The following is a 52,256-nucleotide window of genomic DNA, read 5'->3' as shown; positions in this document are numbered from 1 at the left end:
GCTGCTTTCTAATTGCACCAGCATTAGACCTTGAGATTGCTTTAAATCACCAAGTGATTTCTAAGACTCCAAGCATCACATGTATTCTCCCCCAAACTCCCAGCTCCCTGCCATCAAGTCAATGCCAACTCATAGTGAGTGACCCCGTAGGGCAGGGTCGAGCTGCCCCCGTGAGTTTCTGAGAGTTTCTTTACAGGGTAGATAGGTTTGTCTTTTTCCCTCTTGAGCAGCTGGTGGTGGTTTTGAACTGCTAACCTTGTGAATCGCAGCCCCACTTGTAACCCCTCTGCCACTAGAGCTCCCCATGTATTCTCCCGGGAGGAAGAAAATATAAAGTGTAGAGCCATAGGAAGGAGTGTACCTGTGAGCTGAGTCGGTCTCTGTAAAGTGCTTCACCGGATATTCTATCTGGCGACTTCTAAGATGGCACTGATTCCGATCCTCCATTTTCTGCACTAGCTAAGCTGCCTGGCGCCCACCCCAGGCTCCCCAGCCATCCTGCGACTCAGCGCCGGTCACCTTTGCCACAGGCTGGAGTGTGATTTCCCTGCTGAGGGGTGACCCTCACTCTGGGCCCACGGACAACCAGGTGGAGGAGAGGGGTAGGGTGAGAGGCCCCAGCCTGGGGTTGCATGAGTTCCAGAAAAGGAAGGAATCACTTCCCTCCCGAGGGGTGGGAACCCCAACCTGCAGGCTGCACCAGGCCCTGGAGATCACCGATCCCAATACCAGCTGCCGCCACACGCCCCACCACAGAGAATCCAGTCTGGCCATCCCCTCCGGGGTTAATTCATTAAATGTTTGGCTGGTACAGCCTCTGAGTGATGTTATAACTGTCCTACTGGTCCTTGGAGGAAAAGAGGTTCCCCACCCTGTGCACAGCCAAGACCGACAATATCAATTCCCTTAAATCCAGCCCAACACATTCCTCTACTCATTTCACTGTGCTGTCCCCAAACTATGCTAAGCACTGTGACACGCATTCTACTATTTTACTGCAGGACTCCTTTGGAGATCAGTCTGGATGTCTCCTTGTACTAAGTACAGACTTGGTGGGAGATCCGCATTATTTCCCCTCTGGGAGAAGGAGTCCCTGTGACCTTTGCAGAGATTGGCTGAATGGCCCGGTGAAGAACCAGCTGACCACAGCAGACAAGGTCCAGAGCCTGACCTGCCAGGCCTCAGACTCTGACAGCTGGGCTCTCAGGTTAACTGCCATGCAGTGAATTAGTTAATGTAGCTCTCCTTGACTTTGTACAGTCTTTGTACCAAATGCCTGGATGGGCCTATGCAAATGAGGTGACTGTGGCCCACCACGAGGACTGAACAGCTTGCTAATCATGTAAATAAGGTTGACGAGGCCCTTGTCCTGAGGTATACTTACACTAAAGGTATGCGGAACCCCCTAACAAGCATACATCTGCCGTACAAGGTCTCTAGAGTGTGGAAAGGCAAAGGCATTACTTGGAGGACTAAGATGCGCCTGAGCCAAGCCAAGGTATTTTCAGCTGCCACATCCCCATGGGAAAGTTGCCCATTGAATAAGGAAAGTTGAAGAAGATTCCGTGTGTGTGAATTGTGGTGCTGGGGAAGAATATTGAAAGGACCATGGTCCGCCGAAAGGCAGGAGTGTGGCCAGCGTGCTCCTGAGAGCAAGGACGGCAAGACTTCCTCTTAACGTCCTTTGGGCATGTTGTCAGGAGAGAGCAGTTCGTGGAGAAGGACATGATGCTCGGCAGAGGGGAGGGGAGCAAAAGCGAGGCCGCCCTCCCTGCAATGGACGGCCACGGAGGCTGCCATGATGGGGTCCGGCGCAAGAGCAACGAGAGAAATGGCACGGCGCCCAGAGGGCCACTAAGAGTTGGCACTTCACAACAAGAATGAAGGAATTGGACCACCCTAGAGGTAGGAAGGGGGGATGTCACTAAGAGATGGGAGTGGAACGTGTCCTTTAGATCCAGGATCCCCTAGCTGAGAACCTGACCCAGGAGACGACTGTGACATTGGAGATGGCGAATGACCGCAAGAAGCAATGGCGGAGGAAAGGACGCCCGGAAGGCAGCAGACCTGAGACCAACAGGAACTTCCTGATCCAGGGAGCCGACACCTTCAGCACCTTGGGCAGGAGGCTTGCTGGCAGAGTGGGGCACTTCTGAGCGCTTGATAGCAGCACTTCGTGGACGTGCTGAGGGCCTTCTAGCCTAGGCTGCTGGTGGAACGGGGTGCCTCTGGCAACTTACGGGCGGACCAAAAAAGCTGTGGAACACTTGCCCGAGCAGGGCAGAAGTCTGGCCAGCTCAAGCGACCGAGAGGCCTGGGGCCAGGGAGAAGCCTGCCAGTTAAAATCATCCTCTATGATTTAAGAGGCTGAACACTTCCATCAACTCTGACAACGTTTTCTTCTGCATGGCCAGAGCTTAGTTCTGGAAAGGAACAAAGTGGGGAGGGGGGAGGAGCGAGTCAGCATGTCTTGGCACTTGAATCTAAAAGATCTCTACGTGCGTAGGTTAAAGGCTGACACGGAGGGGCCTTGGTGCTGTGGCCCAGTGCTCAGCTATTGACGGAAAGGCTGGCAGTTTGAACACACCAGTCACTGGGAGAAAGGCATGACAGTGGCTCCGTCGTCTAAGGGAAGTTCTACTCTAGCCCACAGCACCGCTGTGACTTGGAATTGCTTGCTGACAGGTTTATTTTAAATCATTTTATTAGGGGCTCATAGAACTCTTATCACAATCCATACATCCATCAATTGTGTAAAGCACATTTGTACATTCATTGCCCTCATCATTCTCAAGACATTTGCTCTCCACTTAATCCCCTGGCATCAGCTGGTTTGGGTTTTATAGACTGGTGGATTCAATTTGAATATATCATACATACCTTCACGAATAGTAAGCACCTGTGAGGACATGTTTATGGAAAGACACGGGCCAGGTCTGGAAAGACACACACAAGGTGATCACAGCTGTTACCTGCAGGGGTCGGCTAGAGGTTATGAGTCTATTTGAAGGGACTTCATCTCTAATGCTTCCATTTCTTGTAAGGGTTAGTTATGCAATTTGTGCAATTAAAAGTTAAATTTTAAAAGGTTTACAAGGCCATTTACCCCTGCAGGCTGGTGTAGGCTAATCTAGTCCTAAGCACCATCATTACATTGGCCTTGGTTATTTTTTTTAAATCGTTTTATTAGAGGCTCATACAACTCTTATCACCATCCAGCCATACATCAATTGTGTAAAGCACATTTGTATATTCATTGCCCTCATCATTCTCAAAATATTTGCACTCCATTTAAGCCCCTGGCATCAGCTCGTTTTTTCTCCTCCCTCCCTCCCTCATGAACCTTTGATAATTTATAAATTATTATTTTGTCATATCTTGCCCTGTCCGACATCTCCCTTCACCCATTTTCTGTTGTCCGCCCCCCAGGGAGGAGGTCACATGTAGATTCTTGTAATTGGTTCCCCCTTTCCACCCCACCCTCCCTCTACCCTCCCAGTAGCGCCACTCACACCCCTGGTCCTGGATTCTCTGCATTTCCAGCTCCTGTCTGTACCAGTGTACATCCTCCGGTCTAGCCAGACTTGCAAGGTAGACTTGGGATCATGATAGTGGGGGTGGGGGTGGAAGGATTTAGTTACTAGAGGAAAGTTGTATTTTTCATCGTTGTGGCCTTGGTTATCGATGACTGGTTTTTAAAATTGCCACACCTCTTTTATAGTTCCTTGCTACCTCAGAATAAAACCCAACTCCTTAGTCTGGGTCCAGTTCCAGCATTTGCTATAGCCCTCCACACCTCCACCATTGCACCTACTTCTGAAGCACCCTGGGAGTGGGGTCCACCACCAGGCCTTTGCTTATGCATTCCTACATCTAGAATGTTCTTCGCTTGCCTCTCCCTGTGATACTGCCTTTAAACTATAATCTTCGATGATGAGTGAGAGCTTTCGCTTTACAAACTCTATGCTCTCAATTCTTCCTCTTTATATTCCTCTGAGTAGATTGTGACCCTGTTACGCAGCAGCAGCGCTGGCTCAAACAGGCTAAGGGCCCAGCCTAAGAACACACATCTAGTTTGCAGTGCAGCGCCACAAAAACACTGCCGTCGAGTTGATGTCGACTCAGAGGGACCCTAAAGGGCAGGGTAGAACTGTCCCTGTGAGTTGTCAAGATTGTAACTTTTTATGGGAGTAGAAAGTCTGTCTAGCAAAGCTGCTGAGTAGAAAGCTGAGCTGCTGGTGGTTTTGAACTTCTGGCCTTGTGGGTAACCCACTGTACCAGTTATACAAGACGCTGTTTGTTTCTCCTGTACCACTGAAAAGTTTGACACAGGGACCTAGGTCACTCACCCCAGGGCATTTGACATTAAAAATCCCAAACTCCGACCCCCTGCCATGAAGCAGATTCTGACTCTGTGGACAGGACAGAGCAGAAATGCTGCATAGTTTCTAAGACTCAATCTTTATGGGAGCAGCCAGGTTCCTTTGTTCTCAGCTTTTGCACGTGGAATAGCTGGTGGGTCCCAGCTGCCGACGTTGCAGTTAGCAGCCCAAGGCTTACCTCATAGCAGTATGGAGGTCACGGTCTAACATTAAAAACAATGAAGCATGGTCACTGAGTTAATTTTGATTGATAGTAACCCTATTGGACAGGGTCGAAAACTGTCCCTGTGGGTTCCTGAGACTGTTAACCGCAGGAGTAGAAAGCCTCACCTGTTTTCTGCCAAGCGGCTGGTGGTTTATAACGGCTGACCTTGCAGTCAGCAGTCCAAAGAGTAACCCGCTGTGCCACCAGGGCTAAATCAGGATCTCCCACTGATTCGATCAGGTTCGACCCGAGTCCCCCTGCCCCCACCCCACTGACAGTTTACATTTCTGCCCCAGAGATATTGAATTACAATCAGAGAAACAAGTCCATAGATACTCATATGGGTATAAGAAAGAGCTTTATATATAAGAGCAGTTGAGTATTGAGAAAACATTCCAGCCCAGTCCAGATTAAGTCCATAAGTCCGATATTAGTCCATATGTCTGATACCGATCTATTAAGTCCTCTTCAGACTCATGAAACACATGCAATGACGCTGAATGCACGAAGATCACAGGCCAGTGGGTGGGAAGTCTTTTGGATCCAGTGGCGTTGTAAGCATCTCAGAGCTGCAGGGCTCCACGTGGCTTCTCAGCTCCAGAGGTCTGGCTCCATCAGCCTTTCTCCATGTGTTTTCTCCACAGGGATATCTCGCAGGGGGTGAGCAGAGGGAGAGTGTGTGGTCCACCTCCAACGAGGAATACCAGAGTTCCCAGAATCCTTGGAAGGCCATGCCCACACAGAGGCCTCATTGGCTATCACCTGATTGACAGGCTAGACTCCACCCCCTCACTCTTAGTCCTCTCAAATTGATAGACGCTTATATAACTGCCATAGTGGGTGAATCAGTTTGAAGGCCTGTGTTTAATACATGAGGCTATTGGTGGTTCACTGGTGGAATTCTTACCATTTGTGAGAAAGCTGGGTCCCATTTCCAGGAATTGTAAATCACGGGGAGCTTGAATGTTGTTGCTGCTAAACAAGTTTTAGGAGAGCTTACAGACTAAAAAGGAAATGCCAGGCTGTCAACCTGCTCTGAAAATCAGCCGGCTAAAATCCTACATGCCACCTGTATCCTATCCTGGGGATGGCACAGGACTGGGCAGTGCTTGTTCCATTGTGCATCATGTCACCGTGAGGCAGGGGCTAACAATAACAAATAAACGTACGTAAAACGGGCCTGCTGCTAGGGGCTCAGGCAGCCTATCACTGTATTAGCAAAAACCAAAGCAGGTGGATTCGAGAAATTTCACGTTTATTACTGCAAGTGCTTGCAGAATGTAAACAACCAGTTTCTCCTCGTGCTGCCTCCGCAAGTTAATAGACAAGAAAGAGGTTTTGTTTAGAAAGATTACAGGAAGAGATGAACAGGTTTTTGCAATGTCACAAGATACAACTGCTACTCTAAGAAATGTCAGTTTTGTAGCAATCATTAGGAAATTTTCTATACTTACATTTCTCAGGGCCCATTAGCTTCATGCTCCCCTGTTTACTTCTTCCGGAGTAGGACATCCCACTGTAAAGGAATTTTACTGCAAGGGTGGGGGCTGTTACATGTTGGATTTTTAACGAAGATGTAGTTCATCTACATCTTCTATTGCTCTATATTATGTGTATATAAAATATATATTGCTAGCATTTTGATTACCAGCAGGCTAACTCTTTTAACCCTATCAAAATTACTAACGCCCACAAGTATCCTGAAATACTACCCCCCTTGTCAAGCCCATACTATTTTACATGATTCTTTCCACTTCAGACACTCAAGTGACGTGCCCAAGGTGGTGTGGCCTAGGCCTGCTTGCTTACAAAGCCCACTTTCCCCATATTACATTGCTCTTCCCCAGGCTGCTGGCAAGTTCAACTCTGCTCCGGTTTTCAGAGGTTGTGAACAATGAAATGACATTGTCTGCTCACTCAGCCAGTCAGCAGGTGGAGGCTAGGGGGACCCCGAAGCGATCCCCTATGAGGTTCCTCTAAGACAGTGGTTCTCAGCCTTCCCAATGCTGCGAACCTGTCAGACAGTTCCTTATGTGGTGGTGACCCCCAATCACAAAATTATATTCGTTGCCACTCCATCACTGTCATTTTGCTACCGTTATGAATCGTCAGGTAAATATCTGATATGCAGGATGTGTTTTCATTGTTACAAATGGAACATCATTAAAGCATAGTGATTCATCACAAAACAATATGTCATTCATTATACATTGTGAAATACTTATGTCTAATGACAAATGAAATTTTGTCTTGTAGCATGCTGTAGCAAGGGGAACAGTCTTCACGCGGGGTATTTGTAGGTGGGCGTATCTGCATGTGGGCCAAGAGAGGAGCGGTGTCTCGGTTCCTAAGACCATTGGAAATAGGTTTTCCGATGGTCTTAGGCGACCCCCAGGTTGAGAACCGCTGCTCTAAGGTCACCGTGGCAGGGCCCCCGGCCAGCACACTTCTCTGCACTCGATGGGAGCTACTGAGAGCAGTCCCTTGGGGACGAGAAGGCTGCGGGGAGCCACTTCGGGGTTCGTTCCCCAGGGGGACACTGCCACACTTGCTCATGGTCAGGCTCCTGGGCACTCGCTGGCCTAGTGGCCTGGGCGGGGGTGTGGGTGTGAGCATGTGAGCCGCTTAGCAGCTCCATCCAGATGCGAAGTGGCTGCAGGGGCCCCCATTAGAGCCCCGGAGGAGTCAGGATCCACACCTCCGCAAATGGGCCCGCTTTCCCAGGGCCCCCTGCTCAGATCTTCCCTGGCCTCTGTGGGTTTTGACACCTCTCTGTCAGCTGGTGGGGGGCCACCTCGCATCTCGGCCGCGGATAAAAGCTCAGGCTTCGAGGTGTCCAGCCAGCCTCCCGGAGCCCACAACCTGGCCATGGCCCAGTCCTCTCCTCCGCCCATCTTCCTCAGCCACGACCCCTGGATCTGCCCCCAGGGCTGGGGCTGGGCCGGCCACTCGGACTCCACGTCGCCGGCCTCATCCTCCGACTCGTCGGGTGCGTGCCCCGGCGACAGCTCCCGCCGCCGCTCGCAGCCCGCGCCGCCGCGCCACGGCGCACGCGCGGCGGAAGGCGCCGCCCCGACGGCACCCAGGCCCGCGCGCCCCGGGCCGGCGGGCGGTCCGCGGCAGAGCGCCAGCGAGCGCGAGAAGCTGCGCATGCGCACGCTGGCGCGCGCCCTGCACGAGCTGCGCCGCTTCCTGCCGCCGTCCCTGGCGCCCGCCGGCCAGAGCCTGACCAAGATCGAGACGCTGCGCCTGGCCATCCGCTACATCGGCCACTTGTCGGCCGTGCTGGGCCTCAGCGAGGAGAGCCTGCGGCGGCGGCGGGGGCGGCGGCGGCTCAGCGACGCGGCGGCCCCTCGGGGCTGCCCGCTCTGCCCCGACGGCGGCCCCGCGCAGCCGCCGCCGTCCCCGCCGCCTCGGGGCGCGTCCGTGGGCGCCGCGGGCCCCTGGGGCTCCGCGCCCGCCTGCCTCGGAGCCTTGGCCGCGGCCGAGCGCCTCGAGAGCCGGGTCCCTGACACGAATCCCTGGGTGACACCCCCTTACTGCCCTGAGATGCAGTCATCCCCACATCTGTCCCGAGGGAGAGACCCTGAAGCAGCTCTGTGGATGTCGTTGCAAGCCTGTGCCGGGACACAGACATCCTCGCCGCCTGGGAACCCCGTCATTCCCTGGACGCTGCCCACTGCACCTGCAGAGTTGCCTGCTGTGTACCAGGTGTGGGTGTGTGTGTGTCGTCCCCAGGCTTCGATTGGAAATGGAGTGGTCTCTGGCTTGTTTTCTTGAATCATTATATTGGGGCGCTGTACAATTCTTCACAATCCATACATCGTTTGAATCAGGCATGTTTGTACATGTTGACTTCGTTCTCTTCTAGACATTTACTTTCTATTGAGCCCTTGGTATCAGCTCCCCCCCCCCCCCATCCCACCCTACCCCCCGCCTCCCCCACTCATAACCCCAGGATAGGTTGTACATTGTTACTACTTTCATCTCTCACACCCATCGCTGTCTCCCCTCCCCCAGGTTTTCTGTTCTTCCCCCAAGAGAGGGGCGTATGGTTATGTGTCTATCATTGCAATTGGTTTCCCCTTTCTCCTTTCCTCTCCCCCTCTTCCCCTTACCCTTCTGGTATCACTATTCCCGCTCCTGTTCCTGGATTCTGTGTGTCCTGAGCTCCCATCTCCTATCTATACCTGTGCACATGTTCTGGTCTAGTCTGAGGTCAGGGTAGTGGGGAGGGGGGGGGTGAGGAAGCCTCAAAGAACCAGAGGACTATTGTGTGTTTCATTGTCTCTGGTCTTAATATAGTCTCTACTTGTAATATCCCCCAGTGTTCTGATCCAACCGTGGCGAAGGGTGGAAGGATGCTCAGGGGTTATGGAATGCCCCCAGACTCTTTGGGGAGTAAAGTTGAGTTATCGCGATCATCCGTGCCGATGAGCAGTCATCGAGGCTGGAAGAGGAGGGCACTCTGCACGTGCTGTATAAGCCAGCGTCAGAAGTAGCGGGAGCACTGTCAGGAGGTTGTCTCGAAGTGCTCTTAGTAAAGAGTTGGGGGATAAGGGGACAGCACTTCTTGGGTATCTCCTGGACTTGGAACTGGCCACCTTCATGTTTCCTCCAAGCTTCATTCATTCCTGAGGTCCGTCTCGCCATAAGGATTGGGTGAATAGCCAACTGCTGTAGAACAGTTAATGTGTGTGCTGACACCATGTACGCACATCACAGCTGTCCCAACAACCCAACTTACTGGCAGAGCCGATTCCGACTTCTAGTGACCCTGTGGGAGAGAGTAGAGCTGCCCGAGGAATTCAGAGGCTGTAGCTGTTTATAGGCGCCGAGAGCCTCGTGTGTCTTCCATGGAGCAGCTGGTGTGTTTGAACTGCTGCTGGCCTTGGTGTTAGCAGCTCAGTGTGCCCCCACGATGCCTCACTGTATGGGTGAAGCGTGGATGCTGTCAGTTACTGTGGAGCAGGCTGCTGTCTCCTGGCAACCTCACCCAGCACTGCCAGGTTCCGGGTGGGCCCCCTGGTGGCGGGGGCTGTATGGACCCATGCTGTAGGGTTTCCTTTGTGTGCAGGTTTTTCTTCAGCCCCGTTTTAGAAGTTAATCGCCAGTCCTTTCCTCCCAGCCCGTCTTAGTTTGGAAGTGCCTGGGTCTGTGCTGAATCACAGCAATGTGCAGGTGTCCGCTGACCAAGAGACTGACCAGCTTCCTGGTGGTTACATAGCTAGTGAGGGGCAGAGTTGGGGTTTGAGCCTCAGAGCCAGCGTCTTGAGCCACTGTGCTGCCCTGAGTCCGTGGTCCCAGGGCTGACCATAAACTGCCAGCCATCCCGACTCAGGATCTCCCGCCCTGTGTAGGGCAGTACCCCACTAAACAGCTGTTCCTGTCCTTCTTACAGGCTGTCTCCGCGTCTCCTGAGTCCTGCCTGCCACTGGGAAGCCCACCTTGCCTGCCCCACCCACCATGCCGGAGACACCAGTCTCAGCCCCCGTGGGGGTGCTGGGGACATGGTGTAGAGGTACACCCTAGCACCGAGAACCAGGCTTCCGGCCCCACCTTCCCAATCAGTGAGGAAGCAAGCCCTCTGCAGAGCTCACACCTGCAGCTGGGCGACTGCCTTGAACTTTGGCCAGACGATCTGGGGGGTGCCCACATGGGCATCTATTAATCTCACCTGCCCCTGTAGCAGGACTGTAGCATGGACTGTGGGGCACCGCCTCAAATGGATATTTCGGTGATTTTCAAACTTCCTTTTAGCCAGGGATCCCCTTTTTCCAAGTGACTTCTCACGTGGAAGCAGTGTTTGACACCTAGGCCAAGGTGCGGACTATGGCCGTGTGCCCCAGTCCTGGACACCTCCAGCATGGCCGGTGTTCCACAGAGCACAGCTGGGGATGCTCTGGACTCTAGGCTGCGTGACCAAAAAGGAGGCTGGGCTGGGGGCCGGGGAAGGCAGGCCCCAGGCTGATTCTTGGTGATGTTGATGTTACGTCTGTACACATAAATGCTTTTTATTCTTCCTCACAACAACCACAAGAATAAAAATCTGGTTTGATCCCTCTTCCAACCTGGGTTGTATTGCTTCTGGAAAAGGTAAAGTCACCCCATCCTGTGGGTAACATGGTGCACGGCTCTTCCCACCTAGAACCCAGGCCTGCCGATGCAGGTGGCATCCTCACGTGCCCATTGGCCCTGGGTTTGGGGCTGGGCCTCCACCTGACCCTTAGTACAGGCTGGCACAGGAGGGCTGGTTGAGGCCTATCTGCCTCCTGTTTTAGCCACGCAGACAGACAGACAGATACCCGATACGGGCAGACCAGAGGCCTAGGAAGAAGCCCTGGTAAAATAGTGGGATAGGGTCAGCCAACCACAAGGTCAACGGTTCAAATCCACCAAACACTCTAGAAAGATGAGTCTGTCTGCCGCCATAAAGACTTACAGGATCAGAAGCCCCAAGGAACAGTTCTACTCTGCCCATATATATATAATTTAGCGTGCTTATAACGACACTACTACCTCCCATCCCCCCAAAAAAAGAGACGCTAGTTGTGTCGTTCTGTGCCTCAGGCCTTGTCTTCAATGCCAAGGAGAAAATATTCCTAGCTAGCAGGTGAGTGACAGGGAACTAGAGATTCCTGTCCCAAGTGTAAGCAGGGCCGTTTGTGGGCCCACATAGAACCGTGGGAGGCAGAACAAGGAAACCGTCACTTGACTGATTGTTTAGGCAGCCTGCCTGGCTTTGTGATGTCTGACTCAGAGCTTACTCCCATGGAGTCCATTCTGACTCAGAGTTGACACTATAGGTCAGTACAACTGCCCCTGTGGTTTCTGAGACAATATGGGAGGGGAAAGCCTCATCTTTCCCCGGTGGAGCAGCTGGTGGTTTTGAACAGGTAACTACAGTTGATAGATGAAATGCATAGCAGGGCTCCCGCTTTGTGATGCAACGAGTTAAAATAAGAGCGCTACTTGAATCTTGGGAGAAGGATGCAGAAGCAGTGACCCTGGAGCTGGATGTTGATGGCTTTTCAGGAGCTTGCCAAGAAGAGGGACGGTGACAGGCAGAAGAAACGGCATGAGACGTCAAAGCCACACTAGCAGAGGAGCTAACATCTAGAGCTCCCAGGAATCCCGACTCTCGGTGACCTGACCCCCAGGTGTCAGACAGCACAGAGCCCCATGCTGGCATTGAGTTGGAGCTCAGAGGTTGTGTAGACCCTGTGTGGCCTGAGAAGAGGCATTTGGCTTTTCACCTGGGGGATGGGGAAGCATTGGGAGATTGGGAGTAGGGGGTGAGCGGACCAAAGCTGCTTCATATGAAGTGAGTCCTGGCAGGGAAGGCAGCCAGGAGGCTGTTGTAACACCCAGAGGTGAGTAAAGGGGAGGCAGGTAGACCAGACTTCCCAACTCCCTCGGCTGGAAGCTATCAGCCATACATGGGGCCTCTCATTGGCAGCCCATTGTCTGCTGACCTAACATGCTGCCAGGTCGCCCTCTCGGAGCCTGTTTTCCATCTCCCAAAGCAGATACAAGTTTCCTCCAACCTTCTAGACTGTGGGTTCTGGTTCTCACCCCACGGTCTTTCCTTACGTGTGGACAGCCACAGCCAGAAGGTGGTACCAGAGCCCAGGCCCTACGGACCTGGGGCGTTTTCCACTTGGCTTTTACTTGGTGAAAAGATTCAAACCCAAGCCGGTTTCTGTTCGGTTGATTCTGACTCGTGGAGACCCGTCCTACTAGGTGTCAGTCAGCAGCACTGAGCTCCACAGGGGTGTCAAGACTGGCTTCGTGCAAGCTGATCCTCTGAGGCACCTCGGGGTGGGTCCAAACACCAACCTCTCTGTTAGTGCTCAGGTGCTTCACTGTGCCAGCCACCCAGAGGCTCCACCTGTCATGTAACCTCAGGCATTACAAAACCTCCAGAAACTCTGCTTCCTCCACTGTGAGGTACATAAGGGTAGGCCTTGTCTCTCAGGGTTATTACCCTGGGCCTACACAGTAGGTGCTCACTGATCGCTCGATGAGCTGGTCTCGACCCGAGAGGTCTGACTGATAGACCAGTGGTGCTCAAGCGTGGCAGGGGGCCTGAGCCACCTGGCTTCATGAGCCCCATGATTAGTGTCCCAAGCTGGCTCGGGAATGTATGGCTGTAATAGAATCTTCCCCAGGGTGTTCTGAGGACCAACCAGTTTTGGGAATAATGCATAGTCTCCACTCATTCTGTAGCTGAGAAAACGGGCCCAGGAAGGTGAGCAACCTCAGACTAGGGGTCCCTCAGTCTCCCGGCACATCTGTGTTGAAGGGGAGTGGTGGAAGCGCCCTAGCTCCTTCCTCGGGTGCCTGCTCTGGTAGGGATCCACACTCCTAGTCGGCTTCAAGTCTAGGCTGAGGACAGGGCTGACCCTCCGCAGCAGGAGCCAGGCTGAGTATTCTCTGGAGTCTGGAGGCCAAGTTCTCCCGCTCACCTCAGCACCTCCCTCCTTGCTTCTAGCTGTGCAGCCCCTGGGCAATACAATTAGTTAATGTGCTCAGCTGCTGACCCCAAGGCTTGCTGTTCTAATCTTTTCCGCAGAAAGGCTTGGTGAGCTCTTGAAAAACTGCTTCATCTCCAGCACCTTCTGGGCTGGCCCAGAGTGCCCAGTGCCACCACCCACGACCTATTTGAGGGCCCTACCTGGGGAAAGATGGGCCTTTCTATTCCGTAGCGTTAGCCTTGGGCACTCAACGGGCCAGTTCTACCTTGTCCTGTGAGGGCACCGAGTCAGAATTGACTCGATGGCGGTGAGTGTGAGTTTTTTGGGTCAGCATCAGTCAGATACTGAACACCAACACCGAGGCTGGGAGAAGTGGAAGGGACCCTGCCCCAGATCAAGGGCTCAGCTCACTCCTTCACCTGCTAGGATTCAACAGGTGACCCTGTGTGTGTGTGGCTGGGGGGTGGGTGGAGGGAGGGACAAGAGATTACTACACCCTGGGGCATTCAGCACCTTGCAGACAGGGAACTACTCTTTGAGATGGACTGGGCTTCTGCTCTGTGACCTTGACCTTGAGCAAGGTTCCACAGGCAGTTCTCTGGCCCTTGCTGGCTCACAGGGGGGTTTGGGGTGGGGGTGGCGAGGGACTCACTGCCTCTGGCCGGCCTGGAACATCATGAACACTGGCTTTGTAAGCTGCCAGGTGCCACATACAGGTAGTGTGTGGTTCTCGCAATCCTGCTCCAGGACAGGCCGGTCTTCCACGCCCGTACACCCCCAGGCTTTCCCTGAACTACAAAGACTGTCCTGATCCATGAGGACCCCATGAGATCATTCAGAAACCGCTCAGTTTAGTGCCAGGCACAGACACATCAATCCATGTCACCTTATCCCTGGCAGGTCACCACCACCTCTCTGCAGCCGGCACCTCCCCCAGCAGACACCTTCAGAGGGGGCTTGCCTGGAGGCTCCCAGAAGGCCAAGTGCCAGCCAGGGCTGCTGGGTGCTGGCGACAGGAAGGACTGGCTCAGAGGGGCTGGGGCACTTAATCTGGGGAGAGCCCAGGAGGCCTATGGGCTGGTGGCAGGACACCACCCTGGGGGTTGCCTCCGCCCCTTGGCCTGCCGGATACTTTGATGTGCGGATGGTGCTGGAGGTGGGGACTGTCCAGGCGCTGGCTTCTCTCAGGGGGGGTAGAGACTTGCAGGGAAGATGCTGGGTAGGCGGGGCAGGGAAGCCAGAAGGTAGGGCTAACATGATAGTAATGCAGGAGTCACCATGGGGGAGGGGGTGTTGTTGAGCAGCAGATGGCAGCTGATAACTCAGAAAAGTCAAATCTTGAGTATGAGAACCTCCTTAAACCCACACATCAACCTTAGGGTTCAGATGAGGAAACCAAGGTTTGGGGGTCTCGGGGTCCCTTGCCCAAGAAAATGGGTGAGAGTGACAAGTATCTCTTAATTCCTTCCTTGCCCTCTGGCCTTGGTGGTTCGGCTGGGCCTGGTGGGGCTGAGGATAAGGTGGGCTTCCTACAGCCTGACTCCATCAGTCAAGAGAAGCTCACGAGGTCTAGGCTGGTCCCTCGAGTCCTGTGGGCCCTGGCATTCTCCTCAGACATGGTTCTCCTCAGACATGTCTCCTCAGACATTCTCCTCAGACATGCCCACGGCCCCATTTCAGGAGCCTAACGCACCTGCCTCCCAGCCTCAGCACAGCCCTCCCCATCAGCTACTCTTGCAAACCATCACCTTTTCAGTTGTGTGGCCACCGCCCCCCTTTCCAGGGTGCTAACTGCAGTGTAGGGGGGAAGGCTCAGCAGCACCTTGCTGCTCTTCCTGCTCACTGCCAGTGTTGACTCATAGTGACCCCCTGTGGGTTTCTGACTGCTGAAGGGAGTCGAAAGCCCAGTCTTTCTCCTGTGTTGCTGGTGGTTTTGAACTGGCGACCATGAGGATCGCAGCCCAATGTGTGACCACCACTACACCACCAGGGCTCCATCCTCCTCCTCCTCCTAAACTGGTGCAAACCCAGCTTCTCTTCGGAGCTCTGGAAAAGTACTCCCTCCTCCAGGCCAGGGCAGGCCCTGCTTTATACCCAGTACCTCACAAGTCAAGCGTGCCACCAGCCTGTCAGGTCTTCAGGGCTCCCCAGCACCCTGTGCCACCAGGCAGAAACCATTGCCCACCTCTCTCCTCCTATGCCCTTGGGTCCTGGACCCCTACTGACCTCCTTGCACACCCAGATTCCCTCTGACCCAGTGAACAGCAGACTCACTCCTGAGCTTAGTTGTGAGCCTAGAAGCTCATCTAGAAATTCTTTATTTACATTTTCTCTTAGAAAAAGATACACAGATCTGGTGCCCTGTTGATTCTTCAGGTCCTTTATGAGAAGGCCGCTCATCTGGCCCTGGAGGTGGTTTTCCCTGAGATCAGCCGCAGGGCTCTGGGCACGGGGCCACCAGGCTAGCGCCAGGGCAGTGTTGGCACAAGAGGCAGGGGCTAGGAGGTGCTTGGACAGCCTGGCCAATGGAGTGAAGAGACTGTGGACTGCTGGGACTGACACACAGGGCAGGCGACTTTAAGGAGCAATGTCTTTGCTATTGTCTGTGAACCATTTGTACACCGCTTCCTTGTTCTGGTTCACCCATTTGATGTTGGCTCGCGTCTTCTCCAGGGCTTGCTCCAGGGCCCGAGTACCTGAGCCAAAGCCGGTATCCATGTTGTCCTTCTTGAACTGCTCCAGCTGCCGGCCAAGCAGAGATTGAGTCACGAGTGGTGACTAACACAACCTCGTGGAGAGGCTTCCCACTACACCAAGGGGCCCCCAGGATGGACACTGCAGACTGCCCCGCTGGAAAGGAGGAGCCAGTTTCTTCTTCTCTCGGTCAAGACCGCCCTGTGTGGAAGCCCCGGCAGGCACCACTGAGACCCTTCTGACTCATGGCGACCCATATGTGTCAGAGCAGACCTGAGCTCAACAGGGCTGTGCAGGGCGCAGATCTACACGCCTGTCATCTGAGACACCTCGGGGGAGGGGGGAATTTGAACCAGGCTTTTGACGCCTGTCTCGGGGTCAGTGTGGCTCACAGATGTATTGTGCCTTCGTTGTGTGGTTCCTGGTTGGGTCACTCTGCAGTTTTTCATTGATTTCCAATCTCAGCCTGATCCACAGAAGACCGAGGGGCATTTTAAACAGACACCACAAGGAAGCAATGAGTCAAATCCAAATTGGGGGTGGGGGGGCGTGTATATGGCAAATGACTCTGCTGCCCTATCCGCGAATGGCTTTTATTTTTAAGGGCAGGCGGGGAGGGCGCCTTGTTGAAGTAAAACTCTATTTGCAGACGATAGGATCTCATGTATGGGAAATCTTATGGAATCCATAAGAGAACTGTAAACGCTTAACGCTTATCCACAAGTTCAGCAAGCAAGCCTGATATAAGAGAGCCACATAAATCAGTTGTAATTCTATAGACAAACAATGAAAAAGCCAAAAAAATGAAATTAAGCAAACAGTAGTACCAAAAAGTGAGATAAAATACTTTGGAATAAATTTAACCAAAAAATGTAGCACTGGCATGTTGAAATTTATAAAGGATTATAATAAACTGAATACCTAGTGAGATAGTTCACTGTGCCAGCCTGGCAGATAAACACAAGCGGGATTAATTGAAGGGCGGAGAGATAAGTGGCTCAGTGAGCCTCGCCTTTCTTGTCTCTAGCTCTTTAATCATCGGACCAGTGTGTGGCTGCCTTGCTTGTCCTGTGCCTCAATGTAAAGGGCGCACTAGCTGTGGGACGCCTAGCCTGTGGACTGTGTCGCTGTAAGTTGAGATCCCTTTAAGACCACTCGATTGAAATTTACATCTCTTGAACTGGGGACTGACAGTTGGTAACCTGCCTTGCTGTTTGCTGCCTGTGCTGGGATAGCCTAGCTCGCTCTCTCTCTATGGTCCTCAAGACTTGAAGGACTGCCAGTGTCTCAGACTCTCTCATGGGAGTGAGTCGCACTGAGCCATTGGTACTCCTTTATAATTTAACTGTTCATTTCTCGTCTTATATATTAATCTGTTTATAATTTAACTGTTCTTATATTATATAGCTATCTCTTTATAATTTAACTGTTCATTTCTTCTGTTATATATCTATCTTTATAAATATATATATAAAATTATCAGCAATCTGGTTTTCTCTCTCTAGAGAACCCTAACACACCTAGATAAATGGAAAAACATCATGCTCAGGAGTTGGAATATTTAATATGGTTAGATGGTTATCCCCTGCAAATTCATCTCTAAGTTAAATGCATGTTCTAAATATTCCAACTGCCTTTTTTTTGGGGGGGGGCGGGTTAGAAATTGTTGGGCTGATTCTAAAATTCACATGGAAGTGCAGGGGATCTAAAATAGTCGAAAAGAAGGACAAAGTCAGAGGACTCAAACTTACTTCCCAATTTTAAAGTGGCCTACGAAGCCACCGTACTAGAGACTGGAACTCGCATGAGCTAGATCACCGCATGGGGAGGCCAGAAATAAAGCCCTACGTGTATGGTGATGGGTTTTCACCAGGAGGCCAAGTCCATCGTCTTTTCAACCAAAGGACAGCTGTTTAGCCACATGCAAAAGTTAGACCCCTCCCTCACACCATTTACAAAAATAGCTCAAGATGGAGCAAAGACTTACATGGAAGAGCTGAAACTATAAAATTCTTAGAAAAAATGTAAATATTCACTGAAGCGGATCATCGCGTCTTTTCTCTCATGGAACATCCATGTACCTATTTTTGTGTGAACACGTTTTCACCTAAAAGCCCACCTACTGCATGATTCTATTGTATGAAATCTCCAGCATAGGCAAATCCATAGACACTGAAAGTAGACTAGTGGCGGCCAAGGGCCTTGGGGATTGAATGAAAATGGGTACAGAGTTTCTTAGGGGGAGGTGTTTGAGATTTTAAAAAACGTTCTGGTTTTGGGCAACAAATCACTGAATTGTACACTTTACAAATGGCTGATTCTATGATATATTAACTACCTCTCAGTTTTAAAAAGAGGTAAATCAACTTAATGCAATGAAATGACCCTGCCTTCTGATTCAAATGTATCAATTGAAAAGCAATTTTCAAAAAATCTTCGAAAAATTGAAAATTGTGTGTAAGAAGATAGCAAAGATGGTATTTTCTTGGGTTTGCTAATGACAGTGTAATTATGCTCAAGAAATTCCTTTATTCTAGATATGACTAAAGTCTATACAAGTGAAATTGTGTAATATCAGTGATTTGATTTTTAAATGCTCCACACCCCAAAAGTATTGGCCAAATATTAAAGTGTTGAGAGTTGTTGGATCTGGGTACTTGGAGGTATGTTGTAATATTTTTCTCATGAATTTGTGCCTCTACAAAATATCTTAAGATTTGTTTTTAAATGAATTGCCCACATCTTAAAAGTCTGTAGGTTTCCAGTTTCTCATGCTGGCCTGTGGTACAGTTATAGCCACACTTACTGGGTGCTGGGTGGAGGCTGCCTGTTAGGCTGGGAACCTGGCCCAGGCCTCAGGGCTGGACAGCTTCTTACCTGCTGTAGCTCATACTCAGTGGAGAATCGTCGAGTCACTGCCTGGATGAGGTTGGAGAAGGAGAAGGAACCACCGCCGTAACTGCAGGATGAGGGGAGAGGAGGTGCGTATGCAGGGTTGGGGCCTGATGTCCAAGGACACACCCCACATACGACCCCCAGAATATGAGGGAACCAGACTAGAACTCCCTACCCTTTCCTGGAGGATGCTCCCCTGGACCATACTCTCTGCCCCCCTGCACACTGACCACCCTCAGAGCCCTCCAGTCTGGGCCCTCGACGCCTCCAGGTATCCTGTCTGCACACTCACTCTTCAAAGAGCTTCTTCCAGTTGCTTCGGACAAAGTTCCAGACCAGATCTTGCCCAATGACATTGCTGGCAATGCTGCTGATGGTGGAGGTGGCATCTTGCTTCCGGATGAGGTCAGGGTTTAGGGTGTAGCTCAGGTACCTGTGAGGGCAGGATGCACGGTTAGAAACCACGTCCAGGAAAGAAGTCAGGACCCAGAAGGGAGTGGCTACACTAATGGGCCTTTGAAGATGAAGGAGGAAATGGAGGGAGGCGGGAGAAAGGAACTGAAATCTTGACCCTGGGCACCACTTGGCCCTTCTTTACTGGAGTGCAGGTGATGGGAAATGAGGGATGCACTGGGAGCTGGACACCCTTATCCAAGGGCATGCAGGGGAGGGGGAGGTGCCTTGTTGGAGTCCAGGGAGACTCCAGTTCAGCTGCCCCCAAGCCTGGACTGAGAAGGAAATAAAGTCGTCTTTAGGCAAAGGTAGGGTAAAGAAACCACAAATACTTGGAATCCTGACCCAATGTTTATTCAAGGTTCCTGATCTTAAGCAAATCGTTTGTGTCTCCGAGCCTCGGAATCGTGGTCTGTAAAATGGGGGCAACACCGCCCACACCTCTCAGGTCTGAGTGTGAGGAGTGTGGGCGTGGCAGCCCAGTCCTCACCTGTTCAGGATCCACAGCTGGTTGCTACAGGCCAGGGCTGAACGGAGTTTGTCGGCCTCAGTCACCACCGTGGCCTTTCGGAACTGGTCCCAGGCAAAGTTCCACTCATCCTCCCCGCCCAGGGCGATGGCATTGCAGTAGACCGTGGACCGCAAGTTGGGGTCAATCCTAGATGCAGAAGCGGAGTCAGGGAGGTCAGGGACAGGAGCCTGAGAGCAAGGCTGAGGGCCAGGCAAGGCCCGGAGGAGGAGCAGGGCCTTACTCACGTGTTATTATCCGGGTTTTTCATCCAATCGGCAAAAAGGCCTGAGACCAGGGTCTGACACTCTTCAAGCCCATTGGAGCAGGCCGTGCTGACGGCATTGATCTCGTTGTACCTACCCCAGGGAGGGGGTGTGGTCAGCACCCTGAGCTCCAAGCCCAGTAAAGATTCCCCTCCTTCCACAACTGCAGGCAAGAGGAGGGCCTGGGCTAGGCCACAGCCTCAACCCATCCTCCTCGTGCCCCCCCACCCCACTTCCTTTGTGCCTGGGGCCCGAACCAGCCCCGGTGCCAACCCCTGTTGCTGTTGACTTCAAACCAGTGAGGCGGCTTTGGTGCTTGTATGAAGGTGTCGGGGGACCCACAGACTGCACAGAACCTCACAGAGGGCCCCTTCCTTCCCGCCCATCACGCCCACCCTGGCCAGGGTGGGAACTGCCCCGACTTGGGCGGCTGGGTCCCTCCAGGCCTCCAGACCCAGGCAAAGTCACACTCACTGTTCCATCAGGCTATCGGGGCGCTGAGTCCAGTTACTGGTGAGAATTTTGAAGTACTCGAAGAGGGGTTTGACCTGTTTTCTCAGGTATTTCTGTGAGAAAGAACACACGAATAACTTCAAAGCGAGGACTCATGCTGGACGTGAGGAATGCCCCCTGGAGAGGGGCAGGTGCCAGCAAGAGGCAACAAAGCCGGGGCACGGAGGGCTTGCCCACAGCCACGTGTGCTAGATTGTAGGCAAATGGAGTTTTCTCCCCCCCAGCAACCTCAGTTGTCCTAACATTCTAAGTCTATGCACCGCCATTTCTTAAAAGAATGTGTCGCGTCCCCACCACCCCCATCGCCAGTATCCCCTGCTTATTGCGCCACCGACGAGCACACAGAGAAGAGACAGAAAAGCTGCCGAGTGGCTCACTCAGGCCCCGGCGCCCGTCTGTGCGCTGCTAGCGGATTTACTTGGAACAGCTCCAGGTGTGCATACTGCCCCTGCTCCCTGAAAATGCCAAGTCCTGCCTGGTCTTGTCAAGTCCCTTGGCTAACCCTGATTCCTCATGGCAGGTGGACATCTGTGCCCGCCTGGGGCCACATCCAAATGCACAAGTACAGCCCTGAGAACAGAGACTAAACAAGAAGGCAACTGGGGACGAGATGGCAGCCCTGTTAGACATGTGGAACACAGAGAGAAGGTAGAAGGGGCCCACTAGATGGTGGGTGGGTGATGCAGCAGCGCCCTGCAGAGGGTAAATGCCAACAGAACATGCCATGAAGAGCCCTGGGCAGGATTTCGAGGAGCCATCCAAGGTGGGCAGGGGTTACAAACAGCAGAGTGGACCTGAAGCCTGTAGAAGGAATAATTGATCCCCAAGTCCCCACTCCACCTCCTGCACCCCCCTCTGTCCTTCCAAGAGAGAAAGCAAATCAGAAAGGCCCAGGTCCTAAGGTCAGCAGACATAGTTGGGACTAGTCTGCAAAAAGTAGGAGCCCTGGGGGTGTCGTGGTTATGAGTTGGGCTGTGATCCTCATAGTCAGCAGTTTGAAACCACCAGCAGTTCTGTGGGAGAAAGATTGGACTTTCTACTCCTGTAAACAGTCTTGGAAACCCACAGTGGGTTGCTGAGTCAGCACTGATTTGATGGCAGTGAGACTGCAAAGAGGGTCAGAGATGAAAGTTGGTGTGCTGAAGGATGGAATCCCACACTGAGCCCCACCAGTTTCAGCTCATGCTTTAGAAAAAGTCTCTACTAAAAACACCCTGAAGACTAATTTGGGGGGTCTCTCAATGAACAGCTCCTTGGCCACTTAGTCACTCCACAGTGAGATCACCAGCTGACCAAATGTACCCTCCATGGGATTTTCTTTCTTTTTTTTCATATATATATGTATATATATTTTATTGGGGAGCTCGTACAACTCTTACCACAATCTATACATCCATCTATTGTGTCAAGCACATTTGTACATTTGTTGCCCACATCCTTCTCAAAACATTTGCTTTCTACTTGAGCCCTTGGTATCAGCTCATTTTTTTCCTTCCTCCTCACTTGCCTTCCCTCATGAACCCTTGATAATTTATAAATTATTATTATTTTGTCATATCTTACACTGTCGGCCGCCCCCCTTTTCTGTTGTCCGTCCTTCAGGAAGGAGGTTATCTGTGGATCCTTGTAATTGGCTCCGCCTTTCTACCCCACCCTCCCTCCACCTTCCCAGTGTCACCGCTGGTTCTGAAGGGATCATCCGTCCTGGTTCCCTGTGTTTCCATTTCCTATATGTACCAGTGTACATCCTCTGGTCTAGCCACATTTGTAAGGTAGAATTGGGATCATGATAGTGGGGGACGGGGGGGGGGGGGAGGAAGCATTTAAGAACTAGAGGAAGGTTGTATGTTTCTTTGTTGCTACACTGAACCCTGACTGGCTCATCTCCTCTTGAAACCCTTCCGTAAGGGGATGTCCAGTTGCCTACAGATGGGCTTTAGGTCCCCACTCCTCACTCCCCCTCATTCACAATGATAGAATTTTTTGTTCTTTGACGCCTGATACTCCTCCATGGGTTTTTCAATCACTTTTTACCACTCACCCTCAAATTCAAACTCAAACGTGAAAAAGGAGAATGGAACAAACAGCAAGCACAGAGGAAAGAAGTCAATGGGAGAAAAAAGAAAACTTGGTAAAAGCCAAGAGCCAAAAAAAAAAAAGTTGCATGGGATGCTGAAACCCAAAAGAACACTTGGAAACTGAAGAATGTTCCGGGAAACAAAATCTTAGGGAAGAAGGAAATGAAGTGTGAGTCGAGGGAATCTCCCAGAAAGCAGAACGGACAATGATACAACGTGATCATGACCGTGAGACACGCTACAACATTGGTCATTGGGTCCGCTCGGGTCACAGACATTAAAGAACACTCACTCTAGAAGCCCGTGAGGCCAAATCTTTCAGCGCAGGGGCCTTTTCTATGCCTTCTGAAGGTGCTCATTTCCCATATAGCCAATCTGCTAACTTTGCTAGCAGTCTCAGGGCCTCATCCAACCTCCTTACCATAGTACCTGCTCCCTTCACCCTGAACCAGTCTTGTCCTCTCACCAAGTTCCCAGGCCTGTCCTCATGGAGGACTTGAATTTGCATTCCCTTCCCAAGTGAGCACTTTCAGACTCTCGGGTAAACTGGTCTGTGAGCCCTTCCAGCCAAGCCCCTTCCTCCTACCTTCATGGGGCCGTAGACTTCGGAGCGGTCAAACATGAGCTTAAAGTAGCTCAGGCTGCTCAGGGCGGCCTGCCAGGGCATGTACTCTCTTTCCCGGTCCAAGAAGAGGGTGTTGTCCAGAGCCAGGGTGACCGACACTATTTGGGCACTGGGAACAGAGAAGGCCCAAGTTAGCACATCCAGCTGCCCACTCACACTCTGCCAGGTCCACCCTGGAGCCTCCAGGGGTCCCAGAGCCCCAGGTCGTGACCTAGCTCCAACACCCACCAGGATGGAATAAAGGACATGGAGGCTGGATGGTGTCCCATTTTACAGGTGAGGAACCTGAGGTGCTGAGAGGTCTGGTGAATTGCCTAAGGCAGTGGTTTTCAACCTGTGGGTCGCAACCCCCCTTTTTTTGGGGGGGGTGTCAAAAGACCCTTTCACAGGGGTTGCCTAAGGACTTCGGAAAACACATAATTCCGATGGTCTTAGGAACCGAGACACCGCACCTCTAAACGTCTCCAGGTGGGTCTGCCCTCATACGAGTACCCGGTGTGAAGACTCTTACCCATGCTACACCATGCTTCAAGACAAAAGTTCATTTACGTGTAATTAGAAATAAATCGTTCGCAATGTAGAATTCCATATTGTTTTGTGATTGATCACTATGCTCTAATTATGTTCAATTTGTAACCATGAAAATACATCCTGCCTATCAGATGTTTATACGATGATTCATCACAGCAGTAAAATGTAAAACAGTGATGAAGGAGCAACGAGGAACTGCATGACAGGGTCACGGCGTGAGGCAGGTGGAGCACCGCTGGTCTAAGGGCACACAGCCCATAAGAGAGCTGAGCTTTACCAAGGGAAAGGCCTGTGTGCTCCGCTCCGCCCTCCCTTTCCCAGGCTTGCTCTGCCCTCTGGGCCTTCCTGCTCTCTTCCTCCTCGCCTGCCTGTGACCATTGTTCAGGTCTATGGGGGACAGCGGTCATGCCAGCACCGAACACTTTGCTGGGAGCAAAGCAGATGCTTAATACAAACGTGTTCATCCATGCTGCAGCTCCCCCTAACCCACCATTCCAGATCCTCCCAGCACTGGACGGGACCGCCTTCAGGCCCAAATCTTGGTGCAGTGGGGCCCAGTGAGGCCTGGGAGTTGGACAGTCTTGTGCCTGGTTGGGGGTCATGCGCTACTGTGTGAGCTCAGACAAGGTACTCCGAATCTCAGACTTCTCTTCTGTTAACTGGGGATGATCTTACTTTTGGTCTCAGGGCCAATGAAGACTACAGGCGTGCTGTGTGGGAGGGTGGGGGATGAAGTAAGGCCAGCCGCACTGCCCACACCCAGTCAACATAGCAATAGGGGAGGGAGGTGAGAACTCACCTGGCCAGGTTGAAGGCGTCATTGATGACTTGGGCCCGATTGATGACGGGGATGACCTAGAAGGGGAAGCAGTGGAGACCTTGTGGTAGGGACAGGTCCTGCAAGCTACTGCCTGGAGCTGGGCTGGGGCTGGGCTGGGCCTGGGACTGGGCTGAGGCTGGGACTAGGCTGAGGCTGGGACTGGGCTGGGCTGGGCCTGGAGCAGGTGGGCAGGGGCTGGTCTGGGACTGGGCTGAGGCTGGGACTGGGCTGGGCTGGGCCTGGAGCAGGTGGGCTGGGCCTGGGACTGGGCTGAGGCTGGGGCTGGGCTGAGGCTGGGACTGGGCTGGGCTGGGCTGGGCCTGGAGCAGCTGGGCAGGGGCTGGGGCTGGGGCTGGGGCTGGGGCTGGGGCTGGGGCTGGGGCTGGAGCTGGAGCTGAGGCTGGGGCTGGGGCTGGGGCTGGGGCTGGGACTGGGGTTGGGGCTGAGGATGCGGCTGGGCTGGGCTGGGCCTGGAGCTGGGCAGGGGCTGGGGCTAGGCTGGGCCTGGAGCAGCTGGGCAGGGGCTGGGGCTGGGCTGGGCTGGGGCTGGGGCTGGGGCTGGGGCTGGGGCTGGGGCTGGGGCTGGGGTTGGGGCTGAGGCTGAGGCCAGGACTGTCTGGGGTTGAGGCTGGGCCTGGAGCTGACCAGGGGCTGGGGCTGGGCTGGGGGTGGGGGTGGGGCACGGCAACACTCACCAAGGGATTTGTCTGCAGCTGATTCTGAATCATCTTCCAGTTTTTCTCATCATAGTTCACCTGGTAGTAGCCCGTCACATTGATGTTCAGCAGGAGCCATTCATCTGTTGCGGTTTTGAACTCATTGTTCTGGGCTGTGAGGAGAGACCAGAGCTGAGTGAGGCTTGGGCTACAAGCTGACCCCCAGCCTCCTTTCTCCCGGTCTCAGAGAAAGGACCTTCCATGCCACCAGCTTGCCTTCAAAACCAAACCATTCAGACGATTTTGCCATGAAGAGTGGGCGAATGAAGGTGTGACGACTGGGCTGCTAGGCCAAGAACTCTGCCTTTGGCTGATCAGTGGCCTCCAACAGGCTCCATGGGGCCAGCCAGTGCGAGTGGCCTGGATGCCTCCAGCCTGACCCCCTCTTCTCCTTGTACTTCCCCTTCGCTCTTCAGGTCCCCCTCCCCACTTTCCCACTGGCCTCCCTCCATCACACACCCATCACCAGACCAGATCCCAGCAGTTCTCCCACTTCTTGGACTCCAGCACCCTTGTCAGTTCTCTCAGGGCTCAGTCCTCCTTCCACACTGGACTTTTCCTTCCCTCTCACCCCATCCACTTTCTCGCCGGCAGCCAAAAGGATCTTTGCAGATGAAGGTCTGACCTAACTCTTCTCTCTCGACTATAGTTTTGGTCCTGGCGGCCTGTCACAATTCCTATGCTTCTTCTAAGACTCAGCTCACCTCTTCCAGGAAGCCAGCCCGGACTTCTCCATGAACTTGCTCCCCAGGCTCTCTCCCACTGCTCCCAGAAGCCCAGCCATGCATGGCCCTAGTCAGTCACTCAGCATGCCTTCCTTTCCAAAGCCTGTCTGGGTCATGGCTGAGGATGACTGGCCTTGACCTTTGTTTCCTCATATGCTGTCATTGTTCGAACCATTGTACATAGATTCTCTAATTTGGTAGAGGGCTCTGGTGTCATAGTGGTTACGAGTTGGACTGCTAACCACAGGCTCAGCGGCTCAAAACTACCAGTCTCTCTTCGGGAGAAAGACGGGCTTTCTACGACCGTAGAACTGCAGTCTGGGAAACCTACAGGGGCAGTTCTACTTTGTCCTCTAGGGTCACTATGAGTCGGCGTGGACTCCAATGGGAGTGAGGCTCGGTTGCCGTTTTTTGTTCTACAGACTTTACAAATGAAGAATGGAGGCCAGAGAGGGCAAGCAGTTTGTCCAGGCTCACAGATCAGGGCAGGGGCAGGGTGGAGATGAGAATGCAAGAAGTCTGTTCATTTGTGGACTGAAATGGTGATGGGAGTCTTTGCTGCGTGTGAGCGGAGAGCTGGAGAGAAGCCTGGGGGCCGCATCGAGGGCAAAGCCAGCTTACCTTCCTTGGTGCCGTTCAGCCAGTATATATTCTGCTCGACCTGACTTTTGATGGACGAGATTGGTGCTATCCACAGGTAGCTGCAGAGAGGCCAGAGGCCAGGTGGTGAGAGGTGGTAGCCCTTGCCCAGCTCCCAGTGTCTGCCCAACTCTCACACTAAATGCCCCATCTTCTTGGTCCCAGGAGGGAGCACTTGGGCATGGACACGGGGGCTGGATTCACGCGGGACCCACTGCAGCGCCTGCCTCACTCAGGGATCCCAGGTGCTCACTTGAACTCTGAGGGGCGGGTGACGTTGGACTCGGGGTCCAGGAGGAAGTGCTTCTGGGAGATTTTCCCCGAGCTGGTATCCACGGTGATGACCGGGAAGCCCATCTGCAGGGTCCAGCGGTCCATGATGGTGCGCACGGAGGCGGGCAGTTTGAGGGTGGAATCCTCGTTTACAGCCTGAGGGCAGAGCCAGGCAGTGTAGCTGTGAGCAGCCCCAGGGCAGCCCCTCACCTGCAGCTCCCCTGGGGCCACCTTGGTGGGGCAGTGCTGGACCAGCTGATCAACTTCCCAGCTTGGCTTCAGTCTGCATCAATTAAGCAAATATATGCGGCTACTATTCTGTGGCCACCCTGTGCGTCCTGAGGACCTCTGTGCTCATGCAGGGCCCCCTGGGCGTATGTGCACACTTGGTGAATGGAGGGAAGAAAGGTACCCAGGTGGGACTCTGGGAGACGGTGTAGTGGTGGTCTTGTTCAAAGTTGGAAGGGTGCCAGGGCATGGAGGAGGGCTGGGCTTTCAGAGGGTGCAGACCCGGCAAAGCATGGAGGTGGAAAGCAGGCTGGAGGTACTATTGCCATCTTGCCGGCCAGGCTCGTGGGAGAATTCTGTAAGGAGGATCTTGGTCTCCTCTTTCTGGTCTGAGAGGGCGCCGGGTGGGGATGCTTGGGAACTGAATAGACAGGGTCAGGAGTGAGGGGATGGGAGGCTGCTGGGCAGCCCCGGGGGAAGATTTGATGTGGGGTTCTACAGCAACCAGAGGCCCAAGAGACCACCACCTTGGCTGAGAAGAACAACAGAATGAGGCGGGTACTGGAACCCTGGGAATGAGCGTGGGAGAGGGACAGTGCACAACAGGAGGCAGGGGGGACCTCTTCAGAGACTGGAAGGGAGGGGGTCACCCCTTCCACCTGGGGGAGAGTGGGCTTTGCGTTTGTCCCACAAAACAGGGGCTCCTTGGGTCGGTGTATGCCAGGCAGGGAAGACGGGCCGAGGGTGGGGGAGTGTGCAAAGGCCGGTCTGGGAGTGGCAGGTTGGGCCATAGGGCAACTAGAGGTACTGAGCAGGGGAAAGGGCTGGCTTTGGGAACCGTGAGAGTTCATTTCCTGGCCTCTAAGCTAAGATGAAGGAGCCCTGGTGGTGTAGTGGTTAGGCCTTGGGCTGCTAACTGCAAGGTCAGGAATTTGAAATTTCCAGGTGCTCCTTGGGAGAAAGACTAGGCTTTCTACTCCCATAAAGAATTAACCATCTCGGGGGCTCACAGGGGCAATTCTACCCTGTCTTCTAGGACCTCTGGCTGCATTGCACCAGCTCCCTCAAGGAGTTGGTTATAATGTGAGAGAGACCGCCTGCTAGGGGCCTTGACAACTCATCTGGGTGCCCAGTTTATAGCTGAACAAGTGGGATTCCAAATGGCTTTGCTGACACCGTCCTGAGAATGGCCAGACCTCATTTTCTGACACATGCGCTGTCCCCAGGAATGGTCAGCATCTTCCTATCCCAGCAGAATGGCTTCAGGGGAGCCGGCCACTACGTACCATCTGCAGGTGCTCCCACAGGTCCAGGTAGTTGGTGTTGCTGTAGGCAAACTTGTGCAGGTAAGTCTGGGGGGAGACAGGCCACCGTGAGGACCAAGGTCCTGTCCCCAGGCTTCACCACTCATTCTAGGGCTGGGCTGGGGCTGGGGGAGGTGCTGAAGGAAGACCATCTGCCCCCTGGTAATGGGCACCCTGCCCAGTGGGTACTCACGGACAGGCCCTTCTTGAAGACATCCTCGGTCAGGAAGTTGGAGAGCATCCTGAGGACTGAGGCTCCCTGAGAGTGAGTGAGGGGAGGGGCTCAGAGGCCTGGGCTGGATGCCCGGCAGGCTGGGAAGGCCCCCTGCTGGCTGGCCGAGCCCCCATGCTGAGGGCCGGGCTCACCTTGCTGTAGGAGATGGAGTCGAACATCTCACTGATCTGGGCTGGTGTGTTGACCTCATTGGCCGGGGAGGACAGTGGGTGGGAGGAGGCCAGCGCATCCACAGCCATCACCCGATACACGTCATTCAGCACCATGAGGTCTTTCTGAAAACCCCCGAAGACCACCAGCTGGTCAGCCCACTGGCCTGGGAAGGGACAGCCCAGATCCACCCCTCCTTGTACCCCCAGGGCTCCTGGGCAGCTGGCTTACTATGTTCCAGGTGGGCTCTGCGAAGTCAGCACCCAGGTACTCCACGTAGGAGGCAAAGCCCTCGTTCAGCCACAAGTCATTCCACCAGGCCACGGTAACCAGGTTCCCAAACCACTGTGGGGAGAAGGGTCAGTGGTAAGCCACTGTCCTCAGCAGGATGACTCAGGGCTACCCTGTCCCACCATGGTGCTGCCATGCCACGTGGGATTCTCCCCATGGTAAGAGTACCTGGTGGGCCAGCTCGTGAGCAATCACGGTGACCACCCGCTCTTTGTTGCTGCTGGAAGAGGACAGCTCGTCGAAGAGCAAGGCGCTCTCCCGGTAGGTGACCAGCCCCCAGTTCTCCATGGCTCCCGCGTTGAAGTCCGGCAGGGCAATCTGGTCTGAGGAGGTGAGGTCGATGGCAGGATGACCCTGGATGTGGAGCCCATCCATTGCCCCCCACCATAAGAGTTTGCTTTCTCACTCACCAGACTTTGATAGTGGATAGGATGTGTTATAATGCTGGGTGAAGAAGTCCAGAATGGGGCCAGTCACCTTCAAGGCATACTGGCTGTGGCCTGCCGTGGTTGCATTGGGCCGAGCCCAGATACGGATCTGTAAAGAGAATTGAAGGTAGGTCACAGTGGGCCTGTGGGCAGGTGCAGGTGGATGAGTCTGGAACCTGGCAGCAGTGGGCTAGCCTATGAGGGGCCTGGTCAGCAGGAAGGGGCTTTGGGATTTTGAGGAGCCTTGGGTCCTACTGAGGAGACTGGGGTCGGCAGGGAGAGAAGGTAGCCAGAGTCACCCTCTCTCTGGTTACTTCCAGAGGAAAGGACAGTATTCCAGTTTTCCAGATGCAGAAACGGAGGATCAGAGAACTTAAGAAGGAAGCTCTCTGAGATCCCTCCGAACAGTTCCACTGCTGTTCTGAAGGTCCACCGCTGGGGTAGGAGGCAGGGTGGGTCCCAGGTGGGGCCAGCTTCATACCTGGATGCCATTGGTTGTTGTCTGCTCCACGGAGGTGAACTCACTGACGATGTAGGCCAGCAGGTAAGTGGACATAATGGGAGTGGTTTCGAACTCAGTGACATTCCAGTTGGCGTCTTCATCAAAGGCAACGGAACCTGGCAGGGGCATCCATGCTTGAGGATGTGTGCCCTCCCCTGCCCTGCTCCCCATGAGTGTGTGGCCCCGGATAGAGCCCACTCACCTTTGGGGGGCATGTTGGACAGAGCAGTGAGTTTACTGGGATGAATGATAGTGATGTTAAACGTAGCCTTCATGGCAGGCTCATCGAAGCAGGGGAAGGACTTCCGGGCATCTGCAGCCTGCATCTGTGTCGTAGCCACCACCCTATGGAGATACGGGTGATAGAGGTGTGCAGGCAGAGTCCCCTAGTCCTAGGGGCGCACTGGGCCTTAGGAGCATTTGCCCTTGCAAGAGTGTCTGGGTGGCCATCCCTGCAATTACCTGCTCTCCCCCTCCGCCAGCGGGGCACTGCTGCCCCTCATCCCTGACTCCTTGATACGGAATAGGGAAGCCCACCAGCAGGATCTGCTATCCCCGTGGCCGGTACAAGGGCCGACCAGGCTCAAAGTCCTCGGCTGGAGCTCTTGCTGGCCTCCAGCGTCGCTCTGCTCTCGGCCTCGGCATTTAGGGTCGGTCCCCACCACACAGACCCAGCGCGGACTTACTTTTTGACGTCTCCTTCCATGTACTCGCTTCGGTAGAAGCCGGCCAGGTCGTCTGCCAGCTCCCCTTCAAACTGGCTGTCCAGCTCATACATGCTGTTCTCCACCAGGGACCCCTTCAGATGCAGCACCATGTACTCAGTAGGCGCAACCATCTCCCTCCTGTCAATTGCAGGGGCCTGGGAGCCTCCCAGCCCCCGCAGGACCACCTCGGTGGTGTAGTTGAGCTTCTTGCTGTGGATGATGATGATGTTGGTGGCCTTCTTACAGACGAAGCGGACAGTGCTCCTGCCCGTGAAGATGTACAGGCCCTGGTTGTTGGGGGTAAGGTAGGGCCTCAGGGTCACATTGTAAGACTCAGGTATCAGCGTCGTGGGCAGGCGGTATTGGTTCCATGGCAGGTTTGGGTTCAAGGTGGTGGCCGAGGTGGTGGCCGAGGTGGTGGTCGAGGTGGTGGCCGAGGGGGGCCTTGTGGTGGCGTGTCCTGGACCAGAGTTTTCTGCGTTCTTGTTCTTCTCCTGGGAGTACACCACAGACAGCGCGATGATGGTGGAGAGGGCCGCCACCCCCAGGACGATGCCCAGGATGCCCAGGGGCTTGGAGATGTAGAAGCCCTTAGCCATGTTGAGGGCGGGCAAGGAGCTGGGCGGCTCAGCACTGGCAGAGAGCAGAGTGGCCTCGGGCTGGGCTTTTATCCCACAGGAGGAGGAGTCAAGGAGCTAGCCGACTGGGCAAAAATTAACCAGAGCTCTGGCAGGCAAAGGTCACTGGGCTAGGCGGGGGGTACACTGTGCCCAGGGCTCCGGAGAGGGAATCCAGGCGTTCAGAGTGCAGTCGGGCTTGCCTGCTGGGAGCAAACAGAATGTCTGGTTACAGACTGTGGGCCTGTCCTGGAGCCAGCCAGCCTCAAGGCTGAGGGGCAGGCTGCGACCCAGACTAATGGCTAGAGGAAGCAGCATCCGTCTGTCTGCAAGCCCAGTCAGTAGGAAATGCAACAGGAGGATTGAGGTTAGAGTCGAGAAAGAACTTCCCAAGAGCAAGAAGTCGGAACTGCCCACAGGTCCCGAGTCCTGTGAAGAACTTACTGGGTCATTTGTCTAGCTGGATCCCTGGAAGGACTCCTGGGCTGCCCGTGACAAAGGGTCAGCCCCCAGTCTGGAGCAAGGGCTTCTCCCAGGTTCACCTCACTGTCATTTCTTGTCAAAGAGTTTTGACTCATTGATCCGTTTTTGTTGTTTTCTTTTTTAAGGTGATGAAGCTGGTGGCGGCTTTACTGCTCAACTGCTACGTGGGCGGGGTTCAGACTCCCCAGGTGCTCCCTGGAAGGGTACAGCCCAGAACACCCTCGGAAGCAGTCCTTGTTTGGCACATCTGGTCACGCTGAGTGGCAACGGCCGGAGAGCACACAGCAGCATCACCACCATCCTCAGTTCAGCGACTGGGCCTTGGCACCCCCTCTCCGACACCCGGCTCCTAACCCACTGGGTTCTCACCGCTGTGTGGGTGCTGCTGCTGGCCCCCAAACCGGCTTGCTACACCCTTCAGATCTTGCTTATGCAACTGCGTAAAACCTTCCCTCTGCTTTTAGATCCCATATCCCAGACCCACACGCACCCAGTCTGCCCACTTGCTGGCCCCATCTCCTCTCTGTTGAGAAGCGCTGGTCACCCAGGTCTCCCTCCAGCCCCTCCAACTTGCCGTGGGGCCTTTGCCACGGGACCCTGGCACGTGCCGCTCCCCCTGCCGGGACTGCCTCCCCTCTCCTACAGTCTTGGGTGAAACTTTCTACTGTGAATTGAGTAGAAGCCTACACAGCAGTCGCTCCGTTCCCCATTCAACCATTTATGCACATGTTGCCTCATCTCGTTCATTCAGTGCAAGCCCCACAATGGAGCACCACTTGCCCCACCTCCTCTCTGCACCCTATGCCTCTAGCCCTCCTTCCAAGCAACTGTGAACTTTGTCTCTGGGCAAATGTTACCTAGTCTCACCACCAACCCTTTCCCCCTTCCCCCCTCAAATCGTCTACTACTACAAGACGTGCGGACCCCACTAGTTTTGCCATCTCCCTTCCACAGACTGTCTACTATCTGGCCCAGAATTGAGCCATGGCGAGAGGCCAGCACTAGACATGAATGGTGACCACATGTCAGTCTTGGGGGGTCCTGGGTAATTCTTACTCACCAGAGAGTAAGATTTTCCTCAAAGAAGCTCCCCTGAGCTCCCTGACGGGGTCCAGAAAGCCCGATCAGCTCCCCAGTCACCCTGAAACTCCATGACTCAGCAACGGTTTCCATAGGCTCCGTGGCGGGGGGTGTGGGGGTGTGTGGGGGGTATGTGAGTCCTGTCTGCCTCCCACCTCACACTGCCGGCCCCGGGAGGACAAGGCCTTAGCTGCTGCCACTCCCAACACTCAACAGTCCCTGGACCGAAGCAAGTGCTTAATGAATGTGTTGAACGAATACATGCACATAAGAATCTGTGGATGGAAAGAGTCACCTCCAAAGTTAAGTCTTTTTAAAAATTTTATTTAAGGATCATTTTCTTGGGGGCTCTTACAGCTCTCATAACAATCCACACATCAACTGTATCAAGCACATTTGTATAGATGCTGTCATCGTTTTCTTGGACATCATTATTTTCTAGACATTTCCTTTCTATTGAGCCCTTGGTATCAGCTCCTCTTTGTACCCTCCTCCTCCCCCCTCCCTCATGACCCTTTGATACATTATTATTTTCATATATTACAATGACTGCTGTTTCCCTTCCCCCACAGTTTCTATGTTCATCCCTCTGGAGGGTGTGTGTTGGTTATGTGCTTATCATTGCAATTGGCTCCCCCTCTTGCCCTCCTCCCCCCACCTTCCCTTTCCCCTCCTGGTAGCACCTTTATTGAAATCTTCCCAGCCTCTGGCTCCACCCCTGTCCCAGCCCTCCTCACACCTGCCCTGTAATAACTTTCTACTGATCTTTGAACCCTCCTCCAGCCACGGCAAAGAGACGGGACTCAAAGGCACCCACTGCTCAGTCTGTCTGCTGTTTGACCACCTCAGCCTTGGGTCACCATCCCTGCCCTGGCTTGAAGGACCCCTAGTGACACAGTAAGTTCAGCATTGGGCTGCTAACTGAAAGGTTGTCAGTTCAAATCCCCCAGCCACTCCATGAGAGAAAGAGGAGGTAGTCGGCTTCCATAAAGATTTACACCTTGTAACACCTCAACAAGGAAAGGCAAATAACACAATTTAAAAATGGGTAGAACCCTCAATGACCCATAGTGGTGCGGGGGACAGCACAGGAGACACTGCAGAAAGTGTGCCCGGTCTGCCCCCCACACAGCAGGGAGCAACGTCAAGGGGGCGTAACAGGGCAGCAAGGGGAACAAAGTGACCAAGTCCCCTGAGAATCCTAAAAACAGACTTCTGACTCGGGGGACAGGGTTTGGCACCTCATCAGACCCTATTGGGAAACACTCATATGGGTCAGCAGACAAACCTGGAACTATTTATTGGATTTTTCCCCCTTTTGCTCTATGTCTGGCTATATAAAACAGGGTAAACAATCCTGAGGCAAAAACAATAGGACCGGTGGTCCCATGGGCTATGGGAAAGGAGGGGACAGGGAGGGGGAGCAGGGAGCCAATGGACTTAGGGACATGGGAACAAGAGATCTAAAATTGATGGCAAGGAGGGTGTCAAATGCCTAGTGGGGTTTGATCAAGTGCAGTGTATCCGAGAGGAATTACTGAGAGCTGAATGGAGGGTGAGCATGAGAGTGAAACAGGAGGAAGGTGAAAGGAAACAGAGGAAAGAAGTAAGAGGCAAAAGCTATTTATAGAGTATAGCTATAGGAATATACATGTAAATAAATTAATTTGTAATGAAAGGGATAGAGGTCAATGTACATATACTTATGTTAAGTATTAAGATAGCAGATGGACTTTGGGCCTCTACTCAAGGCCTCCCTAAACACAAGAACACTTTTTTCTAATACCCTGGCACTCTGTGATACTCACCTTCCCAACAAGACCACTGAAGAAAAAATGGGTACATAAGCAAACATGTGAAGAGATTGGATGGTGTCCGGCTATCAAAAGATATAGCATTATCAAAAGATATAGCATCTGGGGTATTAAAGGCTTGAAGTTAAACAAGCAGCCATCTAGCAGGGAAGCAACTAAGCCCACATGGAAGAAGCACACCATCCTGTGTGATCACGAGGTGTTAATGGGATCAGGTATCAAAAGATCCCAAACAATTATATTGATGTGAAAGAGGGGAGTTGGAGTGGAGACCCAAAGGCCATCTGTAGACAATTGGACAACCCCCCCCCCCCCGCCCCGCCACCCTCAGAAGGGTCACAAGGAAAGAAGATTTAATCAGGGTGCTGTAGAGCACTTATGAAACACACAACATTCCTCTAATTTATGAATCCCCCCCCCTCCTCCCACACACATGACCCAGTTCTACCTTATAAATCCAGCTAGACTGGATAAGAGCTCTTGAAACATGGAGCCCAGGACAAATATACTTCTCAGGAACAGCAATGGGAGTAGTGATTTTGGGGGTGGGGATGGGGCAGGGGAGGGGAGAAAGGAGAAACGGAGGGATCACAAGGTTGTATATATAGCTCCACCACCCAGGGGGACAAATAACAAATGTGGGTGAAAGGAGACAATGGATGGTTAAGATACGAAATAACAGTAATCATATACCATTGTTCAAGGATCCACGAGGGTGGGAGGGTGGTGGAGGGAGGGAAAGGGAAAAAAGCTGATACCAAGGGTTCAAGTAGAAGGAAAATGTTTTGGAAATGTTTATGGCAACAGATGTATAAGTATGTTTAATTCAATTGAATGATGGATTGCTATAATGTTCATTTAGTTTGGGGAGATCTTTTAAAAAAAATGTATTCCAGTCTGCTTCGAGTGATAGCTAACAATGTTTACAACGTCTTGAGGTTCATGTAGAATTTGATATATCATACACAATCATGTCAAATTATAAGAACTAAAGAGCCAAATATTACTTCCTGTTAATTACTTGTATGTCACCAAACAGTCTTTGTCAGGCTGTAAATCTTCATGAAAGGAAACTGCTGCATTGTTTCCTGCTAAGCGGCTGGTGGGTTCAAACCTTTGGCCTTTCAGTGACAGCAGAGTACTTTGCCCCCGGTGCCAGGGCTCAGAAGGCACTCTTAAACAGGATTTCACTCAGCAGTGGCTGTATGCATAGGTGTCCGTGATTATTAAATCAGGACACTCGTTTCCTCCTAGTTCTAAAATAATCCATGATCTTAAAGGCCAAAAATGAATGCTTCCACCAAAAATGATCTTTTTGGTCAGTTTTACCAAAATATTATCTGATCAAACAGGTTTTTACGATGTCAGCAGTTGATGGCAGTTGTTTTATAAGCTTATTTTATTCTAAACAGAAAAAACAAGCTCATTGCCATCGACTCGATGGCAACTTGTAGTTATTCTACAGGACAGGGTAGAACTGCCTCGGTGATTTTCTGAGACCGTAACTTTTTTTATTTTAAATCATTTTTATTAGGGGCTCACACAACTCTTAACACAATCCATACATACATCAATTGTGTAAAACACATTGTTATAATATTTATAAGAGTCCCCAATAAAATGATTTTTTAATAAAAAGACCCGAAAAGCCAAACAAACAAATAAATGGAGTTTTTGGTGGCACGGTTTAAAAAAAATGGGCAAAAGACATGAATAGACTGTTCAAAGATGACCTCCCGGCGGCAACAAGCATGGAGAAATGCTCATGGGCACGGGTCATTCAAGAGATGGGAACCCAAACAACACGCTGCTCCCGCACACCAGCGTTGCTCTCCCTGCCACTGGGCCCATGCCGACTCACAGTGACCCCTGTGGGTTCCTGAAACTGTAGCTCTTTATGGGAATAGAAAGCCCAGTCTTTCTCCTTCAGAGCTGCTGATGGCATTGAACTGCTGACCATATGGATCTCAGCCCAATGTATAACCCCTACACCACCAGGGATCTAGAATTGATACCGTGTTTCCCTGAAAGTAAGACATCCCCTGAAAATAAGACCAATTTACGGTTTTTCCCCTCGATGAAATATAAGGCATCCTCCCAAAATAAGACATCTCTGAAAATAAGCCCCCCCCCCCCCCCCCCCCGGAAGCTACTGTAACTCTGTAACAGGGTAACAAAGTTAAAAAAAAAAAAAAAAAAAGAACAGATGCTGTGTTAGTCTGGGTACTTTAGAGAAACAAATCCACAGAAACATGTATGCGAGAGTTTCATATAAAGGTTAAGTGCACATCAAGAAAACATGTCTTCCAGGAAGTGAGCCTTTCCAGTTAAATCAGGGAACTGGCTAAGGCAGCTGCACCCTGGTCCGACCATCAGAAAGCAAGAGACCTGAGAACTAGAAAGGTGAGGCTCACTGAGCCATTTATCTCTCCACCTTTCAATTAACCCCACATGTGTTTATCGGCCAGGTTGGCACAATAAACTAATTCAGATGCTGAAGAGGATGTGGAGAGATTGGATTGTAGAACGATATCCACTATGGAAAGGGGTAGAAACAAAAAGCCCCAGAAACTCGCTGCCACGGAGTCTCTTCTGACTCACAGCCCACACTACAGGGAAGGGTAGAACTGCCCCTGAGTGTTTCTGAGACTGTAACTCTTTATCTGCATGGAAAGCCTTGACTCCCAAAGTCTCCCAAGTAGCAGCTCGTGGTTTCCAATTGCTGACCTTGTGGTTAACAGCCCCACACAGAACCACCAGGATTCCCTCAGACAACTGGAAATAGAAATAGGATGTGATCCAGCAATCCCCCCATTTGGTAGCTGCCCGACAGCAATAAGGAACACAGCCTGTGAGATGTGCACGCTCATGGTTCCCCACAGCGGGAAGACACAGACACCCTAACTGTCCTGAGTGGAAGAATGGATAGAGACATGCACACGGGAATGCCACGCTGATGATTAATCAGAGGGGCCGCTCTGCTGAGTCAAGCTAGTCCATCAGTAAAGAACGAATATTGTATGAGGCCATTTATAATAAAATAAAACTTTTCATACCCACAGACAGACTTTGGTGGTTTCCAGGATGGGAGGGAAAGGGGAAGAGGAAGCAATAGGCTAGGGGAGGGGTCGGCTAGCTTGTGAGATGGAAGAGCCAACCCTGTCCTCCACAAACAAATGAAATCACCATGATATGAAGAACATTTTAAAAAATTTTATTGGGGGCTCATACAACTCTTATCACAATCCATCCATCTATTGTGTCAAGCACATTTATTGCCCGAATCATTCTCAAAACATTTGCTTTCTACTTGAGCCCTTGGTATCAGCTCCTCATTTTCCCCCTCCCTCCCTGCCCCCCCTCTCATGAACCTTTGATAATTTATAAATTATTATTATTTTGTCATGTCTACACTGATGTCTCCCTTCACCCACTTTTCTATGGTTTGTCCCCCAGGAAGGAGGTTATATGTAGATCCTTGTAACCAGTTCCTTCTTTCTACCCCACCTTCCCTCTATCCTCCCAGTATCACCACTCTCACTACTGGTCCCAGATTCCCTGTGTTTCCAGTTCCTATCTGTACCAGTGTACATCCTCTGGTCTAGCTGGATTTGTAAGGTAGAATTGGGATCATGATAGTAGGGGGGAGGAAGCATTAAAGAACTAGAGGAAAGTTGTATGTTTCATTATTGCTACATCACACCCTGACTGGCTCGTCTCCTCACTGAGACCCTTCTGTAAGGGGATGTCCAGTTGCATTCACAATGATATGATTTTTGGTTCTTTGATGCCTGATAGCTCATCCCTTTGACACCTCATGATCACATAGGTTGGTGTGCTTATTCCATGTGGCTTTTGTTGCTTCTGAGCTAGAAGACCACTTGTTTACCTTTAAGCCTTTAAGACCTGAGACGCGATATCTTTTTTTTTTTAACAATTTATTGGGGCTGATACAATTCTTTTCACAGTTCATACATATACATACATCAATTGTATAAAGCACATCTGTACAGTCTTTGCCCTAATCATTTTTTTCTCTTTTCTTCTTTTACATTTTATTAGGGACTCAAACAACTCTTACCACAATCCATACATATACATACATCAATTGTATAAAGCACATCCATACATTCCCTGCCCCAATCATTCTCAAGGCATTTGCTCTCCACTTAAGCCCCTTGCATCAGGTCCTCTTTTCCCCCCCTCCCTCCCTTTTCCCCCCCTCCCTCATATGCCCTTGGTAATTTATACCTCGTTATTTTGTCATATCTTGCCCTATCCGGGGTCTCCCTTCCCCCCTTCTCTGCTGTCCCTCTCCCAGGGAAGAGGTCACATGTGGCTCCTTGTAATCAGTTCCCCCTTTCCAACCCACTCACCCTCCACTCTCCCAGCATCGTCCCTCACACCCTTGGTCCTGAAGGTATCATCCACCCTGGATTCCCTGTACCTCTAGCCCTCATATGTACCAGTGTACAGCCTCTGTCCTATCCAGCCCTGCAAGGTAGAATTCGGATCATGGTAGTTGGGGGGAGGAAGCATCCAGGATCTGGGGGAAAGCTGTGTTCTTCATCGATACTACCTCACACCCTAATTAACCCATCTCCTCTCCTAAGCCCCTCTATGAGGGGATCTCCATTGGCCGACACTCGGGCCTTGGGTCTCCACTCTGCACTTCCCCCTTCATTTAATATAATATATATACACATACATATATACATATACACATATATACACATACATACACACACTTATATCTTTTTTTTTTTTTGCATGATGCCTTATATCTGGTCCCTTGGGCACCTCGTGATCGCACTGGCCGGTGTGCTTCTTCCATGTGGGCTTATTTGCTTCTGAGCGAGATGGCCGCTTGTTCACCTTCAAGCCTTTAAGACCCCAGACACTATCTCTTTTGATAGCCGGGCACCATCAGTTTTCTTCACCACATTTGCCTATGTACCCACTGTGTCTTCAGCGATCGTGTTGGGAAGCTGAGGATCATGGAATGCCAGTTTAATAGAACAAAGTGGTCTTGCATTGAGGGAGTACTTGAGTGGAAGTCCAATGTCCATCTGCAACCTTAATACTAAACCTATACATATATGCACACAGATCTATTTCCCCATCATCATATATAAATATATTTACTTAAGTACCTTTCTATATTTAGACCTCTGTAAATGCCCTTTGCCGCCTAGTTCTTTCCTCTATTTCCTTTTACTTTCCTCTTGTCCCACTATCATGCTCAGTCTTCATGTGGGTTCAGTAATTCCTTTTGGTTACATTGTCTTTGATCAAGCCCTACCAGGCCTCTTACACCCTCTTTGCCACCTGTTTTGGATCACTTGTTGTTCCCTTGTCCCTGGGTTTGTTAACACCACTTCCTTTCCCCCACCTCCCCGTCTCCCCCGCCCCCCCCCGAAACCTCGGTCCCGTTGTTTACTCCTCCAGATTGTTTATCCAGCCTATCTTATCTACATAGACCTGCTGAAGAATATCCTTTAAAAATGTCAGTGTTGCTGCAGAGCCGCATGTACAAACCAAAAGAGCCACACGTGGCTGGAGAACCCCAATTTGCCCGACACTGGGGGCTTACAGCACAAGTTTCTGAAGTCACCTGGGCCACCACTCCCTTTTCAGAAAAAACCACCTAGCGTGGAGAGCAAATGCTTTGAAAATGAGGAGGGCAAAGAAAGTACAAATGTGCTTTACACAATTGATGTATGCATGGATTATGATAAGAGTTGTATGAGTCCCTAATAAAATGTTAAAAAAATAATACCCCCCCCCAAAAAACCACCTAGCATTCCCTGCAAATGCAAAACTTTTGTACTATAGACCATCATCCAGGGTAAAGTATAGATGCTTGCTTTTGCAGCCACCCCCACCCCACCCCCGGGTCATTCCAGTGCCCTCCAGGGAGCAGTATCCCCCAATTAGAGAAACACTGCACTGAAGGGTAGACAGGTGTTAACTTGGGTGAAAACTAAAAAAAAAAAAAATTAAAAAAAAGGCCCTCACTCATAGTGACCCATATGACAGGGTAGAACTGTCCCTCTGTACGTTTCTGAGATGGTAAGTCTTTCCGGGAGTAGAAAACCTAGTCTTTCTCCCGAGGAGAATTGCTGACTTTGCATTGCATGAGATGGACCACACTCCAAAGGCGGGGGTGGGGTGTGTGTGTGTGTGTGTGTGTGTGTGTGTGTGAAGGCAAACTATTAGGAAGTTAAATAAGTTGTTTAGTTGAACACAAAAATGACTTGACAACCTTATCGAACAGTTCTACTCTGTCCTGTAGTGACACTCTGAGTCCAGGGCAGTGGGCTTAGTTTGGGTTTGGGCCCTGGCTTATACTCGGAATCCACTGACCCTGCCCAAAGGCTTGCTAAATGAACCCGCAGATTAGCTTGCTCATGCCTAAGTGCAGGGCTGGTGGCAGAGCCGGGGTCTTCAAGGGAATCCACTAGCTACCTGTCTCTCAGTGTATGCTCGGAGCCCCTGGAGGGCTTCCCACGGCATGTTGGGTAACTGCCACGCATCAGGCCCTGGCTGATGGCCAAGGGCACCAGGGGAAGCCAAGTGCTGGGAGGGGTGTGAGCTAAGAGGCCAGAAAGCTCCAGCTTGGGTTAGCACCACCCAAGGGAAGTGCTATAGGCTGCCATCCAGGGGCTGTGTACCCCACTGAACCCCCTCTTCGAGCTGCGCCTGGCCAGGCCTGAGCCCCCTCCCACCTTTGCCGCAGAAAGATCCACAAGTACCGGGCCTAATCCCTTCTCCAAACAAATACAGAGGCCCTTTCTGGCCCACTCATTCTTCCTGTTTGCTTTGGATGTGGACCATGGGCCCAGATGGCTGTAATCCCTATGCTTTTAGAAGAGTCCCAGGTCTTCAAAGTTGGCACAGCAGGCCGTCCACTGCCCTGAGATGAAGGGTCTCTGCTCTGGGCTTCATGCCATACTGGTGGGGGTGGCAGCATGCTCACCAGCCCTAGAGGCAGTCACTTTAAAAAAGAGCCCTCTTCCAGCCCCTACCTCAGCCCAGGCCTGGCCTCCTCCATGCCTCACCTGTCAGTGCTGCCCGCCACCCACCTCCTCGACTGTGATCTTCTTAATAGCGCGGGAGCTTCCTGCTCAAATCTGCTCCCTGGCCCTCACTGCCTGTCCAATGAAACCTCCAATCTGGCTTGAGCCTCACAAGACTTTCTTGTAAACCTCACCCTCTGCCCTGTTCTGGCCTCTTCCCACTGTCCACTATGGCCTCTTGGCTTAGTTCCCAAAACCCTCTGAGCTTCTAACCTCTTTGGGCCTTTGTTCGTCCTGTTCCCATCCCCTTTCATCTTCCTCTGTTCAAAACTCCTACTCACCCTTCAAAACCCACCTCAAAAGCCACTGCTTTCTCAACCCTGGAAGCTCCCCCACCTCCTAGTCTCCCTGCCTTTTCCGTTTCTCTGGCCTCTGGCTCACACATTTCTCAGAGGACTTATGAAAGACAATCTGTGTTCAAAAGCCTGCCAAAAACACCTGGGAGGAAGGGCGTGGAGGGTGTGTGTGTGTGCGTGTGTGTTGTGCAACCGGGGAAACACACCAAACCATTTCTCAATGAGCGGATTCCAGCGCCTAGTGACCTCATGTGTCAAGCAGAACCTAGCTCCATTGGGTCGTCCATCACTTTTCTTCTTTGTATTCAAAGCTTCCAACTTTCCGTGTGTGCCAGCGCTGACTGTACCACCAAGGACACCTGAAGGTTAAGTAAGGCTGGAAGCATGACAAGCCTACAATCCTTCTCATGGCCTCCAGGGACAGATGGGTCCCAGCCCCAGTTGCTTCCACCAACCTCTGGGTTCCCAACTTTTCCAGTTCCTCACACCCACCAAGCTCACTCTTTGGTCTCCACACATAAACCGCTCCAGGGGCCTGGGGAACTTTTTTCCTGCCCCTGCCTACTGCCCACTTACCCTTGATATTCACAATAGGGGATCCCTAACTGCAGAGCATGCGCTGCCTTCTCCTTCCCTGCCTCAGCCCCATGTCATGACTGCCTATGTCCCCCCGCCCCCAACCACGGCGCCTGGCACACACACAGCCAGTGGGCAGTGAATGCTCGCGGCGGCTACATCAACGAGGACACAGCCATTCAAGATGGAGCGCAGTGTGAGCCGGGTCCTTCGCCCCATCACTGGCACAAGCCACCTTTCCGCGTTCTGCCCGCTCTCTGGTCCTCCGGGGTGTTGTTGCTTTATTATTTAAAGGACCGATGATTGATTTAAAAGCAGTTCAACTTGTACTGCTTTGGGGCTGACTACTCCATGCTTGGTACGGCAGCCGGGCAGCGGAAGAAGAGCAAGACCCTCGACAAGATGGTCGAGATGGTGCAGGACCCGTGGGGCAGTGTTTCCCTCTCCTGTGCATAAGATTGCCTGCAGGTGGAACCGGCTGGTGGCACCCCCCCACAGCAGTTCAGTGCTCTCCCTGTGGGGAAGCATGGCTCACAGGCAGTCTCGGGAAGGGGACCTAGCTGCAGGGGACGCAGATGTGTGGGTTTGCTTTTACCTGACAGGAGAAGTGAAGCACCCTCAGCTTGTCTCTGGGTTTGTAGGTTTCTGCCCTGCCTACATGCTGGTCCAGAAAACCAAAGTTCTAGGACATGTCGAAGGCTCATAACCACTGTGGTAGAGGATATTTTTGACACTGCTTCCCAAATAGACACCAACCGAAGGGGACCGTGCAGCTTTGTCTCCTAGGGGGCACATTCAAACAGGACAGCATGGGAGCCTGGAGGGGCTGTGGCCACCGGTGCAGGGGTCAAGCACACCCTGAAACCTCAAACGGAGCCAGCCTCCACCTCGGTCCCGTTGGAGGAAGCCCTGCCCACTCACACTCAGTTTCCCTGCTGGAGCCTCAGGTTGGGCAAGCTGGTGGCCCCCTCTCGCCTGAGTGAGCAGGGAAGGAGGTGGCTCCGAACCCCAGTGTAGGGCACATACTGACCTCTCGGGCCTCTGGCCTTCTCCCAGGCCTCTACTCACAGCTGTGTCAGGCTGGGACTTGGCCAGCCCCCAGGGCACTTCCTCTGGGAGGCTAAGGGAGGGGTTGGCCTGTGAGAACATTCAAGGGTCCCATGGGGAGCCAGCTCCATTGCAGGGCATTCAGGAGGGAAGGGCCGCAGAGGTCCTCAGAGACTCTTAAGTACACACGCCATTGAGGGCCATCTGGGCTGTGGCACCTGGCTGCCTGGGCAGTTCTGTTCATGTTCCTGACCAGCTACAATGTGCTCCCCCAGGATAAGCACCCCTATGTTCAACTGAGGAAACCGAGGCACAGAGAGCTTTATGCATCTTGCCCTCTGTGATACAGCTAGTTACCATGATCCCAACTCAGACACTCTGTAGGACACAAGCGAACCGCTCCTTGTTCCTGAGACTGTAAATCTTTACAAGAACTGAGAGCCTCATCTCTCCCCGGCAAAGGGACTGAGCTGGTGGATTTGAACTGCTGACCGTTAAGGTGAGTAGTCTAACCTTAACCCACTGCACCACGAAGCTCATGAGACCACAACACAGCTATGGATTACATGACAGCCCCCAACCATGCACGTAGAGAGACTCTGGCCATATGACCAAACTTTGCCTGTGAGTGAATTGTGTGCTGTCTCCGTGGATTTGTGGGAGCCCTGATGGAGCAGATGTGATGTGTTGGCTGCTGACCGCAGACTAACCATTACGCAGTTAGTCTCGAACACACTTGTACATAGTTAGTCTTGGAAACCCACAGGGGCAGCTCTCCCCGATCCTGTAGGATCACTAGGGGTTGGAATGGACTCAAAGGCTTTGCGTTTTGTTTGGATCAGTAGGTCTCCTTCCATAATGCACTCTAAAGTGATGCGATCAATCCGTTGAGGTCAGAGCCAGGTAGGGTGGGTCCTAAACCTAATCTCTCCTGATAAACAAGGGAGTTACAGAAAGTTTGTGGAAAAGATTGCACTGTCTTTTCATTTCATTTCCCCATCTGTGGGCCACTGGACACCCCCTTACAGAAGGGTCTCGGGGAGGAGACGAGCCAGCCAGGGGGCAACGTCGCAACGATGAAACATACACTTTCCTCTAGTTCCTAGATGCTTCCTACCCACCCATCCCCCCACTATCATGATCCAAATTCTACCTTGCAAGTCTGGCTACACCAGAAGATGTACACTGGTACAGATAGGAACTGGAAACACAGGGAATCCAGGGCAGGTGATCTCTTCAGGACCATGGGTGTGAGTGGCGATACTGGGAGGGTAGAGGGAGAGTGGGTTGGAAAGAGGGAACCGATTACAAGGATCTACTTGTGACCTCCTCCCTGGGGGACAGACAACAGAAAAGTGGGTGAAGGGAGACGTCAGACAGTGCAAAATATGACAAAATAATAAGTTATAAATTATCAAGGGTTCATGAGGGAGGGAAAGCAGGGAGGGAAGGGAAAATGAGGAGCTGATGTCAGGGGCTTAGGTGGAGAGCAAATGTTTTGAGAATGATGAGGGCAATGAATGTGCAAATGTGCTTGACACAATTGATATATGTATGGGGTCTGATAAGAGTTGGATGAGCCCCTAATCAAATGATTAAATAAAAGAACAAAAGAAGAAAAAATAAAGTAAAAAAAAATTCTGGTTCCCATGAACTTTTCGAAGCCTCCATGTAAAGCACAGATAAGTCCATACTGGGGACTTAAGATGCCCAGTGAGAGCTGCCAAGAAAGCAAACAAGTCAAGGAAACATTTAGACTTCCAGCCTCCAGAACTTGAAGAAAATAAAACTTTGTTCTCTCAGGTCACTCCCTTGTGGTGTCTGCGTTCCGGGAGCATGAGGCCTCCAAGACCCTTCGCCCCTTCAGGCTAACAGCACCCTGCAGATGCAGAACTGGGGGCGGGGGAGGAAAGTTGGCCTTTTAGGATGGACAGCGTGCTTCTTCTGAGTTTCAGGGGTATAGTAGGGGCGTGGAGCTGGTGTGGCTGCTCTGGGGAATGGCTGAGATTGGGAACCTAACGGTCTATACCTTTTTTCATGCAGTTTTAGAAATTTTTAATAGACCTATCCCGGTAGTTAGTTATAAGAAAACACTTTGTCATAAACCCGGCTTACATCTATGAGTGTACTCACACGGCTAAAATCCCATGCTGACTGAATTTCTAACTTTGGCCCGCTTTCCGGCCAGAGCAGTCATTATGGCCCAATTGTAATGATGCTTCAAATGGTGCGGTGTCTCCAAGTCATGCAAACCCCTCTGTTTGTTATTGTTGCCAGAGCTTGATTCTGTCAAATTCCCAGGTGTTTTACTTACAATATTGTGGTAAGCAGTGTGTTTGAACTTACACCATTAACTTTTTTGAGAATGAAGACATGATTCAAGGGGCCAACAGAAACTAAACCCACAGCCGTTGAGTCGATTCTAACTCATAGTGATCCTCTGCGGGGTTACTGAGACCATACATCTTTATGGAAGCAAACAGTCTCAGCTCCCTCCCAGAGGGCTTGGTGGGTTTGAACCAGTGACCTTGGGTTAACAACCCAATACCTAGCCCACAGGACCAAGGGGATCCTTAAAGGAAAAGGAGGGAAAAAAATGTAAGGCTTTGACTCAGTTTCTCATAATGGTGCAGTTCAATGTAGTGTACAAGTGTTGCTATTAGCATTCATACAGTCTGAGTGGCGTGACATTTAAGTACTTTGCAATAGGCATATATATGTGCGGATTCTATGATTAAAATTGGTAATCAATATTAGTAAGAGTTCTGTATGGTCTGGTAAGGGGAGGAAGCCCATGGGGGTGGGGTGGTGGTGAGTCCATGAATTACCATACTGCGTGATGTCACACCTGTCATACCACTGCCTTGTTTGTGTCCACGTACTTCGCAACAAAACTTAGTCCTATCATATCAAGAAGAGCTGGACGATCATTACCACAATCAATTTTAGAACATTTTCTTCTTATATTCATTGTTAGCTCCGCATTTCCCCCAACTCCCCCGCCATACTCCCAAGAGACCATTAATCCAATACTCTCTAGATTCACCCGTCCTCGATTTCATACCCACAAAAAAGCTAACAGCGATAACTAGATAATATAGAGAAAAACCTCCATTGAAAAGGGAGCAGAAACTATTAAAACCTAGAACAAATTTAAAATGGGTCACAAGGGAGATCGCATGCTAAGGTGTTCAGTTTTAAGCTATTGTTAGGTTCGAGTCGGTTCTGCCCGCCAGCAACGTTACACATAACAGAAGGAAACGTCGTCTGGTCCGGCTGTCCCCACAGGTGCTCCCACGCCCATTGTTGCAGCCACCATGTCAACCGTCTCACTGAGGGTCTTCCCCTCTCACTGCCCCTCCCCTCTGCCACGCGCGCTGTCCTTCTCCAAGTAATGGTGTCTCCTGACAACAAGCCTGAAGTATGAAAGACCAAGTCTTGCCATCCTGGCTTTTAAGGAGCACCCTTGCCGTACTTCTTACAAGACAGATGGGGTTGTCCTTTCGGCAGTCCATGGCACTTTCCATATTCTTCGCCAGCACCACAATTCAAACGCATCACATCAGTTCCTCAATGTCCAACTTTCACAGCATGGAAGACCATGGAAGATACCATGGCTTGGGCCAGGTGTACCTTAGTCCTCAAAGCAACATCCTTGCTTTTCAACACTCTAATAACGCTAGCGAAATCTCATGCAGATTTACGTAATGCAGGGGTTCTCAACCTTCCTAATGCCCTGACCCTTTCAGACACTTCCTCATGTGGTGGTGATCCCAACCATAAAATTATTTTCGTTGCTACTTCATAACTGTAATTTTGCTACTGTTACGAATCCTTATGTAAATATCTGATAGGCAGGATGTATTTTCATTGTTACAAATTGAACATAATTAAAGCACAGCGATTCATCACAAAAACAATATGTAACTATAGATTGTGAAATATTTATTTCTAAATGAAATTTTGTCTTGAAGCATGGTGTAGCATGTGTAAGAGTCTTCACACCGGGTACTCGTATGTGGGCGTATCTGCGTGTGGGTGGGCCCGCCTGGAGACTGACAGATAAGCAGTGCCTGGATTCCTAAGACCATTGGAAATAAGTGTTTTCCGATGGTCTTAGGCGACCCCTGTGAAAGGGCCGCGTGACTCCCAAAGGGGTCGCGACCCACAAGTTGAGAACCACTGACTTAATTCAATTTGTCTTTTGATCTCTTAACTGCTGCTTTCACAAACATTGACTGTGGATCTCAACAAGACAAAAATCTTTGACAACGTCAACTTTTCTCCCTGTATCATTACGTTACCTATTGGTCCAGTTGTGAGAATTTCAGTCTTTTCCACATTCAGTTGTAATCCATACCGAAGACTGCAATCCTTGATCTTCATCAGCAAGTGCTTCAAGTCCTCCTTACTTGCAGAAAGCAAGGTTGTGTCATCTGCATATGGCAGGTTGTTAATTAGCCTTCCTCCAAGACGTGATTCCACACTCTTCTTCACATACGCCGGCTTCTCTAACGACTTGCTCAGCAGATTGAATCAGTATGGTGAAAGGATACAACCCCGACACACACCTTTCCTGATTCTAAACCAGGCAGTCTACCCTTGTTCTGTTCACACAGCTGCCTCTTCATCCGTGCATAAGTTCTGCCTCAACTGGCCATTCTTCTCAAGGTTGTTCCCATTTTATTATCGTCCACACTGTCGGATGCCTTGGCGGAGTCAGTGAGACACAGTAAGCATCTTTCTGGTGTTTTCTGCTTTCAGTCAAGATCCATCAGATGTCAACAGTGATATTCCTTGCTCCATGTCCTCTTCTGAATCCAGCCCGGATCCCTGTCAATGTACTGCTGCAAACATTGTCAGATAATCTTCAGCACAATTTTACTTGCATGCGATATCGTTGATATTGTTCTGTAGTTGAGCATTCTGTTGGGTCACCTTACTTTGGAGCGGGTACAAATATGGGTCTCTTCCAGTCAGGTAGCTAAGAGGCTGTCTTTCAAATTTCCTGGCATGAAATGAAGGATACTCATTTCCCTGGAGGTTCTGTGTTCAGAGAGGGAATTCACTGGCGGCTTAATCCAGGCGTATTTCCCTTTGTTTTTTAATCATTTTACTGGGGGCTCATACAACTCTTATCACAATCCATACATACATCCATTGTGTCAAGCACATCTGTACATGTGTTGCCCACATCATTCTCAAAACATTTGCTTTCTACTTGAGTCCTTGGTCTCAGCTCATTTTTCCCTCCCTCCCTGCTTCCCCCTCCTTCACGAGCCCTTAATAATGTATAAATTATTATTATTTTGTCACGTCTTAAACTGTCCGCTGTCTCCTTTGACCCACTTTTCTGTTATCCGTCCCCCAGGGAGGGGATAATATGTAGATCCTTATAATCGGTTCCTCCTTTCTACTCCACCTTCCCTCCACCCTCCCGGTATCACCACTCTTACCACTGGTCCTGAAGGGTTCCTCTGTCCTGGATTCCCTGTGTTTCCTACTGTACAAGTGTACAACCTGTGGTCTAGCTGGATTTGTAAGGTAGAATTGGGATCATGATAGTGGGGGTGGAGGGAGGAAGCATTTAAGAACTAGAGAAAAGTTGTATGTTTCATCGATGCTAAACTGCACCTTGACTGGCTCGTCTCCTCCCTAAAACTCTTCTGTAAGGGGATGTCCAGTGGCCTACAGATGGGCTTTGGGTCTCTACTCCTCCCTCCCCCTCATTCACAATGATATGATTTTTGGTTCTTTGATGCCTGATACCTCATCCCTTTGACACCTCATGATCACACAGGTTGGTGTGCTTCTTCCATGTGGCTTTTGTTGCTTCTGAGCTAGAAGGCCACTTGTTTACCTTCAAGCCTTTAAGACCTGAGATGCTATATCTTTTGATAGCCAGGCACCATCAGCTTTCTTCATCACATTTGCCCATGTACCCACTGTGTCTTCAGTGATCGTGTCAGGAAGCCGAGGATCATGGAATGCCAGTTTAATAGAACAAAGTGGTCTTGCATTGAGGGAGTACTTGAGTGGAAGTCCAATGTCCATCTGCAACCTTAATACTAAACCTATACATATATGCACATAGATATATTTCCCATCATCATATATAAATATATTTACATAAGTACATGCTTGTATTTAGACCTCTATTAATTCCCTTTGCCGCCTAGTTATTTCCTCTATTTCCTTTTACTTTCCTCTTGTTACACTATTATGCTCAGTCTTCATTTGGGTTTCAGTAATTCCTTTTGGTTACATAGTCTTTGATCAAGCCCTACCAGGCCTATTACACCCTCCTCGCCACTGATTTTGGATCACCTGTTCTCTTGTCCCTGGGTTTGTTAACACCACTTCCTTTCCCCCACCTCCCTCTCTCCCATGCACCCCGGAACCCTTGGTCCCGTTGTTTTCTCCTCCAGATTGAACTGAAAGAACGTTTAAGTGGGTTAAAATGGAGGTCAAGTAAGATATTATACTTTAACAACAACAACAAAAAAAAGATACTATCTTTTAACCTAACTATCTCTACTATAATCGTCTCCACAATGTTCTGTCGGATAACAAGGAGCGATAAAACCCTTGAAGGAGCTGAAGGATTTGGTTTAAGGAAAAAGGTGACAGGGAGCTGGCATCCGTTCCTCAGAAGGCTCTGGGGAAGCACACGCCCATAGGGCCTGTCTCTTCATTAACCTACTTCCGATAGTGCAGCCTTGCACTCGGAGATCCACAGGCAGTGGGCTAGTCTAGTAGAAGCTGGGCATGCGCCTGGATGCCAAGCCACTGAGCGGCCCTTGCCAATTTCCCTTTTCTATGGTGGCCCATCTCTTCCCATGGCCAAGCCCCTTTTCTTCCCCACTCCTCTCCTACACAGAAACAGATCATTAGGTGGCATCTGGTCTTAGTCCTTCCTTTTACAAGTGAGTAAACTGAGGTCAGGAGAAGTCCAGGGCTTCTAGGGATGCAGTGCTATGGCCACTCCCATCCCACTGAGGAGCTGCTGAGGTCCCAGGCTGGGATGGAGATTCAAGTCACAAACACCACCTCCCTCCCTCGCCCGCGGCCAACTCGGGGCTCCCTGGGGCACCTCCACTGATGACCCTGCGGGGAGATTTTGGAAATCAGAGGTGGAATCCCACAGCCCACTGAAGGACTTCTCTCCGGAACATTTGTGGGCTGCAGTGGGAACCCTGGTCTGTCTGTTTGCTCTCCCGGGGAGCGTGCTGGAGCAGGCAGACCCCATAATCCCTGGGGCTCGGCTCCCAGGCTGGCCACCAACCCAACCTCTTGAGGTTAAAAGCCAGAGTGCCCAGGAGCCCCCCTCCCCCCATAATCTCCCCCAGACTGCTAGAGCCCCGGGCAGGGACCTACGGTGCTCACAGGACCCCACGTCAGACCCTGGCCTGGACGCAGTCTGCACCAAAAGCCCCATGTGCTCATTTCCACTCAGCCCCGCCCCTCTCCACCCCCTCCCCGCTCTAGCAGCCCCTCCCCACCGTCGAGGCCGCTCTCCAGGTGGCAGGGCCCTGGGCAGTTGGGACTAAGATTGGGCTCCAAAGTCGTAGCCCTGGGTAGAAAGGGCTCGTGCCTCCGTGGCCCTCGCTTTCCCCCTGAGACAGGGATCGACAGTGGACGTGGGACACTCGCGCGGGCTCCTGGCGGCGGTGCCTCGCTCACTGCAGCGGGGCCACCCACTCCGCACCCCACCCCCGGCCCGCAGCCCCTCCTCACCTGCGCCTTTTCGCCGAGGCCTCGAGGGCGCGCGAGCCGGACCCGCGGTGCACAGACGCCAGACTGCCTCGCCCGGACGGGCTCCTCCTTTCCCGATCTTTTTACAGGGAAGTAACCTGAGCCAACCGCGACTCCCCTCGGGTCCGCCCGGCGCAGGCCGCCGCCCGCCCGCAGCTCCGCCCGGATCCCGCCTCCAACCCAGCGGCCCCCCAGCCCCCTGGCAGGGCTGGCGGCCCGTCGGGGACTGGCCGGAATCGCTCTTCCAGCCCTTCTTGTACCCGCGCCCGAGCAAGGTCCCCACGGCCCCAGTGGCCGCAGCCCCAGCCCCACCCCTCCACATCTGGACCTCATCTGCCTCTGGAGTGAGGCACAGAGCCTGTGCCCCGGAGACTCGCACTTATTGGGAAGAAGAAACCGCAGCCCAACACCGCCCCCCCCCCTGTCCCCCCACTCCCCACCGTGGGTGTTGCAGATGCTGGATTTGCCCCACGGTTGGTTGTTAGGTTGGTTGTTATCTGTGACCTGGCGGGATGACTAGCCGCTGGGCCCAGAGCTGGAGATGAGCCGCCTCCAGTGGTCTGCACCCTCTCCCAGGGTCGGCACCCCGAGAGGTATCAGATGCTGTAACAAGCTAACCGATGTGGTTGGTAGGACGGAAAACAATGAAAGTCATTTTCTGTTCATTCTGAGACCAGTCCCCCTGCAATGCCACCCCCCCCCCCCCCCCGCCCCGCAAGCTTCCCGTCCCGGGACAATCTATTTCCTTTGCTGCCCAGGAGACCCTGGAGGTGCCTACGGAGACAGGCCCGGTGATCTGCTTGGGAAAGGTTCCAGCCCTTGCAAGCCGGGCTCTACTCTGATTGATACACATGGGGTCTCATG

General features: G+C 51.9%; 2 protein-coding genes across 2 annotated transcripts; one reads left to right on the top strand and one right to left on the bottom strand.

Annotated features, from left to right (window-relative positions):
- Positions 1 to 7,455: 7,455 nt before the first annotated feature.
- MESP2 (mesoderm posterior bHLH transcription factor 2) lies at positions 7,456 to 10,651 on the top strand. Its single transcript, XM_075557831.1, has 2 exons — positions 7,456 to 8,298; positions 9,989 to 10,651. Exons 1-2 carry the CDS (start codon positions 7,456 to 7,458, stop codon positions 10,256 to 10,258), a joined length of 1,113 nt encoding a protein of 370 aa, XP_075413946.1. The 3' UTR covers positions 10,259 to 10,651.
- A 4,750-nt stretch (positions 10,652 to 15,401) lies between these two features.
- ANPEP (alanyl aminopeptidase, membrane) lies at positions 15,402 to 51,516 on the bottom strand. The gene is made up of 21 exons (XM_075557447.1): positions 51,375 to 51,516; positions 30,625 to 31,468; positions 30,141 to 30,283; positions 29,918 to 30,054; positions 29,419 to 29,545; positions 29,177 to 29,331; positions 28,949 to 29,062; positions 28,699 to 28,842; positions 28,526 to 28,591; positions 28,315 to 28,380; positions 26,781 to 26,956; positions 26,510 to 26,589; positions 25,143 to 25,276; positions 24,427 to 24,482; positions 23,058 to 23,205; positions 20,355 to 20,446; positions 19,863 to 19,973; positions 19,597 to 19,764; positions 18,946 to 19,086; positions 18,636 to 18,717; positions 15,402 to 15,806 (listed from the first exon to the last, which is right to left on the bottom strand). The coding sequence occupies exons 2-21, from the start codon at positions 31,242 to 31,244 to the stop codon at positions 15,642 to 15,644; spliced, it is 2,925 nt and encodes a 974-aa protein (XP_075413562.1). The 5' UTR covers positions 31,245 to 31,468; positions 51,375 to 51,516; the 3' UTR covers positions 15,402 to 15,641.
- Between the last annotated feature and the right edge of the window lie 740 nt (positions 51,517 to 52,256).

Source organism: Tenrec ecaudatus, chromosome 9 (genome assembly GCF_050624435.1).
Source record: "Tenrec ecaudatus isolate mTenEca1 chromosome 9, mTenEca1.hap1, whole genome shotgun sequence".
NCBI lineage: Eukaryota > Metazoa > Chordata > Mammalia > Afrosoricida > Tenrecidae > Tenrec > Tenrec ecaudatus.
Note: the sequence above shows the minus strand (reverse complement) of the source record. Positions and strands in the feature narration are given on the sequence as shown.

Coding starts and splice junctions, on each gene's coding strand:
- MESP2 (XM_075557831.1), top strand. CDS start 7,456: ATGGCCCAGTCCTCTCCTCCGCCCATCTTCCTCAGCCACGACCCCTGG. Junction 8,299..9,988: donor AGTTGCCTGCTGTGTACCAG/GTGTGGGTGTGT, acceptor TCCTTCTTACAG/GCTGTCTCCGCGTCTCCTGA.
- ANPEP (XM_075557447.1), bottom strand. CDS start 31,244: ATGGCTAAGGGCTTCTACATCTCCAAGCCCCTGGGCATCCTGGGCATC. Junction 24,483..25,142: donor AGCTGCAGACAAATCCCTTG/GTGAGTGTTGCC, acceptor TTCCCCTTCTAG/GTCATCCCCGTCATCAATCG. Junction 18,718..18,945: donor TGGAAGAAGCTCTTTGAAGA/GTGAGTGTGCAG, acceptor CTCATCCTGCAG/TTACGGCGGTGGTTCCTTCT.